At 43.6% G+C, this 60948-nt stretch overlaps 3 protein-coding genes across 7 annotated transcripts in view; 1 reads left to right on the forward strand and 2 right to left on the reverse strand.

Annotated features, from left to right (window-relative positions):
- Positions 1 to 3548, forward strand: part of LOC101167340 (glutamate receptor 1) — a 92942-nt gene extending 89394 nt beyond the window's left edge. For all 3 annotated transcript variants that reach the window (XR_013647511.1, XM_023962453.2, XM_023962454.2), the window contains one exon: positions 1323 to 3548. Coding sequence is in view for 2 of the 3 variants with exons in the window: in XM_023962453.2 (XP_023818221.1) it covers positions 1323 to 1529 (207 nt within the window). In the remaining variant the exon portion in view is untranslated. The remainder of the gene's footprint in view (positions 1 to 1322) is intronic.
- Positions 3549 to 30110: 26562 nt separating this feature from the next.
- Positions 30111 to 54966, reverse strand: nipal4 (NIPA like domain containing 4). 2 transcript variants are annotated; one of them, XM_023962674.2, is made up of 10 exons: positions 54791 to 54966; positions 45567 to 45665; positions 37749 to 37886; positions 37389 to 37445; positions 36521 to 36611; positions 36286 to 36446; positions 36025 to 36192; positions 32394 to 32473; positions 31838 to 32050; positions 30111 to 31770 (listed from the first exon to the last, which is right to left on the reverse strand). In XM_023962674.2, the coding sequence occupies exons 1-10, from the start codon at positions 54831 to 54833 to the stop codon at positions 31579 to 31581; spliced, it is 1242 nt and encodes a 413-aa protein (XP_023818442.1). In that variant the 5' UTR covers positions 54834 to 54966; the 3' UTR covers positions 30111 to 31578. The 2 variants fall into 2 exon arrangements, with proteins under 2 accessions (XP_023818442.1, XP_078787053.1); XM_078930927.1 differs by lacking the exons at positions 37749 to 37886; positions 45567 to 45665.
- A 1385-nt stretch (positions 54967 to 56351) lies between these two features.
- Positions 56352 to 59854, reverse strand: ins (preproinsulin). Of its 2 annotated transcripts, XM_078930932.1 has the most exons (4): positions 58220 to 59854; positions 57001 to 57216; positions 56730 to 56921; positions 56352 to 56607 (listed from the first exon to the last, which is right to left on the reverse strand). In XM_078930932.1, the coding sequence occupies exons 2-4, from the start codon at positions 57203 to 57205 to the stop codon at positions 56441 to 56443; spliced, it is 564 nt and encodes a 187-aa protein (XP_078787058.1). In that variant the 5' UTR covers positions 57206 to 57216; positions 58220 to 59854; the 3' UTR covers positions 56352 to 56440. The 2 variants fall into 2 exon arrangements, with proteins under 2 accessions (XP_078787058.1, XP_004084370.3); XM_004084322.4 differs by lacking the exon at positions 58220 to 59854 and having other exon boundaries at positions 57001 to 57431.
- Between the last annotated feature and the right edge of the window lie 1094 nt (positions 59855 to 60948).

The raw sequence follows: 60948 nt of genomic DNA on the forward strand, positions 1-60948 counted from the left end.
TTATCATAAATCTTTTGATATTTTTCTTATATTCATTGAGACAGTAAAGAAAGTGATCATTTTGTTTTTCATGTTCCTTTTTTGAACGAATATGGGTCACAGAGACACAGAAGTTACCGCTGAAAGCGGCTTTTTGCCGGCGTACAGAGAGCATATCCACGTGTATGACTTATGACGCGAATAATTATTGCATTCGAACGTAATAATTATTGCGTTCGCACGAGTTAATCATTTCGAGGGAACGGGATAGTATTTTGATGGAACGCAATAGTATCTTGTGGGAACGGAATAGTATTTCGTACGAACAAGATATTAATCTGTGGGAACAAGATATATTTTAATATCTTAATGTCAGGACAAGGGCTCCGTAAAAATCAGATGGGCTGTTCAAAAAGAATACAAACAAGCCATTAGAGTCTGGTGCTCTCTTCCACTTTTGTTATTCCCTTCACATCTGAGCACAAAGGCTGGATTCTTGGGGCTTGCAGAAGATTATGCAAGCTGAAGCAGAGAATGTCATCACATCTCTATCTGAGCATGTTAAGCAGGGCAGCTCTGCAGTCAAACCACAGCAAAGAAAGGTTCCGACTTCTGTAACCCTTGGTCTATCCTAGGCACTTTAACGTTGGGAGTTGGGTCATCTAGACCCACTAGACAGTGCTCTGAACCTTTTTTCTTCAATGATTTGTGATCTTCACTGGTGTCCATGGATTACATGAAATCTTTCCACCTTTATCCACCTTTGTCATGGTAGGGAGAACACCTCAGTGGAAGGGGGGGGTCATCTAACATAGAACAAAGGTTAAATCTGTTCAAACTTCTCCTTAGTTTGATAAAAATGCCAAAAAAGCAAAGCAAATTGGTGAGACAGTAATACCTACACCCCGTCAGTGTCATGAACTTTGCTTGAACCTGTTACTTTCCTAAAGTTCACCACTGTTGTTTTTCCACATCCAAAGAATCCAAAGGGAACATTCTTGGAACATTCTAGACACTGGATGGTCACATGACTTTATTCAAAGTCTGTCCACACATTGGACTGGAATGATGGATTGATCCATTTAATGACATCACATGTGTTGTCTGCTGTGATTGGTCGGTTCACCTTCTAGTCTAATAAATATACTGTACCTCAATCCAAATGGTATTTTCCAATATTGGTCATTGATTTATCTCATTTTGAAACAATTTTATGATGGTTTAGGTCAACTTGTGTAACAACTTTCCTCAGACAGATCGATCTCATTGGATCGTATGAATTGTTACACTCCTATTACAGCTGCAGTGTCTACCAGACTGACTGTGGTTTTTCCTTCATGCAGGAGCTAATTGATGCCGCCATGATGAGCAGCAGCCTGGGTGGAGTTTCTGGAGGAGGTGAAGCAGGAATCCTTGCTTGCGGTTTAGGTGGAGGCCTCACAGGCGAGAATGGCCGTGTGGTGACTCATGACTTTCCAAGCATTGGAGTTAAGAGGTTACCCTGCATGAGCAAAGCTGCAGGTTTAGGTCTGTCCTCAACGGGAATGTGATCCCAATCCAGGGAACTGGACTAAACAATCTAGCGGCCTAGAAGGAACAGAGACGTGGGATGAAAACCTTTACCGCTACATGAAAGTAGAGCAAAAAAGACACAAACAATATGATTTGAGGTGGGAAATTTTTGTTCAACCAGAAGCAACAAAACATTTATTGACAGAAAGCACAATCTGACCAGACTTTACCTGACTGGACCAGACCTGGCCTCACCTGACTTGAAATTACTGGACTTCTTCTGACCTGATCTCCAGGCATCTGGAGCTACTTTTTCTTTTACTGCTCGTTTGTGGAAAAACTAAAGCTGAGTGGAACATTTTAAACTTCCCGTCATACAATATTTGCTCTGACCCTCCACTGCTCCTCCTGGGTTACAAGCTGAGATTTCGGTCAAAATGGTTTCAGCTGAACATTCAAAATGGCTGCCAAGCAGCTTAACAACCATTTGTCCAAATATGCCCTGGTGAGGAAGCAGGTGAGCAGAAAAACAGGTAAAATCAGGTGGACACAAGTTGACACACACAAGTAACAAATGCCACTTTATTACAAACCAGAATAGTTGTAAATACGAGAAAAACTTGGCCCCAAACAGAACCTTCGGCCAACTGGAAAATAGGCAGAGCAGCATTGTGAAAATCCTCTTTGTTGCCCCAAAATGTTCTATTACTACTCTGAATAAACCCAACCCCTATTGTGACAGGTTCTGATTCCTCAGTTTGGTTCTGACCTGCTTCCCAGTGTCCTCATAGCAGTTCACATTTCGTTTAGCTCAGTTTATTTCACAGATTCATTTTAGTCTCAACAAACTAGATGAAAAACATGTAATTTTTGTCAGTAACTGTCTTCGCCAGCAGTTCCAAAGTAAAAGAAATGTTCCCCTCTCCTCTACAATTGACATTTTCAGTTTCATAATTTATAATCTGATCATTTATATCTAGAACGATGCAGTTTATACACATGCCAGCACTAAAGAACACATGTACAGTCATGAGGAACAAACATTCTTATTTCTTATTACATTATTATTCTACTTCACTGTCACTCCCTTCCAGATTGAGGTAAAAATGAATTTAGGGTTTCAAATATTTCCTTTCCTTCTGTTCACATGGACAGACTTCACAAAAAACCCCAAATACCAAACCCAGATTGTTCAAAAGGCCAGATTATCTTTCCCATACTTTAAGGAAAGTTTATATAAGAGTAATCATTCAAAATCCCCATAATGAGCAGAAAGGAAAACTCCAAAAAGCTGTCTCTGTGGCTCGTCTGGACAGTTGGTCTCAAAAATTTTCTGCTGAAGATGATGAAACTCACCTTACCAACCCTGTTCTCTGGCTGGACATTCACACCTATAAACTTCTGGAATTAAAATCAAATCGGCAGATCTGGACCCTCTGATCTGGCAAAGTCCACAGACTTCCTCAGAGATCTCACTGCTGATCTGCCGGTATTTTCTAGGATAAATTGATGACTTACAGCAAAGTTATGTTGAAAAAACGGGTCTTAAAGGCAAAAACGAATAATCAATTCTTATTTGTCTTTGACAAAAACGTGTGAGAATTTCTGATCTTCTTAATCACCAAAGTCTACAAATGCAGGGGTCACATCCTTTTGTCTATGATCCTTTAAAAACATCCCCCTTTTTGGAAAAGTAGGAACATTGTCAGACAGCTGTGTTTTTAGAATGTTCTGGAATGTGTGGCAGCATGAAGCCACGAATCTGCGACTCTGCATGGAAACAGGAAGCTGAGGCTCGTCTCTTCCTTACATTGTTTGTGTTTTAGCTTCCTTTGTGTCTTCTGTGAAACTGATGTTTTCTACCTAAAAACAGAAGTTTCTGCTGCCGGGCTTTGGTCCGTCACCGTTTCCTTCTCGGCTCCGGTCCAATGCTACATCAGAACTTTTTTACCCAAACACAAAGTACAAAAAACTGTGGAAACTGTTTGCTAAACCGGTTTTCTATCAATTTGCTCAGACTTTGTCAGTTTTCCTGTTTAATAAAACTTTGAAGACGATTCTGTGGCTTTTCTCCTTTTTCATCCACATTGTTGTGAAAGGTTTGGAAGAATGAAGGGATGGTGCTGTTCTCTCCCATTGGACCGGCGGACACCATGACACGATCTTTGTAATGATCCCTAGTTCTGCTGAAATCCACGTCAGAGTTGCCAGTTAGAGAAAGCGGTCCAAGACGCTGGACAAACAGAACCAAGAGCGGAAAGGGGGTAACAGGTGCTAACCTCAGGGGGTGTGGGGGGGGTGTATGTGAAATGATTGGCTGCAGAAAACAGAAGGGTGTTAGGATGAGGACCTGCTACTCTCCCCTCTGAAGGCATGTAGACATGGAAAGTCTTCAGGCTGCAGGTTTCTGATTTCAAAAGTTCAGTCAGTCAAACATGTTTGGCTCAGTTCCCATCCTGTTTATGATTTACATGCTGCCCTTAGGAAACATAATCAGGAAACACAGCATTAATTTTCACTTTTATGCCGATGATACGCAGTTGCATTTATCTACTAAACCTGACCAGAATGACAATATAGAGAAACTGGATGCCTGCATCAGAGACATGAAGACCTGGATGACAATTAATTACCTCCTCTTGAACCCAGATAAAACTGAGGTCATTATACTTGGTCCTAAAAACCTCAGAGATGCTCTGTCTGCTCAGATAGTCTCCCTGGATGGTATAAGTATAGCCCCCAATTCCACAGTTAGAAACCTTGGGGTTTTACTTGACCAGGATTTATCATTTAAGGCTCACATATCTCAGGCATGTAGAACTGCCTTTTTTCACCTGCGGAATATTGCTAAGATCAGAAATCTACTTTCTAAGAGTGATGCTGAAAAACTCATCCATGCATTTGTTACGTCTAGACTAGATTACTGTAACTCCTTGTTAGCAGCTTGTCCTAAGAGTTCCTTAAGAAGTCTCCAGCTTGTTCAGAACGCAGCAGCTAGATTGTTAGCTGGAACCAGCAGAAGAGATCACATCACTCCTGTGTTAGTTTCACTTCACTGGATCCCAGTTGATTCCAGAATCAAGTTCAAGATCCTCCTGTTAACCTATAAGGCCTTACATGGACTGGCCCCGTCCTACATTAACCCTTGTGCTATCCTAGGTACTTTAGCATTGGTAGTTGGGTCATCTAGACCCACTAGACAGTGCTCTGAACCTTTTTTCTTCAAAGATTTGTGATCTTCACTGGTGTCCATGGATTACATGGAATCTTTCCACCTTTATCCACCTATCTGGACTATCTGACAAACAGGCCACAATTTGTCAGAATGGGGAGTTGCAGTTCCTCCATACTGACTGGCAGCACGGGGCTCCACAAGGCACAGTGCTCTCACCTCTCCTCTTTACCCTCTACACCACTGACTTCCACTACAACTCTGATGCGTGCCACATTCAAAAATTCTCGGATGACGCAGCAATTGTGGCATGTATCAGGGAGGGTGAGGAGGGGGAGTACAGACAGCTGGTGGAGGACTTGGAGCCAACGAAACTGCCTCCACCTGAACACATCCAAGACAAAGGAGATGGTGCTGGACTTCCGACGAACACCTGCTGCAGTTCAGCAGTTCAGTTCATCCTCATTGATGGAGCAGAGGTGGAGGTAGTGGATAGCTACAAATACCTTGGAGTCCTCCTGGACAATAAGCTGAACTGGTCTGCAAACATGAACTCAATTTACAGGAAGGGGCAGAGCAGGTTGTACTTCGTGAAAAGACTCGCCTCTTTTAATGTCTGCTCAGATCTCCCTTTCATGTTTTATCAGTCTATTGTTTTAAGTCCCCTGTCTTATGCGGTGGTGTGTTGGGGGGGGGGGGGGGGTGCGCGAACAAAAAGGACATAAAAAAACGTTTGAAGTTTGACCAGGAGGGTAGGCTGTGTGGTGGGGCAGAGCCTGGAGACAGTGGAGGTGGCGGCAGAGCGGAGGATGCTGTCCAAACTGGACAGCATCACGAAGAACACTGGTCACCCCCTACATGGACTCTTCACTGACCAGAGGAGCACATTCAGCGACTGCCTTCGCTCTCTGCCATGCTCCACAGAAAGACTCAGGAAGTCTTTTGCACAGAGTGCAATTAGACTGTTCAATACCGCTGGGAGGGGAAGGGGCATGAGAAGGAGTCACTAAAAGAGCAACTACTTTTTACCACTTTTATGCTTTTTTATGTTGTTTTTATTGCTCTTATATTTTTATTCTTTTTATTCTGTTTTTAGTGAGTGTGATTATTTTTATGACTATTTGTTACTCAACTACTTTTTAACCCTTGTTCTATCCTAGGCACTTTACCATTGGGAGTGGGGTCATCTAGACCCACTAGACAGTGCTCTGAACCTTTTTTCTTCAATGATTTGTGATCTTCACTGGTGTCCATGGATTACATGAAATCTTTCCACCTTTATCCACCTTTGTCATGGTAGGGAGAACACCTCAATGGAAGGGGGGGGGGGGGGGTCATCTAAGAAAGCACAAGGGTTAAACGTCTATTGAATTTTTGTGTATTTGAGTAGCAATTGATGGATATGCAAGTTCCCTCTGGATTAATAAAGTACTCTATCTATCTGTCTGACTGTCTGTCTGTCTACCTTTGTCATGGTAGAGAGAACACGTCAATGCAAGGGGGGGGGTCATCTAAGATAGCACAAGGGTTACATTAGTGTGTGTGTATACATTAGTGTGTGTGTGTACATTAGTGTGTGTGTGTGTGTGTATACATTAGTGTGTGTGTTTACATTTGTGTGTGTGTGTGTATACTTTAGTGTGCACTTTGGGTACATTAGTGTGTGTGTATACATTAGTACGTGTGTGTATACATATGTGTGTCTGTACATGTGTGTGTGTGTTTGTGTACATTAGTGTGTCTGTATAAATGAGTGTGTTCATGTCTGTGTGTCTTTTTGTATGCATTAGTGTGTGTGTATACATTAGTGTGTGTATACATTAGTGTGTGTATACATTAGTGTGTGTATACATTAGTGTGTGTGTATACATTAGTGTGTGTACTTTAGTGTGTGTATACATTAGTGTGTGTGTGTACATTAGTGTGTCTGTATACATTAGTGTGTGTGTACATTAGTGGGTGCGTTTGTGTACATTAGTGTGTGTGTATACATTAGTGTGTGTACTTTAGTGTGTGTATACATTAGTGTGTGTGTGTACATTAGTGTGTCTGTATACATTAGTGTGTGTGTACATTAGTGGGTGCGTTTGTGTACATTAGTGTGTGTGTATACATTTTTGATTTTGATTTTTGATTTATTTCAAGCAATGTAGTCAAAGCAATAAAGAATTTACAGATATTTCTCAAACTCATTACAGAAATGATGAAATGCATAGATTAAAAAGACAGAAAATAAAACAAAACAAAAACCTCACTTGAATCACATCTGCTTAATTAAATACAGTGATCATTAACTAAAGTATAATTAGAGTTTGATTTATTGCTTGAAAAGGAGTGGGAAGAAGCAAGCTTATATAATCCCACCCCTACTGAGTTCATTCATTGGATAGTTTAACAGTGTTTTAAATCCGGTTCTGATCAAATAGATTCTCTTCAAGTAATAAAATCCAGTGTCTAGTAATGATTGATGATCTTCAGAAAACATTCATTCATGATTTCAGTAAACAGTAACGATACCGATATGTAATAATAATTGATTATTATTAGAACACATGATAAGATTAAACCAGAAATTATTGCTACACATTGCAGATCAAGTAAATAAAATCAATAGCTTATTGATGGTAATTCAAACATTTCAGTAATCATTATTGCACATTACAATGTAAAAGTCATTAGTTTTAATTAAAAGAGCTTTGATTATTTCACCACAGTCAAGTTCACACATGGATTTGGAATTATTCAAACACCTGTTGATCCTTAAATCCTCTTATCTTCATATCCTGAAATAATAGTTTCTTTATAACTTTTCTTGAATATTTGAACATTTTTTGAGTTCATTACTTAAACCGTTCCAGAGTTTAGTGCCACACACCGACACACAGAAACCTTTCTTTGTGGTTCTGATCAGTTTGATCTTGAAGTTCCTACATCCCCTCAGTCTGTAGCCTCCTTCATTTTCTAAGAACTGTTTTTGGATGTTGGATGGTAACAATTTCCAACTGGCTCTGTATAAAAGTTGCGCAGTGTAAAAATCAACAAGGTCACACAGTTTTAAAAGTCTAGATTGATAAAATAGATTGTTTGTATGATCAAGATAGTCAGCCTTATGTACAATTCTGACGGCTCGTTTTTGAAGTAGGAAGAGAGGATGAAGTGAGCTCTTGTAATTATTCCCCCAAATTTCTATACAGTAGGTGAAATATGGTAATATTAAGGAGCAGTACAATAAATATCTACTGTTGTATCCTAATATATGTTTAGAGTTATTTACGATTGAAATACTTTTTGACATTTTAGTTTGTAGCCACAAAAGTATTTAAAATAAGGAATTGACATTATGATTAAATTCTGTGTCAAAAACATTTGTTCCCATAACACTGTAAAGTCCTATTTCCGATTTCCTCAGGAAATGTCATTCAGAATTTTTTTGGTTTTTTTGTATGAAGGACATGTCAGCTGTAAGTCATGTGACTGACGGTACCGGGGACTAATTTGAAAAAGAGGACCAAAGTAAGGGGGGGGGGGGGGGGTAGCGCATCCTGTCGTGACGGGGGAAAACTTCAGGGAGTCTACGAGAGACCTGAGGAGAAAAAGAAAAAAGAAGCGCATCTCACGCCCGAGGCATCGGATTCCGTTCTGGGGATTTATTTCTGTTTGGGCAAACTTGGACAGTGAGAGGATTCCTTTTTTTTCCCGTTTGGATACCGTTTCATCGTGGAGAATGCCTACATGTCTGGAGTGGGAGTGACCGTGAACTCTGAAAGGAAGATGCTACAGCACGGACATTAACGGGACATTTAAAGAAAACAAATCGGTTTTGAGAGACTAAGGATTATTATATTATTTGGGTTTTTCTGTTGTTTGGTTTACTTGTGTTATATAAAAGAATCTGAATAACAAAGAGGAAAAACTGTTGAGTGTAAATATATCAATTTTCAGCGTTTCAATATTCTGCAGCTAAAATCTAAAATGTCTTAAGTGGAAGCGGGACATGTCAGAAGAGGAGGTTGTGCGACGCATACAAAACAACATCAATCCAAAAGTGGCAGGATGTCTGAGGGGAACGGTCTCTACAGTTGCACAACTTGTGAAAATTGGAGCCATGGTTGAAAAGGACTGTACGGGAGCAAAAGATTATTGGCAGAGAGTTAAGATTCACTAAAAAAAGATTCACTAAATTCACTAAAAAACCTCCTGACAGAAAAGCTAACCAAAAGGGGACAGTAGGTGTCACTGTAGTTCCACAACATACCATTAGAGAGCCAAACCTCTTAATGGTCCCTGTTTCGATCCGAGGGATGCAAGTGGAAGCAGTGGCTGAGACTGGTAGTACCTTTACTCTAATGAGAGAGAGCTTGTGGAACCAGTTGACACGTCCTGAAGAAATATTTCAACTTACAGAAAGACAAAGGTTTGTTATGGCTGATGGAACCGTTCACCAGGAGTTGGGCCAGAAGACTCTATGTCTAGAGTGGCATCAGGATCAATGGACAATAAATGTGCATGTGATGGGAAACCACCACTTGGCTTTTTCTCTAGTGCTTGGACTGGATTTTCTATCACAGTCGGGAGCAATTCTTGATGTGTCCCGAAACGGTTATGGAGTGAAAACAGATCATGGTTATAAATTCCATGCATTTCTTCATCAGACAGGAGATTTCAGGGAGTGGAAAAAATCCACCATCTCCTCTTGCCTTTCTCCTGTTAGTCTCTACTATGCACTCCAACCGGGGGAGTTTCCTCCTTGTTGGTCGGTTGTGACTGCCACAGACATGGTTCAAACCTGTGACACTGATAACCCTGACAGTTCCAGACTTCTACATAAATTGGTGGAAGACTGGCCAACAGTTACTTCTGGCATTCTGGGGAAAACCACTGTAGAAAAACACACAATCTTCTTACTAGATGAAATCCCAGTGAGATCAAGAGCATATCGGGTTTCTCCTTTAAAAAAAAATATAATCGACGAACATGTGGCTAAAATGTTGAGAGATGGCATAATTGAACCATCACAATCAGCCTGGTCCTCTCCTGTGGTCCTTGTAGACAAGCCTGATGGATCCTATAGGTTTTGTGTTGACAACAGAAGAGTATATGCCAAGACCTTGCCTGATGCCTATCCCATGCCCCTCATTCATGACATCTTGGAATCCATGGATGGTGCATCCTGGTTCAGCACTTTGGATTTGCAACCAGGATATTGGCAGGTGGCCATGGATGAACAGAGTAAGCCACAAACAGCTTTTATAACTTCTATTGGACTTTTCCAGTTCAAATGCATGCCATTTGGATTACACAATGCTGCAGCCACTTTCCTTTTTTATTTTTATTTTTTTCCAACTTGTCCTGTCCAACAGCTGGGCAGACAGATGAGAGCTGAGGGCCTCTTGTGTTGGACATATTTTACTTTAACAAGAGGGGTTATTAATCTTCAGACAAACCAAAGGTATGACTGAATAAACCCCTTTTGTAATTGAGGCCAAAGTTTATTAATTTCAATCATGTTTGAAAATCTTTGGTGTTGGACCGGACGGAAAAGGAAAGAGGGGAAGAAGAGAGAGGGACGTTAGAGAGAGGGGGGAGGAGGGTGATCGTGGGGGGGGGGGGGGATAAGACCATGAAGCAGCATAGAGCAGACAGGTTAACTGGTTGTTTATCATTACGGTAAGGTTCAAATGTAGTACAAAAAGGGCGGGGCCTGTCCACACACACACTGACATGTTATCAACACACCTGCTAGCTGCACAAATGTCCACATGTCATCAAGTACACAAAACAGATAGTGTTCACACATGCATACCTATGCCTTTAAACCAACTAGTGTGAGATATATCATTCATTCTATCACGCAAACTTTTAGTGCAAAGGTGAGCTAACACCAGTGCTCAGGTGAGTGTTTATGTTCTTCTAAAATGGATGGTGGAATGTGAAAAGAAGGAGGAGGAGCGCCCAGCCACCCCCACACCCCCGCCGCAGCAGAAGCGGCAGCCTGAACCCCCCAACGCCACACGGCAGCAGGCAGGGGACAACCGCCCCCCGGGCGACCAAATACGCCACCCAGGCCAGGGCCAGCAGGACCACCGCGAGGCCCCCAGAGCCAGAGAGCAGGGAAGCACGGGGGAAAGAGAGCGCCGCCCCAGCCCAACCAGGAGAGCAGCCCGCCCACCGCGCCGGAAGAGCCCAACGCAGGGCCCCACCCGAGAAGGGCGCCCACAGCCCCAGACGAGCACCCTATCACCACCCAGGAGTTCCGGGCACCCCCCCGCCCCAACCCCAGGTACGAGCCAGGACCCCCCAAGGGAGACCCGCTCCGCACTCCAGGCAGCCACCCACCTGGCCCACGATTGGTCCAGGGAGGAGCAAGGCAGGGGCCAGTCACCCCCACCCCGGAGGGGAGCACCCCGGGGAAAATGGGGGGCCCACAAGGGGTGTTGTAAACATGGCCCGACCAGGCTCGGCCACTGTCGGAAGTTTGGCGGGGCATAGCGCCCAGGGGCAAGGAACAGAACCCACCCCCCGGGACACGGACCCCCCCGGCTCAGGTGTAATGTGATCACACACCCCCCCCCCCCCCCCCCGAGCGGGGAGAGTACCGCCGGGCCCAGGAGACCGGCACCCAGGGGACACGGCAGCCGTTGCCAAGGGACCCGTTCCTCCCACCAGGGAAGGGGTAGGGGACGGATGGTCCTAGGTCCCACCTTCCTTCAAAAATGTGTGTGTGTGCATGTATGTTTGTGAGTTTGTGTGTGTGCATGTGTGTGTGTTTTATGTTGGAGTGTGTATTTTGAGGGGGGAGGGGTGTGTGTACTAAGGGGGGTGCAGTTAAAATTGGTGGGTAGGGCACTGAGGGGACATCTCCTGATTACTCACAGTGATGTCCCCTCACCCTCCCCACCAAGGGGCCCTAAATGTCTAAGGTGTGGTTAAAATTGGCAGGTAGGGTGCTAGGAGGACATCCACTGCTTGCTGGCAGTGATGTCCCCTCACCCTCCCCACCAAGGGGCCCTAAATGTCTAAGGTGTGGTTAAAATTGGCAGGTAGGGTGCCAGGAGGACATCCACTGCTTGCTGGCAGTGATGTCCAAGCACCCCCCCCCCCCACCAAGGGCCCTACATGTCTAAGGTGCAAATAAAACCGAAAGAGGGGGGTCCACTCCATACGGCAACTATGAGAGGGGTACCACTGCCAAGTAGCCCCCCCCCCCCCCCCCCCCCCCCAAGGCGCATCGCAGGCTAAACCCCCCACCCCTTCACCCTACTATGAGGTTACATGAGGAAGGGGGTAGGTTGGGGACAGCTGGTAGACTGTCCCCCCGGTGGTCAAACAGCCGTCCCCCAGCCCCCCCCCCCAGCATAGGGGCCAGGCCACCGCAGCCCAGGGACCCCATCCCCCGAGGCGCCGACACCACAGGCCCAGCACCACCCACCCCACACAGAGAGAGAGGAGCCTGGTCAGGCCTTGACGGGACCGAGGCAGCCAACCGGCCGGGGCAACCGCCGATTGCCTCAGTGGAGACCCCGACCCGTCAACCCCCCAAGTTCCCGTACCAATAGTGGGCTCCCCCTAACAAAGAGTTATGAAAATGATAGATGCTAATCCTTCTTCTATATCGATGACACTTCTGTCACCAAGCACACAAAGTGACGGTGAGGCCGTGATTGAAACCTTAAGCCAGACTGATAAATCGGCACATACCTGCTGCCAGAGAGCCTGGACAGGCGTGCAGAACCACAGTTCGTGCATGTAGTTGTCGGGTAGATTACTGTCACAGTCCTCGCAAATATCTGAGTTACTGAGACCCATTTTGATCATCCTCTGTCCAGTATAGTAAATTCTGTGAAGAGTTTTGAGATGGATTAGCTGCAAATTTGGACTTTTTGTCAGTTTAAAGGTGTTTAGATAAAGTTCTGACCAAAAGCTTTCATCTGTGCTGATGCTCAAATCTGCATCCCATTTTGTTGTTGGAAGGGAAATATTGTTATCTAAATTGCATAAAAGTTTGTATATTTTGGAGAGAGAGTTCTATTCATTGAAAAATTAATCAGATTGGTAACTACATCTGGTAGCTTTAAATCGTTGTCTTTATATTTAAACTTTTTAGTAATACTTGATTTAAGTTGCTGATATTCCAAGAAGTTATTTATTCCGTGTTTGTCTTGAAGTTCCTGGGGAGTTATGAATCTTCTTTCAATAATTATGTGCTCTAGTTGTTTTATGCCCCCTGCTTGCCAAGCTGGGAAGTGAATCATTTTTTTGTTAATAAGGATGTCCGGGTTGTTCCAGATGGGTGTCATTTTGCACGGTTGAATTGATGATTTTGATATTTTGAGAAATTCCCACCAGGCTGTTAAAGTGGCATTTATATTAATACTTTTGAAACAATCCTGTTTTTTAACTGTTTGGCTGATAAATGGTAGCTCTGACAGGTTGATCTTTCCACATAACACCTGTTCCAAGTCTTACCATGAGTTGGTTTCTGGATTATTTTTTAACCATTTTAAGATGTATTGTAATCTATTTGCAAGAAAGTATTTGTGGAAGTTAGGTAGTTCTAATCCTCCACAGCTTTTTGCAGATTTTAAAGTTTTTAGACTAATTTTTGCAGGTTTATTGTTCCATAAAAAGCTTGATATGGATGAGTCTAATGTTTTGAACCATTTTAATGGCGGTTGTGTGGGAATCATTGAGAAGAGATAATTAACTTTGGGTAAGATTTTCATTTTAACCGTGGCGACCTTGCCCATAAGGGACAGAGGCAGGTTGGTCCAGCGTGTTAGATCGTCCTGTATGCTTTTCAGTAATGGGGTGTGGTTTAGCTGCACCAGTTCTGATAGTTTGGGGGAAAAGTAGATACCCAGATATTTGATATTTCCTGTTTTAACTGGAATTGTGAGTCTTTGTTCCATATTCCTGTTGAGTGGTAATAAAACAGACTTATTCCAATTAATGGAATAGTCTGATATAGAGGAGAATTCATTAATGATTGTTGCCGTTTCATTTACAGAATGTAAATTCCTTAAAAACAGTAATATGTCATCTGCATAGAGACTAATTTTATGATGGCTGTGTTTGGTTTTTATTCCTATAATGCTCTCATTCTGTCTTATTGCTGCAGCTAAAGGCTCAATGAATATAGCAAAAAGAGAAGGAGAGAGTGGGCAGCCCTGTCTGGTTCCTCTTCCAAGAAAAAACCTGTTTGAAGTCTGTTTATTAGTTCTAACTGATGCATTGGGGTTGTGATATAATATTTTGATCCAATTGATGAATGCTTCTCCAAAACCAAACTTATGGAGGGCAGCAATAAGGATTTTCCAGTTTACTCTGTCAAATGCATTTTCAGCATCCAGTGATAGTATGGTCATTTCCTGGTTTTCAATGGTGGCAAAGTCTATTATATTAACTAGTCGCCGGACATTGTCATCCGAGTGTCTGCCTTTGATGAATCCAGTTTGGTCGAAGTCAATTATGTGAGGAGTGATTTTTTCTATTCTCTGTGCTAGTGCTTTGCAGATAATTTTTACATCTGCATTGATTAAAGAAATAGGGCGATAGCTTGAAGGACTAGTGGGATCTTTGTCTGGTTTTAGAAGAAGAATTATGTCGGCTGAGATCATGTTAGGTGGCATTGATTGGCTCTCATTGATAGATGTGACCGTTTTATAAAATTTTGGTGCCAGTTGTTCCCAGAATTCTTTATAAAACTCAGCAGGAAAGCCGTCAGGCCCTGGTGCTTTACCATTAGGTATAAGTAACAGAGCTTCATGAAGTTCAGACAGCGAGAGCGGAGAGTCTAAGTATGTGATTTGATCCTCATTTAACCTGGGTAGGTTTACATTATTAAGAAATGAGTCAATACTTCGCTCTGACGGATTGATCTGTGATGTGTACAAATTTTTTATAAAAGTTTTCTTTTTTTTTTCTTTTTTTTTTTTTTTCTTTTTTTTTATAAAAGTTTTCAAAAGCGTTATTAATTTTGACCGGGTCGTGAGTGACATTTCCTGTTTGGTCCGTAATAGAGGTGATTGATGATTTTTCTCTATTAATTTTAAGCTGATTAGCCAGAAATTTGCCAGATTTATTAGAGTTTTCAAATCTTTCAAGTCGTAGCCTTTGTATTTGAAATTGTGTTTGTTTATTAATGATGTCATTTAACTGCAGCTTTAAATTTTTCAGATCTCCCAGAATGTGTTCCTGTGCTGAAGCAGCATAAGCAGTCTCCAGGGTTTTGATTTTATTTTCTAATTCTAATAAATCTGCTTTCTCTTTGCGTTTTTTGTGCGTTGAATAAGAAATGGTTTTCCCTCTCATGACTGCTTTTGCTGTTTCCCAAAGGAGGCATGGTGAGATGTCTGGAGTATTGTTGAAGTCTAAGAAGGTTGCCCACTCTTTTTTAAAGAATTCAATAAATTCCTGGTCCTTTAACAGAGACGTATTAAACCTCCAGGTTGTACCTGAGGGTGTCGATATTTCCCTAGAAATGTTTACAGAGACTGGTGCATGATCACTGATAATAATTGGATGAATGTTGCAACTTTGAATATTTTTTAAAAGAGAGTTACTGATTAATAAATAGTCTAAACGGGAGTGTGAATGGTGAACTGGAGGAAAAAAAGGTGAACCCTTTAGTGCTTGGATGACATGAGCACCACGCGTCGCAGAGACCCAGATCACTCATGTACTGCTTTAGAATACTTGCAGACCGCCATGTACGCTGGTTTGCTGCTGTGCTGAGTCTGTCAAGTTCAGGGTCCAAAATAAGGTTGACGTCTCCTCCGATAATGATTGTGGAGTCAGAGTGGACTGAGAGTGAGGTGAAGAATCTGTGAAAGAAGGAAGAGTCGTCAACATTAGGACCGTAAACACTCGCTATACAAAAGTCCTTATTCTGAATGGATATATTAATGATTACAAATCTGCCTTCTGGGTCAGTAACTGTATCCTTATGAGTAAAATTAAGATTTTTATTAATTAAAACAGCAATTCCTCGTTGTTTGGAGTTGTAACTGGCAGAATATATGACTGGAAATTGTAAGCAGCACAGGAGGTGATTCAATGAATTCGATAAATGGGTCTCCTGCAGTAAAGCTATATCTGCTTTTAGACCACACCGCTGCAGCCACTTTCCAACGGCTTATGGAAAAAGTGTTAGGAGAACTAAAAGGGAAGTTGTGTTTTGTATATATTGATGGCATCATTGTTTATTCTAAAACACAAGAAGACCACCTGAAAGACTTGGCAGAAGTGTTTCACAGACTCCATAGGGCCAACCTCAGTCTCAACATGGAGAAATGTAGGTCCGGCAGCGTTAATGGCGGAGTAGGACGTGTTTCTACGGCTCCCGCAGCTTAATATCCTGTTTGGTATATTTTACGAAGAAAACTACGACAAAAAACGACCCAAAGTATCTCTGAAGATGCCTAGACCACATAAGACCACTGACCTGGCTGCAAAGACGGACAAAACTGGAAATAAGCCTGGCAATGAAACCGCAATGAGTGGAGAAGAGCTAACGGCGGCTAACGAGCAAGCTACAGCTGTCCCCCCAGCAGGGATTCTGGATGTGGAGAAATTGGTGGAGAGAATATCCACTGAAGTGCACAAAGCTATGCTAAAAGCTGTGGAGGAGGCTTTTGATAAAAGGATTGAACCGGTGCTGCGGGCACTACAGACTTGCACGTCGGAGATTGCTGGTTTGGGAACTCGGGTGAGCTCAGTGGAGCAGCGGGTGTCCGATCATGAGGACATCTGCAGCGGCCATGATGCGCAGCTTGCAGGTTTCAAATCTAAACTCGAAACGGCGCTCGCCAAAATTGATGACTTGGAGAACCGAAGTCGACGTTGCAACATCAGAGTCGTGGGGCTTCCCGAAGGGAGCGAGGGATCTAACCCGGTTCTTTTTGTGGGAAACTTTCTCCCGAAGTTGGTGGACGTGAGCTTCAAAGGAGGAGCGGTGAAAGTGGATCGGTGTCACCGAGTGCCGGCTGGGCGGAGGACCCCCGGAAAAAGACCTCGGGTATTTCTGGTGAAACTTCACAACTTTCAAGACAAAGTTCGGATCATGCAAGCAGCTAGGAAGAAGCAGGCGTTAAAATTTGGCGACGCCCCTATCATGATATTTGATGATTTTTCTGCTGCGGTCTCCAAGAAACGTGAGGAGTTTTCCGCTGTGAAGCGCAGGCTTCGGGAGAGAGGCCTGCAATACGCAATGCTATATCCTTCTACACTCAAAGTCTGGCATGGGGGCCGAAGCAGGGCATTCGAGCGGCCAGAAGAGGCTGCACAGTTCCTGAATGGGCTGGCTGATGACGGGCCGGCCCCCTCCTCTGGAGCTGCACAGGCACCGTGATGGTGGCTGTCTGGATGGGACTTCTGATGTTTATCTAACATGACTGTTATTGGGGGTAAGACTTTTCCTTTCGTTTAAACTGTGCAAGTATATCATGCTCCCCAAAACAAGTCAATGAGGAAAAAGTGAAAAGAAACTGCAGTGATTCTAATATGGAACTTGAATTGAAGGCGAAGAAAAGCTGTGACATTTTCATTTGGTAGTCATTTTACTGATCACAACAATGTTAATTGGGCTCACCCGCCCAAAACCCCTTCTCTTCCTTTTTTCTCTTTTTATTTATTTATTTATTTTTTTTTTTCTTTCCTCCTGGTTCTACATAAAAATATGAATATCCCTAGGGGTAGGACTTTTGATTTTTCCTTTGAGATTGTGGCAGGTAAATATTTAAGGGGATTGCCATTTCGGTTTATTCATAACATTGATATTTTCGGGGTATTATCCCCTCTTTTGCTTGGTCTTGGTTTTTTTCTTTTGTTGTTATTATTGTTGCTTAAACTCATATTTTGTTTTAAATAATTGTTATTATAAAGAACTGCGGACCGTTAGAGAAGATTGGGGTTATAGATGTGGGGCTGGTCCGGAATCTTCGTTTCCTTAATTTTCCCTGGCGTTCAGTTGGGGGGTGGTAAAGCGGGGGTAGGGGTTGTTTTTGTTTCGTGTTCTGATTCTCATGTTCACAAAAATTTTGCTCTGACCGTTTGTGGCAGTCTGTTTTTCCTTTTTTATTTTATTTATTTATTTTTCTCTTCTTTTTGCTTCTTATGTGCATTTGAACCTTTTGCATCTGACTTTTTTCTAAATACTCATAATGTCTGATAATGAAACTTTGATAAGAATCATGTCCTGGAATTGTAAAGGTCTAAATGGTACAGTAAAGCGTAATAAGATACTGTCTCACGTTAACACAATGGGAGCAGATGTGATGTTTTTGCAAGAAACACACCTTAAGATTTGTAGTCAAACTGTCCTTCGCAAATCCTGGGTTGGCCACTTATTTCACTCAAAATTTAATTTAAAATCAAGGGGCGTGGCTATTTTAATCAGGAAAAATATTCCATTCATCTGTAATGACTCAATCTCTGACCCACAGGGAAGATTTATTATTGTTACTGGAAAACTTTGTGGCACACCAGTTATTTTAGCAAACATATATGCACCCAACCACGATGATGAACAATTTTTTCAGAAAATAATTTCATCTATTCCCAATATACATAGTCACAGCCTGCTTCTTGGTGGAGATTTCAATTGTGTTTTAGATCCTTTGCTTGATAGGTCTTCCAATAGCCAACAGACACTTACCAAATCTGCCAAATTGATTAGACATTTCTTAAATTCGGCCAATCTGGTGGACCCATGGAGAGATCACAACCCCTCTAAACGTGAATACTCATTTTTCTCTCAGCGTCATAATTCATATTCAAGAATTGATATGTTTCTGGTAGATTCCAAATTAAAACCGATAATTAAAAGAGTACAATATGAAGCTATCGTACTGTCAGACCACGGTCCAGTAACATTACTTCTCGGGTTCCCAAAATTTCCAAGCCCAAGAACATGGAAAATGAACAACAGTTTTTTAACAAATGAATCCTTCAAAGAATTCATTGACTATCATTTAGCATTTTATTTCGAAACAAACGACTCCCCTGACATCTCTAAACAGTGTCTGTAGGAAGCAATGAAAGCCTATATGCGCGGCCAAATTATCTCGCACAGTGTTTATAAGAGTAAAAAAGAAAAATTAGAAAAGCAGTCACTTGCCCAGCAGATTTTGAAACTAGATCAACAAAACTCCTGTAATCCAAATCCTCAAACCCTAGCGGAACGTACAGCATTGCAGACTAAGTTTAGTCTACTCTCTACAAATGAGGCTGTGAAATTAATAAAACAGACAAAACAACATTTTTATGAACATGGGGAAAAACCAAGTAGACTTTTAGCTCATCAAATTAAAGTAATGGCGGAAAGAAATCAAATTGAGGAAATAATAACAAAATCGGGCACTAAAGCCTCTGACCAACAAGCAATTAATACAGAATTTAAAATGTTTTACAAAGATCTGTACTCATCTGAAGTTGAAGATGCTAACCTGGTGAACAATTTTTTTGAAGATCTTTCTATTCCTTTAATTAGTCAAAAGTATAAAACAGAGTTAGAGAGCTCAGTTACATTGGAGGAAGTAAAACAGGCCATTAAAGACCTTCAGAGCTCAAAAGCTCCAGGACCTGATGGCTATACTGTTGAATTTTATAAATCTTTTATTGATAGGCTGGCCCCGGTGTTGTTGCAAGTATATAATGAATCTCTCTGCCTTGGTAGGCTCCCCCAAACTTTTTATCAGGCAACAATATCTGTGATCCATAAAAAAGACAAGGATCCTACATCTGTGTCCTCATACAGACCTATAAGCCTTTTAAATGTTGATACTAAAATTCTGGCAAAAATTTTAAGTAACAGATTGGAATCAGTTCTACCTACAATTATCCATGCCGATCAAAATGGTTTCATTAAAAATAGACAGCTATCTCATAATCTTCGTCGTCTCTTTAATATCATCTTTACAAGAGGTGAAAAGCCCACACCTGAATTACTCATCTCATTGGATGCGGAGAAGGCCTTTGATAGGGTGGAGTGGTCTTACCTCTTCTTCACCCTTGCGAAATTTGGTTTTGGAGATAGTTTCATCTCCTGGGTCAAATTATTATATGCCTTTCCAGTCGCCTCTATTCAAACAAATGGCTATAGATCAGAGTACTTTCCACTTGCCAGGTCCACAAGACAGGGCTGCCCATTATCCCCTTTACTTTTTGCTATTGCAATTGAGCCACTTGCAATCTCTTTACGCACTTTGGAGGACTATACAGGCATTCTAAGAGCTAAATGCGAACATAAAGTTTCACTTTATGCGGACGATCTGCTGTTATACGTCTCAAATCCTAGCATTTCTATTCCAAGCATAATGAAAAAACTAGAATTCTTTGGATCCGTATCTGGCTATAAGATAAATATAAATAAAAGTATAATTTTTCCAATTAAGGACACCCGTGTCAACATATCTGGACTTCCCCTCAAGATTTCATACCAATTTAAATACTTGGGAGTTACAGTTACATCATCGGTAAAAGAACTTTACAACCAAAATTTCGCCAAACTAGTTGAACAAACCATCATTGACCTTGAGAGATAGTCTTTTCTTCCACTCTCTCTAGCCGGTCGTGTGGGCGTGATTAAAATGACAGTGCTGCCCAAATTTTTGTTTTTGTTTCAATCTATCCCTCTCCACCTAAGCAAATCTTTCTTCAAAAAATTAGACAAGACAATACTGGAATTCATTTGGAATAAGAAAGTCGCTAGGATTAGACGGGAGTTTCTACAAAGACCAAAATCTTCAGGAGGGATGGGCTTACCAAATTTTCAGCTTTATTATTGGGCTTGTAACCTTAAAAATATTTCATTTTGGATCACAGAGAAATCTCCAAACTGGATGGAGATAGAACAGAACCATTGCACCCCTTCTTCCCCTAAGGCATTTGTTTTTGCAGACATAACTACAATATCACTAAAATACATTAAGGATTTGGTTGTATCCCACACAGTAAGAATATGGAAACAGATTGTGCGTCATTTTGGCCTGCAGGCAAATCCATTATCAGGTCCTATTGTTAAAAACCATTTGCTTTCTCCATCATTGAAAAATGATAATTTTGCTGACTGGTATGATCGTGGACTACAAGTCTTCAAAGATCTCTATATTGATGGTTTGTTTCCATCATTTGAAATGTTGAAAGACAAATATAACTTGCCTAACACTCACTTTTTAAAATTTTTGCAAGTAAGAGACTTTGTTAGACACAACTCTCCAAATTACCCACAACTCCCAGAGGAATCTGTTACCGATTCATTATTTTTGAAAGACCCTGAGATTAGAGGCGGAATATCACATTTGTACAACAAACTGAGCCACCTCAATGGCCACAGCACTTTGCAGCACCTGAGGGAGGCCTGGCAGGAAGAGCTCGGGATAAATATTTCAGAAGAGCAATGGGATCTAGGTTTAGGCTCCACACACACAACCTCAATCTGTGCCAGGCATGGTTTGATTCAGTTTAAGATAATACACAGGCTCCACTGGACTAGGCTCAGGCTGAGTAAGATATTCCCTGACGTTGACCCTCTGTGTATACGCTGTAGACAGGCTCCAGCATCTTTGTCACACATGTTTTGGGGTTGCTCTAAGCTGTCAAACTTTTGGTCTGATGTTTCTCTGACACTGTCAAAACTTTTAAACCAGACAGTCAAGTTGGACCCCCTCATCGGTATTCTGGGAATCACCGACCCCCTAACTTTTAAAAAGAAATCTGAGCGTAGGTTAATTCAGTTCACATGCTTACTTGCACGCCGAATAATACTTTTAAATTGGAAGCAAACGCAGCCTCCCACACACATCCAGTGGATTAGAGACATTTTATGTTTTCTAAATTTAGAAAAAATTAGGTACACCCTGCAAGGACGGGAAGAGAAATTTTTCAATGTTTGGTCCACCTTTATTAAGGACTTTGTAAAAAACAGTTAAATTTGTTTTATTTTTATTTTATTTATTTATTTATTTTTTCATTCCACAAACTGTTCTTGTAAGTTGTTGGTGTTGTTTATTTGTAAAATATGTAAAAAACTCAATAAAGAGATATTAAAAAAAAAAAAAAAAACATGGAGAAATGTCATTTCTTTAAAAAACAGTTTGTCATGGCTACAGAACAATTTCGAACCCAGATGCTGGAACCCAGAAGAAACACAGCGGGAGGCGAGCGTGGCAGGTAAGAGGTTTTAATCAGAGGATCAGAAGGCGGAGCGAAAGCAGAACTGGATGAAGATTCCAGACGGGAGGCAGAAGTTGACGGCCTCACTGGTGGATTACTCCGTAGGCAGATGCTGGGGTAAGACGGGATATTCGTAACGGCAGAGGCTCGAGGTGGGACCGCAGGGAGGACAGAATGGGGAGTCTGGCTGGAAGCTGATTCGGACGACCACTCGTGGTACTGGATTCCTGGAGGTGAGTAGAGAGAGAGAGAGAGTTTTAGTCATAGGCTTGACGTAGCGAAACAATAATAGCTTGACTTGAAGACCAACTATGCACCATCAGGGGCAACGGACTGGCGAAGACTGATGATCCTGGGGCTCCTTAAGAAGGCGGATGAGGTGACGAGGTAAGTGGTCGCAGCTGGGGAGAATCAGCAGCCAAGCGGAGAGGAGAGGGGGAGGAGTCTGACAGAGGCACCATATCACAGTTAAAATTTCTTGGTCATGTTGTCTCAGAAAAAGGAGTAGCAGCCGATCCAGCGAAAACACAAGCAATTGCAGAGTTTCCGGTACCAACTGATATAAAATCTCTTCAACGTTTTCTGGGGCTTGCAGGCTGGTATCATAAATTTATTGCAAATTTTTCTGATATTGCGGCTCCTCTTAATCACTTGAAGAAGAAGGGGGTAAAGTGGCACTGGTCTACCGAATGTCAAGCTAGTATGGATGCTTTAAAAAAAGCTCTAACCTCACCACCCATACTAGCACAGCCAGATATGTCACTTCCCTTTCAGGTTCATACAGACGCCAGTGAGGTGGGCCTTGGGGCTATTCACTCACAGGAGACAAAACATGGAGAACGTGTTATTGGGTATGCTTCCAGAGGGCTTCGAGGACCTAAGAGAAATTATTCTACCTCAGAAAAGGAATGTTTGACTGTCGTCTGGGCGGTTGAGAAATGGCGACACTATCTTGAAGGGAAGGAGTTTTCTGTCTACACAGACCATGCTGCATTGTCGTGGGCGTTCAATTGTCCTAAAACAACATCTCGCTTGACGTGCTGGATTTTGCGGTTGCAACAGTTCCACTTCAAGGTCCTCTATAGAAAAGGTTGCCTAAATGTTGCACCAGACGCATTGTCTCGAGGATATACACCCTTGATAATAAAGCCATCTCCATGCTTTGCTGTCACCCTGAAGAGTCCTTCAGATCTTCCAACCAGTTTAGCAGAAATCGCTCCAGCACAAGATCACGATCCAAAACTTTATGAAATGAAACGGACTCAAAGTGACATCAACCCTTCTCCCCAAAGGATCAGTTTTGCAGAACATCAGGGTGTTCTGTATCGCAGAATTCCCTTGCAGAACCAAGGAGAACGGTTCCAATTGGTAGTGCCTCAGGCCTTAGTCCCAGTGTTTCTCCGTTACTTTCATGATAATCCTTTGGGAGGTCATCTTGGACGCCTGAAAACCCTCCTGAAGATCCTGGATGTAGCTTGGTGGCCAAGCGTACGCAAAGATGTCTGGGAACACACCAAGAAATGTGAAACTTGCCAAAAGTACAAACCTGGCAATTGCAAACCTTCGGGTTTATTACAAAACATCACAGTCAACAAACCTGGAGAGATGCTCGGAATAGATCTCATGGGGCCTTTCCCCAGGAGCAAGAAGTCAAACGTGTTTCTTCTTGTTGTGGTTGACTACTATTCAAAGTGGGTTGAATTGGTCCCCTTAAGTGACAGTAAAACACCACGAATTATCAAGATTCTGATAGAGGAAATATTCACTAGGTGGGGCAATCCTCAATATCTGGTGTCTGACCAAGGTCCTCAGTTTACTTGTAGTTTTTTAATTGACCTTTGTAAGACATGAAGGGTTGTGCAGAAGTTAACAACTCGTTATCATCCACAAACCAACCTCACCGAACGTGTAAACAGAACATTGAAGACCATGATTGCATCCTTTGTTGGCTAACATCACCATGCTTGGGATCAATGGTTACCTGAGTTTCATTTTGCTATTAACACCGCCCAACAATAAACCACAGGAAAGACCCCAGCTGAGCTGGCTCTGGGACGTAACCTCTATGGCCCTCTGCAGAGACTGATTTACAAACCACCTTCTCCCCAACAACAAGCAACCTACAATCTAGTTCTTTTTTTTTTTTTTTTTTAACTTGTCCTGTCCAACAGCTGGGCAGGCAGATGAGAGCTGAGGGCCTCTTGTGTTGGACATATTTTACTTTAACAAGAGGGGATATTAATCTTCAGACAAACCAAAGGTATGTCTGAATAAATCCCTTTTGTAATTGAGGCCAAACTTTATTAATTTCAACCATGTTTGAAAATCTTTGGTGTTGGACTGGACAGAAAAGGAAAGGAGGGAAGAAGAGAGAGTGATGTTAGAGGGGGGGGGGGGTGTTTGGGAGGGTGATAATAGGAGGGGAGGGGGGATAAGACAATGAAGCAGCATAAAGCAAAAAGTTTACTGGTTGTTTATCATTACGGTAAGGTTCAAATGTAGTACAAAAAGGGCGGGGCCTGTCCACACTCAAATGTTATCAACACACCTGCTAGCTGCAAAAATGTCTACATGTCAACATGTACACAAAACAAATAGTATTGACACACGCATACTCATGCCTTAAAACCAACTAGTGTGAAATATTTCATTCATTCTATCACGCAAACTATTAGTGCAAAGGTGAGCTAACACCTGTGCTCAGGTGAGTGTTTATGTTCTTCTAAAATGGATGGAGGAATGTGTAAAGAAGGAGGGAGAGTGCCCAGCCATCCCCACACCAAGACCCCCGCCGCAGGAGCAACGGCAGCCGGAACCCCCTCAACGCCACACGGGAGCAGGCAGGGAACAACCGCCCCCCGGGCGACCAAATCCGCCACCCAGGCCAGGGCCAGCAGGACTGCCGCGAGGCCCCCAGAGCCAGAGAGCAGGGAAGCACGGGGGAAAGAGAGCGCCGCCCCAGCCCAACCAGGAGAGCAGCCCCCCCGCCGCACCGGGAGAGCCCAACGCAGGGCCCACCGGAGAAGGGGCGCCCACAGCCCCAGACGAGCACCCCATCAGCCAGGACCCCCCAAGGGAAACCCGCTCCGCACTCCAGGCAGCCACCCACCCGGCCCACGGTTGGTCCAGGGAGGAGCAAGGCAGGGGCCCGCCGCCCCCGCCCAGGAGGGGGGCACCCCGGGGAAAAAGGGGGGCTCACAAGGGGTGTTGTAAACATGGCCCGACCAGGCTCGGCCACAGTTGGAAATTTGGCGGGGCACAGCGCTCAGGGGCAAGGACCCGAACCCACCCCCCAGGGACACGAACACCCCCGGCTCAGGTGTAATGTGAACCCCCTCCCCGCATGGAGAGAGCACCCAAGGGACACGGCAGCAGTTGCCAAGGGCCCCGTACCCCCCACCAGGGAAGGGGTAGGGGACAGATGGTCCTAGGTCCCACCTTCCTTGTAAAATGTGTGTGCGTGTGTTTGAGAGGATGTGTGTGTGCATGTGTGTGTGTTTATGTTGGGATGTATATATTGAGGGGGTAGGGGTGTGTGTACTAAGGGGGGGTGCGGTTAAAATTGGCGGGTAGGGCACTAAGGAGACATCTCCTGATTACTCACAGTGATGTCCCCTCACCCTCCCCACCAAGGGGCACCAAATGTCTAAGATGCGGTTAAAATTGGCAGTTAGGGTGCCAGGAGGACATCTGCTGCTTGCTGGCAGTGATGTCCAAGCACCCCCCTACCAAGGGCCCTACATGTCTAAGGTGCAAATAAAACTGAAAGGGGGGGGGCCCACTCCATACGGCAACCATAGGAGGGGGCCACTGCCAAGTAGCCCCCCCCAAGGCGCATCGCAGACTAAACCCCCCACCCCCTCACCCTAATATGAGGTTATATGAGGAAGGGGGTAAGTTGGGGAAAGCTGGTAAACTGACCCCCGGTGGTCAAACAGCTGTCCCCCAGCCCCCCCACCAGCATAGGGGCCAGGTCCACCCAGCCCAGGGGCCCCATCCCCGGAGGCGCCGACACCCCAGGCCCAGCACCACCCACCCCATACAGAGAGAGAGGAGCCAGAAAGCGTCGCCCCCCCCCGGAGCAAGTCCAGGCCCCCACCCCAAAACGGAGAAAACTAGAAGAGCTCTGGTCAGGCCTCGACAGGACCGAGGCAGCCAACCGGCCGGGGCAACCGCCGATTGCCTCAGCAGAGACCCCGACCCGTCAACCCCCCAAGGTCCCGTACCAATAGCGGGCTCCCCCTCCCCCCCAGAACGCCCCCCCACAGGACAGGGCCGACAAGCCCCCCACCTACAATCTAGTTGAAAGACACCAACAACTGGTTGAGGAGGTTAAACGGAGAGTGGGTGTGAACCAGGCTAGAAATGCTAAGTATTATAATACCCGTAGAAAAGATGCGCACTTTCTGCCGGGAGACTTAGTCTGGGTCAGGTCACATCCTCTTTCTAAAGCTACTGAAATGTTTTCAGCAAAGTTAGCGCCGAAGTGGGAAGGACCAGCAAAAATAATAAAGAAATTAGGGCCAATCAATTACAGAGTTATTTGGGGAGACCCACAAAAGAAAGAAGATGCTGTAAATGTGGTAAACCTAAAGACCTATCATAGTGTTTTCCCTTAAAAGCCTTTGGATGAAGGGGGGGGGGGAGGTCTATGTAGCCACAAAAGTATTTAAAATATGGAATTGACATTATGATTAAATTCTGTGTCAAAAACATTTGTTCCCATAACACTGTAAAGTCCTATTTCCGATTTCCTCAGGAAATGTCATTCAGAATTTTTTGGGTTTTTTTGTATGAAGGACATGTCAGCTGTAAGTCATGTGACTGACGGTACCAGGGACTAATTTGAAAAATAGGACCAAAGTAAGGGGGGGGGGGTAGCGCATCCTGTCGTGACGGGGGAAAACTTCAGGGAGTCTACGAGAGACCTGAGGAGAAAAAGAAAAAAGAAGCGCATCTCACGCCCGAGGCATCGGATTCCGTTCTGGGGATTTATTTCTGTTTGGACAAACTTGGACAGTCAACCCTTGGGTGAGAGGATTCCTTTTTTTTCCCGTTTGGATACCGTTTCATTGTGGAGAATGCCTACATGTCTGGAGTGGGAGTGACCGTGAACTCTGAAAGGAAGATGCTACAGCACGGACATTAACGGGACATTTAAAGAAAACAAATCGGTTTTGAGAGACTAAGGATTATTATATTATTTGGGTTTTTCTGTTGTTTGGTTTACTTGTGTTATATAAAAGAATCTGAATAACAAAGAGGAAAAACTGTTGAGTGTAAATATATCAATTTAAAGAATCTAATTACCCTAAAAAACGTAATGAGCACTATAAATAAATAGATGATCGTTACAAGTTTGTATGTGTCTGATGTGTGGCTTCCAACTTAATTTGTCATCGATAAAAACCACTAAGAATTTTATTTCTGTAACACTTTCGATTAAGACATTATTTACTTCAATTGAGAGCTCTTTATTTGCATTGTAGTTTCCAAAAAACATCACTTTGGTTTTATCTAGGTTCAAAGATAATTTGTTGTAATCCATCCATAATTTTATTTTATTTAACTCTGTGTTCACCACCTTGATAAGTTCCCTTTGATTGTCTGTAGAATAGAATATATTTGTGTCATCAGCAAATAATATGAGTTTCATAAGCTTTGAAACATTGAATATATCATTTATGTAAATATTGAATAGCAGCGGGCCCAGAATTGATCCTTGTGGGACACCACAACTTATCTCTTTGGTTTCTGATGTATATTCATGAATCTTGACAAATTGTTTTCTTCCCGTTAAATAGCTTTTGACCCAAGTTAGCGCTAGTCCTCTTATCCCATACACTTCCAGTTTGTCCAGTAGGATGTCATGATTGAGTGTCAAATACTTTTTTTAGGTCAATGTAAATTCCAGCTGCATTTTTCTTTTTGTCCAGAGCATTTGTGATTTCCTCCACAGCATCAATGATAGCCAATGAGGTAGATCTATTTTCTCTAAAACCATATTGGTTTTCATTTATAATGTTATGTTTTTCAATAAATAAAGCTAATTTATCATTGAATATTTTTTTCGAAAATGTTTGAGAATTGTGGAAGAAGAGAAACAGGTCTATAGTTTGTAAATTGGTGTTTGTCTCCACTCTTATAGATAGGAATCACTTTGGCTATTTTCATTTGGTTTGGGAATCTCCCAGTTTGTAATGATAAGTTACATATGTATGGTAGAGGCTTAGATACACTATAAATGACCTTTATGTGTGCGTGTGTGTATACACATGTGTGTCTGTGTGTACATTAGTGTGTGTGTGTATATTGTGTGTTTGTGTCTATGTGTGTCTGTGTGTATACATTAGTGTGGGTGTACATTAGTGTGTGTGTATATTGTGTGTTTGTGTCTATGTGTGTCTCTGTGTGTATACATTAGTGTGTGTGTGTATACTGTGTGTTTGTGTCTATTTGTGTGTGTACATTAGTGTGTGTGTATACATTAGTATGTGTGTGTATATTGTGTGTTTGTGTTTATGTGTCTCTGTGTGTATACATTCGTGTGTGTTTGTGTATGTAATTTGGTGTGTGTATGTACACTGTGTGTTTGTGTCTATGTGTGTGTATACATTAGTGTGTGTTTGTGTATGTAATTTGGTGTGTGTGTGTACACTGTGTGTTTGTGTCTATGTGTGTGTGTACACTGTGTGTTTGTGTCTATGTGTGTGTGTACATTAGTGTGTGTGTGTGTCTATACATGTGTGTGTCTGTCTCTCTGTGAGAATCCATGGCAATGTTGTTGCTCAGGTGAACTCATCCCAGGTAAGCAGCAGACTCTCACACTGCTGAGCTTCTAACCCCCCACACCCATAAGCAGAGCAGTAACTGATTCTCGTTTTGTGTGAATTGCTGTGCGACAGTGTCTCTGTACATCTTAGAGTCTGTTTCTGCGAGAGTTCCTGTCTGACAAACACTTCAGCTGTTGCCGTGGTGATGAGCTGCTGGGGCTGCTGCTCTGTCAACAGCCCCATCCTGGGGGAGTTTCCCTCAGAGGGGCATCAAGCTCTCACAACAGTCAGAGTTCACATCGTTTCCTCCGCTTTCTTCTTTAGGTTTTTACCTGCTCCTTTAGGGGGCGCCACAGCAAGCTCCACCCCCATCTAACCTTCTCTTCTGCAGCCTCCTTCTCTATATCCATGAACATCTTTGCTCCTCCTCTTTCCTGTAGCTCCCCCCTCAGCATCCTTTCACCATCACTGTTCCTCCTCTCAAACGTCTCCTTCTGCTTCCCTGCATGGATCTCCAGATCTGATCTGATCCTCTGATGGACTCATTCCTGATCCATCCTGGTTTTAGAGACAACCTCAGCATCTCCATCTCTGCCTCCTGTCCGTCTCTGGCTGCTCTCTCCACAGTCTGCTACACCTTTCCTTTGGTCTCACCTGAACCCTTCCTCCACCCGTTCCAACCTGCTTCCACTCCACCTCTGGACTGTTGAGCCTAAGTCCTCCACCTTCTCCCTGTCTGCTCCCTGGAACCTCACCGTTCCTCTGGAGTTCCTGTCTTTCACACGCAGATTCTCAGTCTTTCTGTGGTTGACCTTCATCTCTTGTTTTCCAGATCAAACCTCCACAGTCTCTCCATCACCACTACAAACAAAAACCAGCTCAAAGCCGATCCTTTAATGTTTCCCTTCATCAATTTAAACTAAAACAGTGTAACCCTTGTGCTATCTTAGATGACTCCCCCCCCCCCCCCCCTTCCATTGAGGTGTTCTCCCTACCATGACAAAGGTGGATAAAGGTGGAAAGATTTCATGTAATCCATGGACACCAGTGAAGATCACAAATCGTTTCTGACTGATTTTCCAACTATTTTGGGGGGGAAATTGAGTTAAAACCGTTTAAAGAATCCGTCCTGTAATTTACCCTGAAGACCGGAATCTGGCAGAACTCTCCAGACTGTGCTGGGTCAAGTTTAGGTAAAGACCATATTGTTGATGTTCTTCCGGTGTTTTTCCTCCAGTCTCAGTTCTGGATCAGGGATAGAACCCTCCATGTTTGGTGAGGAACATCCTTGGTTTGTGTCTCTTCCCATTCCTGCTGATATGGGCCGTGTTTTGCTGACAGTCTTTGTCACTTTCAGTGTTTCTCTGTCTGTAGTTCGGGTGTCAGTGGATCAGATGATTGTTTCACTATTGAAACAATCTAACTAACACTAATTTTAGGAAACAGCAACAATGAAGCCATTTACAGTTCCTGTCCCTCTTTCTGTAAAACAGACGTCAAACTGGTTTTTCTAAAGTTTTATTCAACAGTTTTACAGAATTTAAAACCAAAAGTTTTCTTGAAATATTTCCTCACACTCACACTATTCAAGACCCCCCCCCCCAGCTTCTCCATAGTATTGTAACCTGAGAACAAAAGCATCAGCAAAGAAATCAGTCCATTGTTTTTTCTCCATTTCCTTCTATTTCCCCGTTTTGTTCTCTGGTGGTTTTACTCAGTGTTATCTTTTATTGTGTAAAATATGAGTTTTGTTCACTTATTGATAAATCCATCACCTCACTAGCTTGTGTCATGATGACATTCTTTATGAGGATCTTCTTCACCAAAGAGAGGGGGGGCTTTCAATCTGGACCACCAGAGTATTTGGACTTGTTCAGAGCCAGTTTAAGGAGTTAGAATTTAGAAACCTGCTTGTTTGAAAATCCTCTACCGGGACGTCCGTGGCATTTCATTCAGCAGATGAATGTTAATGGTCAACCTGGTTACAGTGGGTAAGAAACACAGTAACACTGTCAGCAGTTAATCAGAGAACCTAAGAAACCTGAATGTAATCTGATTACTACCAGACCTATTAAGAGAAATGTCTCGACTTTGATTTCAAGGAAAAAAACTTTGATGGAGAATTAACCTTTAATCTAGATCTAGAATTGACAGAATCCAATAAAAACTCCATATTGTTTTCGCCTTGGGAAGACCAAGTGCCTGCTGAAGAAACGTCTCTCGAATGGAACGGCATGGGATTTCCCCGGAGCGCTTGGAGGACGTGGAAGGGGAAAGTCTGGGGATCTTTGCTTAACCCTTGTTCTATCTTAGATGACCCCCCCCCCCTTCCATTGAGGTGTTCTCCCTACCATGACAAAGGTGGATAAAGGTGGAAAGATTTCATGTAATCCATGGACACCAGTGAAGATCACAAATCATTGAAGAAAAAAGGTTCAGAGCACTGTCTAGTGGGTCTAGATGACCCAACTCCCAATGGTAAAGTACCTAGGATAGAACAAGGGTTAAACTATGCCAACTCTAGATAAGCGGAAGAAAATAGATGGATGGAAGATGTGAGGAAGAGCGTTTTGGAAGAGGATGAGCTAAAGCTTCAGGTTAAAGTGGGGGGGGGGAAAGTAAAATAAAAATCCAAAACTATAAATAAAATTTTTGATATTGCAGCATCCCAACCTTTTTCATTATAACACATAACAAAAGTGCAATAATGAAAAGTTTGGGACACTGCAATATTTAAATTTTATTTTATACTTTTGAATTTTTATTTTACATTTTTTATTTTCACTCTGCTCCTCTCTTTCTTAAATTTTTGTTTTCATCCTATTCATGAACCGTGTTAGTTTTGTTATTTTGTTGTCCTTCTGTAATTACCCTGAGCTGCAGAAGAAACATTCCAATGTACTTGTCTTACATGTGCATTATTTAACCCTTAAACCAAAGTCCAGGAGGAAGTGCATCTTGATGTTCTTTTCAGCTGATGATGAAGACTCTGGGCCCCTCCTCTCTCATGGGAGGAAGACTCTCTATCACTACATTGTCAATCAGTCCATATTTATCTTCCTTCTTCTTCACTCCATCTCTTCTACCTGCTGAGTCTTCATCTGTGAGCCCCTCCCTTTCCACAGTTTGAGAGAGCTGATTGGTCAGTTCTCTCACTGTGACCTGCAGAAAATGACATTTTTAGAAAGTTATAACAAACATCACTGAAATATTTACAGTGGCCACCCACCTGCATTTCTCTGAAAAGGTGCAGCATGGCCACACCCACCACAATGACCAGAAAGGAGCCCAGGGTTGTGACAATGTCCACAATCGACATCCTGCTCCACTCCTGGAAGAGGATGATGGAGGTGGACAGGACCACAGAGGTGAAGAGGACGTAGTAAATGGGATACACCAGCAGGGTGTTGAAGGTGTCCAGAGACTTGTTCAGGTAGTTCACCTGCCGGGATAAAGCCACGCCCACAGAAGCTGAGCCCAATGGTCTGAATGGCACTTCATTTAAAGGCCTTTTCCTCTTCCATTTTCCTCATTTTAGGGTTTGTTTCGTTGTTGTTTTTTTCCTTTTCTTTGTTCTACATTTAAGTTTTTCCTTTAACATTTTTATTCTATTCATTTTCATTTAACAGAAACTTTATAAATCGGGGCTGTACAACAGGCTGGTTCCCCGCCTTTACCCAACAGTAGTTAGGATAGGCTCCAGCAAATCTCTGTGACCCAGACAGGGTCTCTATGGGTCTGAAAGATGGATGGATGGATGGATGGATGGGTGTTTGGAGGCTCACCTGAGTTACTATGGAGGTGATGAGGGTGAAGAGCAGGATCCAGGTGAGAGGGTTGGAAAGCACGGAGAGGTCCTTCAAGACTGAAAATGAAGAACGCTCAGAGAAATCATTCAGTTTCTTTTATAAAATAATGATCTCCAGATATTCTTCAGTTCTTCGTAAAAACATCTACATATGATCATCATCCTTAGAAACAACGATAACAGGTTTTAACCCTGCTTCCTCCTATGCTGACGTTTGTTGAAGCGTCGCTTTCTACCTCATGAGGCAGCATCAACCAGCGGCTAATGCTCCTCATCTGGTTTAACATGAGTTAGTTTTGGTTTGATCATCACCCTCATTTTGATTTCTCAGTTTCCTCTTTAACGTCTGAACCTTTTTTTCTGAGTTTATCTCCTGATATCTGCTGACAGGGCCAACTCGTGTCTTGCCCAAAGACACTGTAACACATAGGCAGGCATGGTGGGAACTGAACCTGCACTTCTTAGATCAGAGGTCAACCGCTCTACCACGTAGTTCCTTAAGTCTGGTAAGATTGTGAACTCCTGCAGCCGCAGACAGATAAAACAGTTAAATAATTGATTTACCTATCCACCCATTCCATCCATTCATCCACCCATTCATCCATCCATCCATCCATCCATCCATTCATCCACCCATTCATCCATCCATCCATTCATTCATCCATCCACCCATTCATCCACCCACCCATCCATCCACCCATTCATCCACCCATTCATCCACCCATTCATTCATCCATTCATCCACCCATTCACCCATCAATTCATCCACCATCCACCCATCCATTCATCCACCCATTCATCCATCCATCCATCCATTCATCCACCCATTCATCCATCCATCCATTCATTCATCCATCCACCCATTCATCCACCCACCCATCCATCCACCCATTCATCCACCCATTCATTCATCCATTCATCCACCCATTCACCCATCAATTCATCCACCATCCATCCATCCATTCATCCACCCATTCATCCATCCATTCATCCACCCACCCATACATCCACCCATTCATCCATCCATCCACCCATCCATCCACCCATCAATTCATCCACCATCCACCCATTCATCCACCCATTCATCCACCCATTCATCCATTCATTCATCCACCCATTCATCCATCAATTCATCCACCCATTCATCCACCCATTCATCCATCCATCCACCCATCCATCCATTCATCCATCCATCCATTCATCCATCCATCCATTCATCCACCCATCCATTCATCCACCCATTCATCCATCCATCCATCCACCCATCAATTCATCCACCATCCACCCATTCATCCATCCATCCACCCATTCATCCACCCATTCATCCATTCATTCATCCACCCATTCATCCATTAATTCATTCATCCACGCATTCATCCATCAATTCATCCATCCATTCATCCAAAACTGAGGTCATTATACTTGGTCCTAAAAACCTCAGAGATGCTCTGTCTGCTCAGATAGTCTCCCTGGATGGTATAAGTATAGCCTCCAATTCCACAGTTAGAAACCTTGGGGTTTTATTTGACCAGGATTTATCATTTAAGGCTCACATATCTCAGGCGTGTAGAACTGCCTTTTTTCACCTGCGGAATATTGCTAAGATCAGAAATCTACTTTCTAAGAGTGATGCTGAAAAACTCATCCATGCATTTGTTACGTCGAGGCTGGATTACTGTAACTCCTTGTTAGCAGCGTGTCCTAAGAGTTCCTTAAGAAGTCTCCAGCTTGTTCAGAACGCAGCTGCTAGATTGTTAGCAGGAACTAGCAGAAGAGATCACATCACTCCTGTGTTAGTTTTACTTCACTGGATCCCAGTTGATTCCAGAATCAAGTTCAAGATCCTCCTGTTAACCTATAAGGCCTTACATGGAATGGCCCCGTCCTATATTAAGGACCTCATAGTCCCTTACCATCCAATCAGAACACTTCACTCACTAAATGCAGGACTGCTTGTGGTTCCTAGAATTAGTCAAAGTACGGTTGGAGGTAGAGCGTTTAGCCACCAAGCCCCTGTCTTATGGAATAAACTCCCAGCTCATGGAAGAGAGGCCGACTCAGTTTTCTAGATTCAAAGTTAGACTGAAAACATTCCTCTTTGGACAGGATTATTGTCAGACTAGATAGTATTCAGAGATTATTTAACTTAATGTTAATTTGTTTAAATTAAACTTAATAATAACTATTTGTTTTAAAGGCTGCTAGAAGTTGAAGCTGGGGTAACTATGGTGCTCTGGGGTTCTGTCCTCTTTCCTTTTTTACTTCTACCCTTCCTCTTCTCTATTCTTGATCATTATTTATCATTTAGTTCTCCATGTCTCTGTTTGCTGCAGTGATTCATGTATTGTCCCTCTTTTCCTCTTTCCCCTCCTGGGGAGTGGGAGTGCTTCCAGACTCCAGTTGGCTCATCCGTGCTCCAGTTCCTGACCGTTTACCTCGTCTCTGCTCCTGCTCCTACACCTGGCTGTGGTTCCTGTCTCCGGCTCGACTCGCGCCTTTGACTGTCCCCCCAAGCACGGCTGGATGAAGCTCGTCTGCTGGACTTTTATATATGTAGTTGTAGATTTAGATAAGTTAATTCTTCTCTAAGAGTTCTGGTAAATCGCCTGTCCGTCCTGGGGGAGGATCCCTCCTTCATGTGGGAACCCCTGAGGTTTCTTCGTTTTTTCCGGAATCCGGTTTTTTTGGGAGTTTTTCCTTACCGTGAAGGGGGGTCTAAGGGCAGGGATGCCAGTATAGCTTAGTCAGTTTGTTAGTTCATTTTAGTATTTTCCTATTGAACTCTTTGTATTCGTGATCCTTTTGATTTCATGTTTTTACTTTGAAGCCCATCGAGACGACTGTTGTGATTTTGGGCTATACAAATAAAATTGAATTGAATTGAAATCGAATCCACCCATTCATCCATCCATCCACACATCCATTCATCCACGCATTCATCCATCAATTCATTCATCCATCCATCAATTATTATTCAATTACTGGTATGAAGCCTATTGAGACTATGGTTGTAATATTGGGCTTTAGAAATAAAACTGAATTGAATTGAATTCATGTCTGAACTTCACCTCCAATTTATCCATCAGTCTTTTCCTAACTTCCAGACAAAAGACTAAATGTCATCCTGGACCAACTGAAGGTCATTGCAGAGACAGAACCTCCCTCTCTACAGCTGTACTAAGAAATTCCGTCCTTAGAATTTATGAAGTGAAAGTTTAGCTCTTTTGTCCCTTCTAGATTCCCGTTATTTTTCACTATTGTTCCTATGTTTTATTTGTAAAGTCACATAATTCTGCGTTGATATCTATTTGTAACCCTTGTGCTATCCTAGGTACTTTAGCATTTGGAGGTGGGTCATCTAGACCCACTAGACAGTGCTATGAACCTTTTTTCTTCAATGATTTGTGATCTTCACTGGTGTCCATGGATTACATGAAATCTTTCCACCTTTATCCACCTTTGTCATGGTAGGGAGAACACGTCAATGGAAGGGGGGGTCATAGGATAGAACAAGGGCTAAATGCTGTTTAAAGAGTACTTCAGTCTTCTGTTGTTCCATCATGAGCATTAGAAGGTAGAAGGTAGATAAGCTCCCGTCTCTGCCTCACCAGTGTTGATGGCGATGGCGAGCCCTTTGACAGATGACACGGTGAAGGCCCCGAGCAGAGAGCAGATGCTGATGTAGACAAGGATGTTGGAGCGACCCGACCGCGGACAAAAATACAAGATGAGCACGGCGCAGAGCACCAAAACCAACCCGGCGTACACCAGAAAACCTGCAGGACAGACAAAACCCCAAAACACAAGCATTCCTCCAGTAGAGTTCATGGAATGATAAAATATTGAAAAATCGATTCAATCTGCTTCACCAGGTTTCAGCAGCTTATTGGTCATGTCCTGCAGTGATGTCACTTCCTGTTCCTGGGGGGCATGAAGAACCAACAGAACACTCCCCAGCACACACAGAAAACAGCCCAGCTTCCCGACGATGTTGAGCATCTCTCCCAACACGTAGGACGACAGAACTGCGCTGGAACAAACACAAAACATCCCTTCACCCGTTTGCCGTTTACATTCAAGTCTTTCCTTAGAGTCTCAGTCTACCTGATGAGGACACTCAGCGCCCCGAGCGGCGTGACCAGCGTGGCCGGAGCAAACATGTATGCAGCAAAGTTACACAACTCTCCTGCTCCCACTGCACACACAGACACCTCTGTTACTGCTGGGAAAAAGTTCATTCTGCTTTTCCTGAAACAAACATGGACGTTTTCATGACAGTTAAGCCCATTAAACAGGAGCTAAAAGCATCAGAAGTTCAAAAACAGGGAGCTCCAGTTTTAGGTCAAAATTCATCCAGTCTTAAAAATTTTCTCCCAAACCTTTTTATGCACTAGATTTATGTAAATGTGGGTTTGGCATCAAAAACAACATTAATCCTTCTTATAACCTAAAACACTTTTCCTTTTGTAAAAACGTTCTATGCTCAGTTTGATCCTTAAAAGAAATGTGCACAGGAGACCCTAGAATAGAATAGAATAAAATAGAAGAGAATAGAAGAGAAGAGGCTTTGTTGTCATTGTGACATGTTAAATATACAATGAAATTTGTGAGACTTTATAGACAAGGAGCAAAGATTCAGCAGGAGGAGAGACCCCAAAGAAGGAGACATTGTGAAGGAGGACACATCAGGAAGGAGGAGTTAGATCAAAACGTTCAGCAGGGGAGGAGAGGGTCTGACAGGAAAGGAAATAGGGGACGGCTTCGGTCTGATTAAAGAAATAAAACAATAAATCAATCTTTAAATTAATTAGAGTCTCAAAATCATTAGCTGTATGGTTGAGCTGCTAAGAATACAAAGAGTTGATTACATGTTCATATAAACAGGTTGAGATTTAAAGTCTATTTTAATATTTACTTTCCTCATCAATAAATAAATGTGTCTATTCAGCAGATCAATAACAAATCTTCTTACTGGTTAGAAGGCCTCCCCACCACAGCCAGTCTTTCAGGTATCCATGACCTCCTTCTCCTGCAAACACACACTCTTTTCAACCATTTCTCTTTTTTCTGGTTGAAAATTAAAATTTAAACAATTTATGTTGAAAAATCAAAGCAGTTTCCATCTTTAAATGGCGCTGCATAACCAATAAAACACAGGAAGAGGAACAAAAGAACACAAGTTTAGGGAAAGAAGGGAAGGAAGACAGGAAGAACACAGACCAGACACCGTGGAGGAATGGAATAGAGCAGATGAATGGACTGTTAAAGTCTAGATCTTGAAGAAAGGAAGTCTTTAAACACTCCGCCATGAGCGTCTATGAGGAAGACCAACCTGCTCTGGTCTGTCCATTTCTGGCCAATCGAAGGAGAGCTTTCTTCTTCAGAATGACGCTCCCACCAATCAGGAAGGCGGACAGCAGAGCCAGGACCAACCCCAGCCACATGTTGTACACTGTATAGGTCTGCTGGCCTGCAGGCAACATTCACAACGTGGTCATCAGTCGTGGACGTGAGGCTCCACGTACGCCGACGTTCGCTTCTCTGGCGCTTTTAGGAACCGCCATCAGCGTCCATCACAGAGAGAAACTTCAGTGTTCCAGAAATTCAATCTAATAACGGATCTGTTACCGTTCCTCAGCAGCTGCTGGGAGGGTAACAGGTCGGATTTGGGAGCCGTACAGCCCCAGATCTCCTGAACTAGTCTATCAAAGAGCCGTTGTTTGGTCTATGACCTTCTGAACAAGCAGACGCTGGCATTCGGCAAAAACCCCAGAAACTAAACCCTGCCAACTCAAAATGAGATTCTGACCGCCGTTTCTTCAGGGATGCAGAGCTGGAGTCAAGTTTCACGAGTACGTAAGAAGAACGATGACAACGGTCTCTCAGCTACACAACAAATACACAATATCCCATGATGCCTTCTGACCAACTAAACCAGCTTCTACAGTCAGGACCATGAACATTTGAACAGAGACACATTCTTTCTACTTTAGTTTCTGTACATTACCACAGTGAATTTGAAATAAAACAACTCAGATGCCATTGAAGTGCAGACTTTCAGCTTTTATTCCATGGGTTGAACAAAAAGATTGCAGAAAAATGTGAAAAACTAAAGCATTTTTTAAACACAATCCCTTCATTTCATGGGCTCATAAGTAATTGGACAAATGAAATAACTGAAAACAAAATGGTCATTCCTAATATTTGGTAGAAAAGCCTTTGTTGGCAATGACAGCCTGAAGTCTTGAACTCATGGACATCACCAGATGCTGGTTTTCTCCTTCTGAATGCTCTGCCAGGCCTTTACTGCAGCGGCAAACAGTTGCTGTTTGTTTGTGGGCCTTTCTGTCTGAAGTTTAGTCTCCAACAAGTGAAATGCTGCTCAATGGGGTTCAGATCAGGTGACTGACTTGGCCATTCCAGAATATTCCACTTCTTTGCTTTAATAAACTCCTGAGCTGCTTTGGCTGGATGTTTTGGGTCGTTGTCCATCTGGATTATGAAACGCCGCCCGATCAGTTTGGCTGCATTCATCTGGATCTGCGCAGACAGGGCTGCATTCATCTGGATCTGCGCAGACAGGTCTGCATTCACCTGGATCTGCGCAGACAGGTCTGCATTCACCTGGATCTGCGCAGACAGGGCTGCATTCACCTGGATCTGCGCAGACGGTCTGTCTCTGAACACCTCAGAATTCATTGGGCTGCTTCTGTCCTGTGTCACGTCATCAATAAACACTAGTGTCCCAGTGCCACTAGCAGCCATGCACGCCCAGACCATCACACTGCCTCCACCGTGTTTTACTGATGATGTAGTGTGCTTTGGATCAGGAACTTCTCCACGCCTTCTCCATACTTTTCTCTTGATCATCATTCTGGTAGAGGTTGATTTTGGTTTCATCTGTCCAAAGAATGTTTTTCCAGAACTTTTTTAGATGCTTTTTAGCAAAGTCCAATCTAGCCTTCCTATTGTTGAGGCTTCTGAGTGGCTTGCATCTTGCAGTGTTCCCTCTGGATCTACTTTCATGCAGTCTTCTTTTGATGGTAGACTTGGATATTGATCCGCCTACCTCCTGGAGAGTGTTGTTCACTTGGTTGGCTGTTGTGAACGGGTTCCTCTTCACCATGAAATGATTCTGCCATCATCCACCACTGTTGTTTTCCGTGGACGTCCAGGTCTTTTTGCTGAGTTCACCAGTGCTTTCTTTCTTTCTCAGGATGAACCACACTGTTGATGTTTCCACTCCTAATACTGTAGCAGTTTCTGGTTTCATGTTTTTTTCTGTTTTCTTAGCTTAATGATGGCTCCTTTCACCTGCATGGAGAGCTCCTTTGACCGCATGTTGTCTGTTCACAGCATAATCTTCCAAATGCAGCACGAGTCCTCTAATCAACTCCAGGCCTTTTATCTGCTTCACTCATAATGACATAACAAGGGAATTGCCCACACATGCCCATGCAATGACGATTTATCGTATTTCGGGCAGATACTCGCTGCAGTGTTTTACAGGTAAATACTCTAGGGCGGTTCAGTTAATTAACTCACCTGCTCAGCGTCCTATTTAAGCCAGGTGCGCAGTTGTTCATTCTTTCTTACCTTCAGCGCTCATTCTTCGCCAATTAAGCTTCGGACATATGGCGTTGAGGTTGTTCTTGATACTTAGATGGAAATCTTCGAATAAATGGATGTTCTGAGCTCGTATTATGGTATGCCAAATGGGGAAACATTATGGCAGTTAAGCTCGTTCGTAGTCCTGTCGTTGGATTAAGCTCGTTAAATAGTATACCAAATGAAATAACATTTATAGCTGTTAAGCTCGTTCTTAGTATTTGATGGAAGCTACGAATAATGGATGTACTTAAGCATGTTTAGCATGCTTTTGGAAGCTTGGATTGGATGTTAGGTAGTGTCTTCATACGGGTTGTTCTTGGCGGTTCAAATTATAGTTCTGCACAGCGTTTTGCGGATGTGGATTTATGTTCTTAAAAAATTAGGTATGAGTGATTCTTATGTTGGCTCCCTGCTTTGTTTTGTTTCGTTTCCTTTGTTTGGCTCTCTCTCTCTCTCTCTCTTGCAGATAGTATGTTCCCCTAGTGGTTCACGAACGGGAGCGGCCCAACGGTCAAAGGTGCCGGGTCACACATAGCAGATCCACCAGATAGTGTGTCCCCTTCGAAGCGCTGTACTCGAATGGGGGCGGCCCTACGGTCAAAGGTGCCGGGTCACACATAGCAGATCCATTAGATAGTGTGTCCCATTCGTGGCACTGAACTCGAATGAAAGAAATAAAAAGAAGGGGGCGGCCCAACGGTCAAAGGTGCCGGGTCACACATAGCAGATCCATTAGATAGTATGTCCCCTTCGTAGCGCTGAACTCGGATAAAAGAAATGGAAAGAAGGGGGCGGCCCAAACGGTCAATGGTGCCGGGTCACACATAGCAGTCATACTGGGAAATGAAATGAAAATGGAATGCTGCCGAAAACACACCCCATTTTATTACACACTGATTTTACATTCACATTTTCTCTTCTTCTGGATGATTTTAGTGTTGGGGGTGTATCATACGGGTTGTTTGGCGGTTTAAATTATAGTTCTGCACAGCGTTTTGCGGAAGTGAGCTTACGTTCTAAGATCAGGTATAAGTAATTTTATGTTGGCTCTCCTTTTATTTCTTTCCCTCTCTCTTTCAGATAGTATGTTCCTCTAGTGGTCTCCACAAACGGGAGCGACCCTACCGTCAATGGTGCCGGGTCACACATAGCAGATCCACAAGATAGCATGTCCCCTTCGTGGCGCTGTACTCGAACGGGGCGGCCCAACGGTCAATGGTGCCTGGTCACACATAGCAGATCCACTAGATAGCATGTCCCCTTCGTGGCGCTGTACTCGAACGGGGGCGGCCCAACGGTCAATGGTGCCGGGTCACACATAGCAAATCCACTAGATAGCATGTTCCCTTCGTGGCGCTGTACTCGAACGGGGGCGGCCCAACGGTCAATGGTGCCGGGTCACACATAGTAGATCCACTAGTTAGCATGTTCCCTTCGTGGCGCTGTACTCGAACGGGGGCGGCCCAAACGGTCAATGGTGCCGGGTCACACATAGCAGATCCACTAGATAGCATGTCCCCTTCGTGGCGCTGTACTCGAACGGGGGCGGCCCAAACGGTCAATGGTGCCGGGTCACACATAGTAGATCCACTAGTTAGCATGTTCCCTTCGTGGCGCTGTACTCGAACGGGGGCGGCCCAAACGGTCAATGGGGCCGTGTCACACATAGCAGTCATACTGGGAAATGAAATGAAAATGGAATGCTTCCGAAAACACACCCCATTTTATTACACACTGATTATACATTCACATTTTCTCTTCTTCTGGATGATTTTAGTGTTGGGGGTTTTGTTACCCGAAAAGTTTTATGGAAATTTTATGGAATTTTATGGAAGTTTTATGGAATTGAACGGAGCCTTATGCCAAACGAAAATATGTGAATGCCAACTTAAAGAATGTGGAAAAATGTCAAATAAATATTTCTTACTGCAAGAGTTGTCTGACTGAAATGACGATTTATCGTATTTCGGGCAGATACTCGCTGCAGTGTTTTACAGGTAAATACTCTAGGGCGGTTCAGTTAATTAACTCACCTGCTCAGCGTCCTATTTAAGCCAGGTGCGCAGTTGTTCATTCTTTCTTACCTTCAGCGCTCATTCTTCGCCCCACCCTCCTCCCCGGCTTCCACCTGTGGGCTCCGTAAAGGGGGGTTTTGTTACCCGAAAAGTTTCATGGAAATTTTATGGAATTTTATGGAAGTTTTATGGAATTGAACGGAGCCTTATGCCAAACGAAAATATGTGAATGCCAACTTAAAGAATGTGGAAAAATGTCAAATAAATATTTCTTACTGCAAGAGTTGTCTGACTGAAATAGCATGGAAGTTTAAGTTGTCTTTAACTTGTCTTTTACTCTGTCGCTGCAGCCTGCGCGCAGAGAAATTAGTTCTCGCTTCCTAAACTCCTCCTCAGCCGATGTGTTTTCTGAAGCTTTTTACTCGGTTTTATCTCTGGGCACCGATGTTAATCTTTTAGTAGATCATTTTAACAGATACTGTGTGTCCATTCTAGACGACATCTGTCCTATTAAAACTAAACTAGCCCCTGTTATAAAGGCATCCCCTTAGCTAAATGACAGTATTCGTCACCTTAAGCGGTCGTGCAGGAAAGCCGAACGTCTTTGAAAAAAAACCCACCTAGCTGTACATTTGCTTCATCTGAAGGACCTTCTAGTCTCTTTTAACAGTGCTGTCAGGGATGCGAGGTCAGTTTACTTCGCTAATCTTATCTCTAAAAGTAGAGGTAATACCAAGGTGTTATTTGACACCATTAGTAGCATTGTCACGCCCATTCTACCTGCTGCCCCCATTTGTTCGAACAATGATTGTGATAGGTTTTTATCTTTTTTTATCGGAAAAGTCAGATCAGTCAAAGGTTCTCTGCGTCCTGCAGCTGGGGCTGCTTCGGTCCCTAGCCCAGCACGGTCTGTAATTTTAGATAAGTTTCTACCTATCTCTTTATCTGAGCTAGTCAGCTTGGTTAGTAAAATGAAGATATCCTCCTGCTCTCTTGATGTGTTGCCCACATCTCTCTTTAAGGAGGTTTTTCAGTCCATTGGCCCCTGCGTCCTGACAATAATAAACTCATCTCTGCTGTCTGGACAAGTCCCTGACTACTTCAAGAAAGCCGTCATTCGTCCTCTTCTTAAAAAAACCTGAGCTTGATCCGTCCTCTCTCAGCAGCTACAGACCCATCTCCAACCTTTCATTTTTTATTTATTTGTTCCTTTCATGAAAATTGATGTTCAAATGTTTACATGTTTCTCTTACATATTGAACATTTTCATGACCGGAAGGCAGCAGAATTGAAGAACACAATTCTTATACCTTCCATTTATTTCTAAAATTTTAGAAAAAGTTGTTGCCACACAGCTCACGGCTGCTTTGGAGAGTCACGAGATCCCCGATCAGTTTCAGTCAGGTTTTCGTAAAGCTCACTCTACGGAGACAGCCCTTCTTAGAGTCACCAACGACATCCTGATGGAAAGTGATACAGGACACTGCTCTGTGCCATTGCTGCTGGACCTAACAGCAGCCTTCGACACTATTGACCATCACGTCCTGCTAGATAGACTGAAGCACTGGGTCGGGATATCAGGATCCGCCTTAAATTGGTTCGCCTCATACCTGTCTGGAAGGTCATTTTATGTAAGTTTTTCCAAATTCAAATCCTCCTCAGCATTACTTAGCTGTGGTGTACCACAAGGGTCTGTCTTGGGACCATTATTGTTTAACTAATATCTGCTGCCTTTACAGCATATTTTAAGTTCTTGTAACCCTTGTGCTATCCTAGGCACTTTAACATTGGGAGTTGGGTCATCTAGACCCACTAGACAGAGCTCTGAACCTTTTTTCTTCAATGATTTGTGATCTTCACTGGTGTCCATGGATTACATGAAATCTTTCCACCTTTATCCACCTTTGTCATGGTAGGGAGAACACGTCAATGCAAGGGTGGGGTCATCTAAGACAGTACAAGGGTTAAGGATCTTTCTTATCATTTTTACGCCGATGATATTCAATTATATGTGTCTTTTAAACCACAGGAGGTTTTTAAAATACAGACTCTACTCAAGTGTCTGGACTCTGTCAGGAGCTGGATGAGTGACAACTTTCTTCAACTAAATGAATCTAAAACCGAAGTCCTCGTCTGCGCTCCGGACAAATGCCTGCCTCAGATAGTCGAGAGTCTCGGTCCACTCGCATCTTTTATTAAACCCTCTGTGAGGAACCTCTGTGTTATTTTAGATCCTGTTATATCTCTCGACTGTCACATTAACTCACTTGTTCGTTCCTGTTTTTATCATTTGAAGAATATTGCTAAACTGAGTCATATTCTGTCACGCTCAGAAATGGAGATGCTCATCCATGCTTTCATCTCAACACGCCTTGACTATTGCAACTCCATTTTCACATGTTTAAATGAAAAATCTCTGGAACGGCTTCAAGTTGTCCAGAACGCTGCTGCTAGGCTCTTAACAAAATCCTCTAAGTATTCACATGTCACCCCCTTGCTGAACCAGCTTCATTGGCTCCCCATCCGTTACCGAGTGGATTTTAAAGTCCTGGTGCTAACATACAGAGCTTTGAAGAGCCAAGCACCGGTTTACATAACAAACCTCCTACAGCCTCACACTCCCAACCGTTCCCTGAGATCTTGTGACCAGGGTCTGCTGGTTGTTCCAAGAACTCGGCTGAAAACAAAAGGTGACAGAGCCTTCGCAGCAGTCGCTCCATCTCTCTGGAATTCCCTCCCCCTTAGCCTCAGATCTGTGGACTCAGTACTTTCTTTTAAAAAGCAGCTTAAAACATTTTTTTTTTAAATGGCGTTCTCTTAACCTTGTCTTATTTCTATATGTGTTTTACATTGTGTGTTTCGTGCTTTTATGTTTACTGTAAAGCACTTTGTGATTCTATATCTTGAAAGGTGCTATACAAATAAAGCTTATTATTATTATTATAAGTCAATTGTCCAATTACTTAGGAGCCCATGAAATGAAGGGATTGTGTTTAAAAATGCTTTAGTTTTTCACATTTTTATACAATCTTTTTGTTCAACCCATGGAATAAAAGCTGAAAGTCTGCACTTCAATGGCATCTGATTTGTTTTATTTAAAATTCACTGTGAAAAATTCCTTTGTCATCCTAAGAAGAACACATCAATGGAAGGGGGGGGGGGGTCATCTAAGATAGCACAAGGGTTAACGATGCATGTTCATATTAGTTTTGCTGTGGGAACCTCAACACTCAAAGAGACACTAAGTTAGACAGAACCACTAACTACTGCTCCAGAAGCAAGAGTGAACCTCGCTGAAGTCCTTTCAGGAACTTCTTAGAGAAACAGGTCATCTCTGAATAAATTATACAAGTATCACCAGCTGAAGTGATCAGGTAAACATCTTTCTCTGAAATGTCGGCTTCCTCTCCTCAGAGCTCAGGTGACACCCGCCAACCAGCAGCCATTGTTCAGCCGCCATGAATAAATAAATAAATAATACCGTCTAAGTTTTCAGCAAACTGTGTTTGTGTGTGCGTGTTTACCCGTAGTCTGTAGGCTCCCATTCAGGTGTGTGTTCATCAGACTGGTAGTGACCACACACACTGCGCTCTCGGAGCCACATGTCCACGTTAGCAAAGATCCTGCAGAGACATTTAGAGGAAAATTCTTTACCAGCTGAGATTGTAGAGTTCCTCTTCCCAGGGTTCAATTCCCTGACCTCCTCGTCCCCCTAGGTTTCATCCTTCACACTGTTAGCAGGTCAGCTTGGTCACATACATTTAGAATGCGTACCCAAAGCTAGAGGTCTGTGTTTGTCAGGAGTCTGAACTTAACCAGCCACGTAGAATTAGGAAGCAGTTCCACAATCCTGGCTTAGTCGGGAGTTCTTAGTCTGCAGTAGCTGCTGCCTATATAAATCAGGACAATAAGAAGCTGGGGGTGGGGGGGTGGGGGGGGGGTATTGGAGAGGAAAAAACACTCTCAAAGCTCACAGGCCTTTTTCAAAGAGGAGGATCTCCTCCCGGGCGGGGCCAGCCGCCCCCGCACCCCGGGAAAAGGGGAGCCCACCAGGGGTGTTGTAAACTTGGCTCGGCCACAGTTGGAAATTTGGCGGGGCCCAGTGCTCAAGGGCAAGGACCAGAACCCACCCCCCAGGGACACGGACACCCCCGGCTCAGGTGTAATGTAAACCGCCCCCCCCCCGGGGCGGAGAGAGCTCCGCCGGGCCCAGGAAACCGGCACCCAGGGGACACAGCCGCCGTTGCCAAGGGCCCCGTACCCCCCACCAGGGAAGGGGTAGGGGACAGATGGTCCTAGGTCCCACTTTCCTTGCAAATGTGTGTGGGTGTATGTGTGTTCGAGAGGGTCTGTGTGTGCGTGTGTGTGTGTGTTTATGTTGGAATGTATATTTTGAGGGGGGAGGGGTGTGTGTACTAAGGGGGGTGCAGTTAAAATTGGCGGGTAGGGCACTGAGGGGACATCTCCTGATTACTCACAGTGATGTCCCCTCACCCTCCCCACCAAGGGGCCCTAAATGTCTAAGGTGCGGTTAAAATTGGCGGGTAGGGTGCTGGGAGGACATCTGCTGCTTGCTGGCAGTGATGTCCAAGCACCCCCCCTACCAAGGGCCCTACATGTCTAAGGTGCAAATAAAACCGAAAGGGGGGGGCCCACTCCATACAGCAACCATGGGAGGGGGGGACCACTACCAAGTAGCCCCCCCCAAGGCGTATTGCAGGCTAAGCCCGCCACCCCCTCACCCTAATATGAGGTTATATGAGGAAGAGGGTAAGTTGGGGACAGCTGGTAGACTGTCCCCCGGTGGTCAAAAAGCCGTCCCCCAGCCCCCCCCCCAGCATAGGGGCCCGGCCCCCCCAGACCAGGGGCCCCATCCCCGGAGGCGCCGACACCCCCGGCCCAGCACCACCCACCCCACACAGAGAGAGAGAAGCCAGAAAGCGCCGGATGACCCCCAGAGCGACCGGGGGCCCCAAGAGGGTTGTCCCGTCCCGTCCCTGAGCCAGGGAAGGGCTGATCCCAGCCCCAGGTGTAGATGGAGTCGGAGATTAATGACGACGTATGAAGATTATACGTCCATCAAAAAAGTAATACGGCTGCATCGTCAGCAAAAGAAAGAGTTTTTTGCTTGTAGTAGAAGAACAGACAAATAAACGCACGAGTACGAGTTTCTGATCTTATTTCCATTTTCATGTGACCCATATATATATATATAACTTATCCAATTTTGCCAACTTAAATGAATTACTTCTATTGGTAACAAGTAATTGAGTTAAATTTATTCAACCTAATTTCTTACGTCTATAAAACTCAATAGTTGTTAATATAACTCAAATTTACATATTTATTTAACTAAATCTCATATTACTCCAATTCAAATAATTTTTTTTTCCATCGTAATGAATTAAAATTCTTGAACTCTCATATGTCTAAGTTTGAGCCAGCAGATCTTCATTTTTATAACAATAAAAAGAACAGAACAGTAAATTGTTAGTGTGTTCATTTAATTAGGAATTTTCCGACATTGTTAATATACCATTAAACCATAGGGGTGCTATATAACCTCATCCACCGTTTCACTCATGGTGCAGAGACGTAAGCATAGTAGGACAAAATAACTGGGCAAAACACAGTAAAACAGCTAAACAACTAAACACATTTGGTCAAAAACCCACACTTAAACCCAAATCCGTCCAGACAGGCAAATGAAATGGTATCCCACAATCCCTTGCGGTGCCGATCTAACAGCAGCACCAAAGTTACACCTACTTAATTGAATTAATTTGAATGAAAGTAAAATAACAGTCTGATAACTACGTGTTATTTTTAAGCTGACTTAACTAAAAAAAAAAAGATTTATCTTAACTGAAGCAAATAATGAAGTTAGATCAAAGTAAAAAGTTTCTCTTTCCAACATCCATATGTGGTCTTATCACGCTCTCACGGTGGAAAAAGTATTATCTGAGCTTCTTCATCCACTAAATCATCTTCAAATGGACACGGCATGCTGCTTCACCTCTCTGAAAACAAACTAACCTTCAACTAAACCTGCTCCGGACCAGGTTATGTTCAGAGCATGAGTTGCTATGGCAACTTGACCTACCCTGAAACATACCTCCATTTCTGGAATAGAAAGCTGAGGTTATCAACTTCCTTAGCCTCAAACTTACCATGTGAGCTAGCATAACCTGCTTTCTGGAATACCCCCCAGAAGGATGTTCTGTCCAGATGTTTGTGTATTTTTTGGTGTGAGGGTCATTGAAAGAGGAATGTTGAGAGACAAAGAATTACCAGTTAAATACTGTTGGATGAATGGTGAAATATTCAGTTTTTATCATCGTAAATCTCACTTCAGAGGAGTCGGTGCCTCACCAGCATCAACCTCACTGCACGTCACTGAGTTGTGTGTCAGAGAGAGGCAGAGAAAATAGTGAGATAGAGAGAGAAAGGGTGTGTGTGTGGGGGGGGGTATCTGACCTCCAGGGTAGTTGGTGTGTTAACTTTGGCTAAGCTGATGTGTATTGAGGGTGGACACTTTCCTTGAAATAAACACAAGTACAATACTTGCTGTTGTGTTGTAGGGAGAGGAGTGTGTTATGGAAAATAATACAGCTTTAATAGCGTGTTTGTGTGTGTGTCTTGGCAGGTTAGTGTGTGGTGTGGCTCTTTGACTCTCACAGTGAAAAAATTCGGCTATTGGTGAAAAAATTTATTCGCCACTCCTGATGTAGACAATAGGGATGTATCGATTAATCAATGGATCAATTTCTATTCCTAGGATCCAACCATAGCGATCTTTCTGATGCAAGTTGTAAATCAAATCAACGTATACCGGGGGGGAAAAATCACTTCAAAAGGAAATAAATAGATCATCAATTTTGGAAAATACCGTCTGGATCGAAGTACAGTCGGTATATTTCACTATAAGGTAAAAACGACCAATCACAGATGACAACACATGTGATGCAGCAAAAACGGATCAGTCCATCATTCCAGTCTTTAGGAAACTAACATGTGAATGGATTTGACATTCATTCTAGTTTACTTGTTGGTTTGGACACAGATTTCATTTCTGGAAGAAATCCAAGAATCTGGAAAACTGTTCAGTAGCAGGAATTTCTGTCTGAGTCTCACTGCTGGAAGTTTGGATGAAGAGGATCTGGATCCACTTTAGGTCAGAGGATCTGGATCCACTTTCGGTCAGAGGATCAGATCCAGTCGGATCATTTAAAAGGAACCGAAATAAACTAGGAATCGTATCGCCAACTACAAAGTACGATTTGAATCAACTTGTTGTTAATCATTACAGCCGTGGTAGACATCCATGACATTCATATTATGTAGAGCAAATACTAAAACTGATAAAAACTGATTTGAAATCATTATAGAAATGTGAAAAAAGACAATTTCAAAGGTAAAACAGAGAACAAAGTTGACTGATTAGATAAAATGTAAAAGGATTTTTTAATAAATAGATGCAGAGTTATTATGCATGGATGAGTTTCTGACTGCCTTGAACAACATCTGCTCTCTTTGACCATCTCACACATTTGTTTACCCAGTTTGTGCAATTCTGGTCTGACCAGTGTAGCAAGAGGAGCGGAGGCCAAGAGAACAAATGTTTGCAGTGTAAACAGACCCAATGGAGGAAAACAAACTTCAGAGCAGAGATCCGGTTTTCTTTTTAATTGGGGGGGGGCAGGTGTAAACGTGGAGACGGTCATGTTAGAGAAAGCGGAAGCAGAAAACAGAATTCATTTCTACTGTGAGTGGAGTTGGAGGTGGGGTCGTAACCCTTGTGCTATCCTACAATTTAACATTGGGAGTTGGGTCATCTAGAGCAGACAGACTACTTGGAGATCTGGTTCTTCAGCTCCACAAACATTCTCCTGGTCTCTATGCTTCAGGGTTTCAGGTGTAAAAATATTTAATTATTCCTGTGTGCTCCTCTGGTTCTTCTCTCTGTCATAGTTTGTTTATGAAAAATAAATATTAATTTGGAAATCCTTTAAATATGTAAAGAAAAGACCTTTCAAACTAGATGTATGTGATTTACGTTTTAGATCAATTATGTTGGGAACAATTGTATCTTTAGCAATGTTCTCATCATCACCATGATAGAAGTTTCTGATTGTCAATGTCAAAAATGATATAAATATCTTTCAGTTAACAATTCTACAAACATTTCAGCTGTTATTATCATAGCACAGTCTTCTTCCCTTCTTCTTTTCCTTTGGCCATTCCCTTCAGGGTCTCCACAGCCAATCAGCTTCCTCCGTCTGTCTCCTGCATGTCTCCAGCAGCTACCTTCATGTCTTCCTTCTCTGCATCCAGAATCCTCCTCTCAGTTCTTCCTCTAGACTCAGCATCCTTCAGTCTCAACCATCTCAGTCGGGCTTTATCTCCAGAACCTCTACCATGTTCTGTCCCTCTGATGTCCTCATTCCTGATCCATGCTGGTCCCTCCCAAAGAGAACCTCAGCATCTTCATCTCTGCTTCCTGTCTTCCTCAGTGTCTCTAGGAAACAACATGGCTGCTCTCTCCACACTTTTCTCCACCCATTCCAACCTGCCTGCACTCTTCTTCACTTCTTTTCCACTCTCTCCGTTCCTCTGCACTGCTGACCCTAGATCCTTCAGATCCTCCTCCTTATATTACTATGTTAAAGGGTAAATGGCGTATACTTGTAAAACGCTTTTCTACCTTCCTCGAAGGCACAAAGTGCTCTACAGTCACAGTCCCATTCACACATGCATGCTCTGATGCCGGCCGGCCCTGCTGCCAAACACTGGTCCCAACCTGTAACCACCAGAGGCAAACTGGGGTTCAATCTCTGCCCAAGGACACTTCAAAACAAGGGCCGGCAAGGCGGGAGTCATACCTGCAGTCTTCCAATCAGAAGTAGGCACTACCCTACAGCTGCACCATGCCTTACAGTAGGACAGGCTCCAGCAACCCTACAATATTGAAAGGGACAGTTTTTGTGTTTCCTATTTTAACTTCTTTGTCTCTGACTGTTTTGGTTATCTTAAACTTTTCTGTTGCCTTCAGGTTTTCATACTGTTAAGCTCTTTTAGGCACATTTTCTCAAGGTTAGGAAGGCTCTGAAAAGAATGAAGAGCGGAAAGGCCGTTGGTCCTGATGACGTACCTGTGGAGGTATGGAAGTGCTTAGGAGAGACAGCAGTGGAATTTTTTAACAAGTTTTTTCAATAGGATTTTAGAGAGTGAGAAGATGCCTGAGGAATGGAGGAGAAGCGTTCTGGTCCCGATCTTTAAGAACAAGGGTGACACGCAGAACTGCAGCAACTATAGAGGAATAAAGTTGATGAGCCACACAATGAAGCTGTGGGAAAGAGTAGTGGAAGCCAGGCTTAGGAAGAAGGTGGAGATTTGTGAGCAGCAGTATGGTTTCATGCCCCGTAAGAGCACCACTGATGCCATTTTTGCTTTGAGAATGTTGATGGAAAAGTACAGAGATGGTCAGAAGGAGCTGCATTGTGTGTTGGTAGATTTAGAGAAGGCGTATGACAGGGTGCCGAGGGAGGAGCTGTGGTACTGTATGAGGTCGTCTGGAGTGGCAGAGAAGTATGTCAGAGTAGTTCAGGACATGTATGAGAGAAGTATGACGGTGGTGAGATGTGCTGTAGGTCAGACAGAGGAGTTCAAGGTGGAGGTGGGACTACACCAAGGATCAGCTTTGAGTCCTTTTTTGTTTGCTATGCTGATGGACAGGCTGACAGACGATGTAAGACAGGAATCTCCCTGGACAATGATGTTTGCGGATGACATTGTAATTTGCAGTGAGAGTAGAGAGCAGGTGGAGGAACAGCTAGAGAGGTGGAGGTTTGCTCTGGAAAGAAGAGGCATGAAGGTCAGTCGTAGTAAGACAGAATACATGTGTCTGAACGAGAGGGATCAAGGTAGAAGCGTTAGGTTACAGGGGGCTGAGGTGAAGAAGGTGCAGGAGTTTAAGTACTTGGGGTCAACAGTTCAGTGTGATGGGGATTGTGGAAAAGAGGTGAAGAGGCGAGTGCAGGCAGGTTGGAGCGGTTGGAGGAAAGTGTCAGGAGTGTTGTGTGACAGAAGAGTGCCAGCAAGACTCAAAGGAAAGGCGTACAAGACAGTGGTGAGACCAGCTCTGCTCTATGGGTTAGAGACGGTAGCAGTGAGACAGAGACAAGAGGCTGAGATGGAGGTAGCGGAGATGAAGATGTTGAGGTTCTCCTTAGGAGTGACCAGGTTAGACAGGATAAGGAACGAGTACATCAGAGGGACGGCTCATGTTGCCTGTGTTAGCGACAAAGTCAGAGAAGCCAGACTGAGATGGTTTGGACATGTTCAGAGGAGGGACAGTGGATATATTGGTAGAAGGATGTTGGAGATGGAGCTGCCTGGCAGGAGGGCAAGAGGACGGCCAAAGAGGAGATACATGGATGTCTTAACAGAGGACATGAAGTTGGCTAATGTTAGGGTAGAAGATGTCCATGATAGAGTGAGGTGGAAAAGGATGATTCGCTGTGGCCACTAGGGTTGGGCGATGTCCCCTAAATTGGCCGTTGACGATGTTTGCTGTCAACCATCGGGATGGACGATGATATCGTCGTGGGGGGCTATTTTTAATTTTTCTGTCTTATATAATTGCTATTCGTTATTTTACTTTATTACTTTATTTATTTTATTTCCCAACTAATGACTAATCCGCGATGATCCAGTATAAACTGAGGGAAGTGACTTTAACAAAAAAAGTAACAAACAAAATAGAAAAGAAGTCGTCCGCTCCCGCACTTAATTAGTCAAGTGGACCGGCGGAGCGCGGACTTACAGCTTTGTGTTTGAGGGGAAGGGGGGGGGGGTGCTTTGTTACATGAGCGCTATGTGTGGGAGATTTCAGACTGCGATCCGTCCCGCAGCTCTAGGGGTACAAGCAACCGAACTCAGAACCGGGTCTAAAAGTGTGTGTCTTGGAGCAGAGCTCGGATCGTCAGCACACACAGCGGCGGTGTGAGGCAGAAATGTCGCTCAGTCCTTAGAAACCGTTCAAAAAATCACATGGATTTGTGTTTCCAGTCGTGTCCCGACTAAATAAAGGCTGATGTTATTCCCAAATGTTTGCGTGCAGCCAGGATGCAGCGCCACCCAAAGCTAATGTTGTTAGCCCGTGTTAGCATACTGCTAATCCTGGCTTCGTTCAGAAAAAGCACTGACCACACGGATTAAAATTCAAATGATGAGCGAACAGGTGTTTCATAATAACCGTAACATTATTAAAAGCACGTTTAGAAGAGCGTCTCGTATATTACCGAGCTGACATGTCAATCTATAAAGCCGCTCGGCGCTGTTTAACATTTTTTTCTATTGAATTGTTACATTCAATAAAGTTTGGGGAAAAAAAGCCACTCGGCGGAAGTTATATCCTCTTCCGGTTTGTCAAACCCTACTGCGCATGTGCGAATGATTTATTCCGACTGAAAGTGTGACCTTAGTGCACGTTTGTTAATTCTGAAAACGTTTTTCTGGGCCCATGTACACGGTTGGATTCTAATCCGACCATTGATCCCATCAAGATATTTTGCACATGTAACCGCGGATTATGGTGTCGACGCGCAACGTGGCGGGGGCGTGGCATCACGATGGTGTCTCTCCATCGGGATGTCAGTCACCCATCACGATGGACGATGATATCGTCCATCGGCACAACCCTATTGGCCACCCCTGATGGGAAATGCCAAAAGAGAAAGAAGACAGTGGTTCTCGTTCCATCAGACGTCATGATAATAAATTGACCTGCATATGAGTTTCTTCCTCTTTTCCATTGGTAATCCAACTTCCTCTTTCAAAGAAAATGCAAACTTCATTTCATGTCAACTCTTTAGTGTTTCTCCAGAAGAAGAGTCAGAAACCCCTAATCTGAAAGTATAATGGATTGGATTTATCTGTGCTTTTCAAGACACCCAAAGCGCTTACATTGTGTCCATTATTCATTCACTCCTCATTCATTCTTGGTGATGGTAGTTACGGTTGTAGCCACAGCTGCCCTGGGGCAGACTGACAGAGGCGTGGCTGCCATTTCGCGCCTACAGCCCCTCTGACCATCACCGGGATCATACATACACATTCACACACCAGTGGAGCCACACTGGAGGCAAGGAGGGTGAAGTGTCTTGCCCAAGGACACGACATTTTGGCTGGTGGGAGCGGGGATCGAACCGCCAACCTTTCGATCATTGGACGACCCGCTCAACCACCTGTGCCACCTTCGCCCCAAATATGTATAGAAGCAGGGATGAGGTCACTTCCTTTAATTTAAAATAATGTTCAACTTCTATGCTGCTAATCTGCAGTTTAGAATATTGAACAACTTCTCCATCATGGAAACAGGAGGAACTTCTCACATTTCTGAAGAAGTGAAGATGACCTTCACAATGAAATACGACACTGTCATAGCCATTCCCACTGAGTCTGTGTAAGACAGACAGGTGTGGAATGGATAAGTGTGGAAAGTACAGGTGTGTAAGACAGACAGGTGTGGAAGGGACAGGTGTGGAAAGTACAGGTGTGTAAGACAGACAGGTGTGGAAGGGACCAGCGTGGAAAGGACAGATGTGGAAAGGACATGTGTGGAAAGTACAGGTGTGTAAGACAGACAAGTGTGGAAAGGACAAGTGTGGAAGGGACAGGTGTGGAAAGTACAGGTGGAACATATCCAGGTGTCAGGCAGACAGGTGTTTCATATGGAGCAGCTCACCGTTGCTGCAGGTCAGGTTGTTGTTCAGGTGAAAATCCTCCATGTTGCTTCAGATCCACAGAAACATGAAGTGAAAAACCTTCAGGTTGCAGAAAATCTGCTTCAGTTATTTAATCCTCGCGATGTTTCTGCATCAGTTGAAGCCACTCCGGCAGGTGAACACCTGAGCCCGCTATAGCCACACCCCTCCAAAGAGAGCTGATCGCACTGATGAAAGGTCCCGGGCAGAGCGGGAGAAGGCTACCCTCCCCCATAAAACTGGATCAGTCCACTTCCTGTACTCTTTCAAAACAAAACTCAAACCTGTCTTCTGTTCTTTTTCTTGATTTAATTCTATCTATTTTTTAAACTAATTTAATCTTATCTTTGAATTCAGGCGTATTACATAGTATTGCATAATTCTACAGTAATTAAAGTTTGTGTCATTGTTTGCAGAACAACGTATTTTTGTAAATTATTCAATATTCTATTTGAAAGGTTTCTTGTTTTTACTGTGTGGTTTATGGTGTTTTATTGGAGTAAAAGTAACTGTATTTTGTTTGTTTTTCTAAGTTGAAAATAATTTTGTAAATTAACAAAAAACTTTCTGCGGATTTGAAACAAGAATGAAAGTCCTGGTAAATAAAATAGTCTTCTCTGTGTGAGAGCGCCACCTGGTGGCGCCCAAAGCTGCAAAGACTAGAAAAATCTGCTGTTTTTCTTTTCCCAGAGCAGAGATTGAGATGACTGTCCTCCTTTATGTGATTTACATCTATCTTATTTTCTATTTTTATATTATTGCAGAAATTTCTATTCTGCGATGGAGACACAGAGAACGTCAGTCACATGACACCTTCATCTGAAACTGAAACACTGATGTTCATGAAGTGCTGTCCAACCACTCTACTCCAGAACCGCCCTTCCTGCAGCTGGAGGGTCGTAGACGATGTCATTGTTGATTTCTTTACTATGAATATCCTTATGAATACTTTTTACGTGCAGTGAAACATTTTGGTCTGTTTATCCATTGCAGCTCATTTCAGAGGCAGAATCTATTTTAACTGTCTCATTTTAGAAAAAAAAACCTTTTTGTTTTCTCTCTAGCAAGTCAATATGAACAGACTTTGTGTCTGTAAATGCAAATAAATATATGCTTTTTCACATTTTCTGTTATAGTTTTTCCAGAATAAAAGCCATTCTTGAATCGTTTGTGCTTCTTTGAAGAAGCTGTCTGTGTGAGAGGGTTGTTGGGTTTGTGGGTCACTGACGGAGGGTCAACCTGTGCTTACATGAGGCCTTCTCCACCCTGTTCTCCACCTCATTTTGCTACTGGTTCCATGTCTTCTGTTAGGTTCTGGACTCTGGAAGATCTTCATCTACTGATGCTGAGCTCACCAGCAGCTGTTGAAATGTTTCAGCATCTTGATCAATATTTATCTTTGGTCTGTCCTCACTGAAGTGAGAAGAAGGCGTGTTTCAGACACGATGGAGTTAGCTCCTTTCTTTACGGATGTTAAAAACATTTTAGATGCAGCTTTCTCTGGACAGCCAACATTCCAAAAGATACACAAGATCAAATAGATTTCAGTTCTCAAAACTTTATTTTAACATCTGAACGCAGTCGTCCAGCTCTGGGATGTCGCCGGCTCTTGGGCAGAGTCCGGTTCCTGCTCAGTTGCAGTAGTTCTCCAAGTCAAAGATGTTGCATGGCTTGTGGCAGCACTGCTCAACGATGCCTCGTTTAACCAACATTTCCATCTGGTCCTTGAAGGCGAACTCAGCCACTTCATTCCCGGCCCCCGTACCTGTGGCGCCCCCCATCTTTGGGGAGAGGAGCCCTGATGGGACAGTCAGGTTTCATGCTTACAGAGTGTGGCTGTGCTTAGACAGCCCAGATAAGGCTGTGATCAAAAAACATGAAGAAACACCCCAACCCGAGCACAGAGCTCCCTCTGCTCACCGAGAAGAGGGTCCACGTCTCTCTTGGGGGTGTAGAAGAATCCTCTGTCTCCACAGACCAGGTACAGAGCTTCCACCAGGTGAGAGCCACACAGGTGCTGCGGGGCGATGGCTTGGGAGCCCGGACACGACACGATGAGCAGAAACAGCAAGGAGAATGTCTGAAGCCACAGAGCTGCCATCATGAGGGGACCTGGACGCACAAACCCCAAAATATGCAGTCGGGTTTCTGTTCCAGCCATGAAAACCACAGAGAAGACCGGATGTCGTACCTGGAGACCAGAGGAGGTTCTGCTGAAGAAGAGGATGACCAGGGCAGCTGGTGGGTGTAGGGCAGAGCGGAGGGATTGGGACTCTTTTATAACTCCATCTGAACACGCCCCCAACCCCCCAACCCCCATCCAAACTAAAGACTATTTTTTCAATGCAATTTTGGGGACACTTGTCAGAGTCGCTTCTTCCAAAGTCCAAACCCATCAGGAGTCTTTCTGAGAAGAGACAGGTGAAGAAAAAAATCTCTATGAAGCTAAAATGTTGGTATTTGTCTGCAAACGTGTCCGTGTGGACGAGCTGCTGCTGCAGATGCTCATTCATTCACTAATGGAACAGGACAGCAAACACAAGCTAATGAGCCAAAATAATCTGATCACCTTAAATGGACAAATATTGATCGGTTAATGACCAGTTTCTGTCGACCCCAGCAGTTTTTCAATGTTTCCACCTTTTCCTGCAGCGTGACCCAGATGTTTCTGCTGAAGAGCATCTTCATTAAAGAACCAGCGATGAGATGCAAATGTCTGTGAGAAGGTTCCAGGCTGGTACCGCTACCTCAAGGGGCGTCATGAAAATGGAGCGTACCATTGTGATGCTTGAGGTTCTAAGGTTAATGGAAGTGACATGCATGTACGGGTGATGCTGTCCTTAGGCCACACGGGGTGCACGGGGTGTGCACGTGATCAGTACGTGTCCTTAGGACGTCCACACAAACTACACTCTGATTGGCTCATTTCCTCATTTCTAACAGTCAGGCTGCAGCAAGGAGCGCGCACATGTCCCGTGAACAGTTCTAACGACTCCTTGCTCAGTCCCCGGGATTCTGGGAGTGGTTGAAAAATCCATACAACACGCCTGTCTTACCTACTTCACCCTCACGTGTTTGAGAAGTGTTCAGTTCGACCTGCTGCCCGCAGCACGCCCGTAGAAACTGAACAGGGTTCACCCAGCAGAGAACCTGCTCGTCCCGCACAGGTTTAACCATTTCTCACCTGCAGGCCGCCCGTAACCAACCCAAAAGACCATTGGGACCAAGACTTAGATATGCCATCCATAGATTTTCTGTTTGGGGTCACAGAATGGCTGGAGCCTATCCCAGCTACACCTAGTGATGGTTCCTCAGACTATCCAGGGTTTGACTTGCATAAAACACAATAATCTGACAGTTTTTCCAAATGTCATCAGTTCCAGAGAGCCTGCAGTGCTGTTTGTGCTTACCTTTATATTTTATTGAACCTTTGTTTTAGCTGCTGGAAATGGATGAGATAAACACGATTACGATGTGGACGGGCTGGCCTGCTGTTGTTGGACAGATACCCCGCCTCCTGTTGACAGAGCTCTTCTTTGTCCCCTGAGGGGAAACATAATATGACATGGTAAATGCTGCTGACAAAGGAACTCCATCTCTGCAAACAATCTGAATGGACGGATCTTCAATCCAAATGAAAAACGTCAGAAAGTGTTCCTGATTTCAAATTTGTTTTTCAATATTTGGTCAAAGCTTTGGACAAAAACACTTTTTCCAAATATGTATTGAATTCTTTTGAACCCTCTAAATCTCTTTTACTTCTGTGTAAACAGATATTAAAACCTTTGTGTCCGTGAATCAAGGATTAGAGCTTTTTAACTTCTCCTTTTTCAACACAAAGTTGATTTCTAATCTGCTTCAGGAAAACAATTCTATGAACTGGAGTTGACCTAACAAGATGACAGGAAACTGGAAATGTTTAATAAATTGCATAAAATATGGCTTTAGTTGAGAATGACGCAGATTTCAAATTTGACAAAAGATCAACAAATGAAGGCTGGAAAGTGGAAAAGGAGCTGACACAATGAGAGGTGGATGAAGAAAAAGACCAGCCAAGGATGGGGTTGATATGGTCAATACAGCAATGACTATAGGTTCTATAGCAACTTCCATTTCTTAAACCGCTGCATTTCCTGATTGTATGATTGTATTTCAGGAACCACTCTTGGACCCATCTTTGGAGGTGGTCTCGGTTTGTTTCCAAAATCCTGATCTTTGGTTCAATCTGAGATTCCTGTCTGAATACAATCCGTCCTCTGAGCTGAACAACTGGACCAAAATGGCCACCGTAATAGTAGGAATGGAGCAGCAGATGAGTTAATTTGCATTTCCAAATGTAAAGCAACGATTGTCGTGTTATAAACTGGAAAAAGGGTCCAACAGTTTATTTGTCAGAACGGTTATTTTCCTGCCACTGAAAACGCTTCTTACACACTTTTCTGTGTCTCGTTACGCGCCCGGCGCTGCTGTGATGTCATCCTAAAAACTACCTTGTAGTTCCTTAAAAGAATTTTCTTAAATTAATGCCACAACACCACAACGATGAGACACAACTCACTGAAACGTGGTTGGATGAATGCATCAAAACAACTTTTAGGGTGATTGCTTCTCACCGTTTCCCCACCATAGCCCCCTTCATAGCCGTCTTCCTGTCAGTAACCGCCCTACAGCGCGCTGCCATCGGACCAAAGCAGCAGTAAAAAGCCTCCAGCCTGACACTGATACAGGCGTTTCAAACTAGTTTTGTTGACATGACTGGTTCCGAACAGGAAAGTCCCTTCGACCGCATTCTGATGACAGACCAAACGCAGGGATCAGGACTCTATCCGGACCAAAGGATTTTTCCAGTCTGAATAATGACCAATATCCTCAACGTCATCGTTTTTAGAAGTCTTAGAACAGTTGTTCATTTTTAGAGGAAAAGCTGAGTTGTGTGGATCGTTCTCCACCCTTCTGAGCCCTGCTGGTAAATCCTCACATGAGGAAGGCTTTCATTTCCTGCAGGAGGTAGTGAGGAACAGACCGTCAGCTTGGCGGCTGCCGGTTCATGTTTGGTCACACACCCTTTTGTTCCTGATCTCAGGTGAGTCCCATGCACAGGTGCAGGAGTTAAGCATCAGTCTGTTTGATTTCATTACTGTGGGCGGCCGAAGTGCAGAGACAGAGCGGTCAACCCCTGATCAGAGGATCGCAGGTCCAACTCCTACCTTGACCGTGTGTTGAAGTATCCTTGGGCAAGACCCTAACCCACATTGCTCCTGGTGGTTATAGATTGGTACCATCGGTGTGTGAATGGGTTAGACTTGCTCCAGCATCATTTTCAATGTCTGCTCAGTGTTATAAAATTTAGGCAAACTGGGAGTCAAAGTTTCTCAGAGCTTGGAGACTCTTTTGAAGCAGAAAACCTCCACCGCCCTGATCTGAGCAAAGAATGTGGTTAGCTAGGACATTGTAATGTCTTCATCCAGATGATCAGGTAGTTAGTGCTGCATTTACAAATGAATGGTGGCTAATTGAAGGCTGTTGTATTAGTCATTTTGAGCCCCCCAGCCATTTGGCTGTGCTCTGGACGCCGCAGGCGGAGTTGAAAAATCATGGGCGTTCTAGTGTTAAGGCCCAAGTCTCAGTCCCATTCACACAATGACCACAGAATGTTTGTTTCCAATTTTTTTTTACACCCTTTTCCGATAAATGTGATCAATATCCTCACCTGAAAAAGAAAGGTTCTTCCCATCTCCATTGCTCGTTCTATGAAGATCTCTGCAGTCTCTTGCAGTATTCTACCCCCCCTAAACAACCCTCACAGGCAGAAACGGCTGCAGAGGGCCCAGACACACATGATGAGTCCGTTTCAAACAGTGTTCACTGCTAAGTGCCATACAACCCTGGATGGTCCAGATGGATGGAGTAGTGGATGGTTGGTGGATGGCCACCACGACCCAACAAGGCTGTGACGTCAGCAAGGAGGTGGCAGTCATGATTTTGGCCAGATTCATGGGGAGAGAGCTGGTCGGCCCCTTTAACCCTTGTGCTATCTTAGATGACCCCCCCCCCCCCCCTTCCATTGAGGTGTTCTCCCTACCATGACAAAGGTGGATAAAGGTGGAAAGATTTCATGTAATCCATGGACACCAGTGAA

This window comes from Oryzias latipes, chromosome 14 (assembly GCF_053564925.1).
Source record: "Oryzias latipes strain Hd-rR chromosome 14, Olatipes_Hd-rR_3.1".
In the NCBI taxonomy this organism is placed as follows: Eukaryota; Metazoa; Chordata; class Actinopteri; order Beloniformes; family Adrianichthyidae; genus Oryzias; species Oryzias latipes.

Bases quoted from the DNA above. Each gene is read 5' to 3' on its own strand.
- nipal4 (XM_023962674.2), bottom strand. From the start codon at position 54,833: ATGGAGGATTTTCACCTGAACAACAACCTGACCTGCAGCAACG. The intron at 36,447-36,520 runs GTAGACTGAGAC...TGTTTGTTCCAG, and splicing joins GCGCTGAGTGTCCTCATCAG to CGCAGTTCTGTCGTCCTACG. The intron at 31,771-31,837 runs GTGGGTGGCCAC...CATTTTCTGCAG, and splicing joins ACCTTTTCAGAGAAATGCAG to GTCACAGTGAGAGAACTGAC.
- ins (XM_004084322.4), bottom strand. From the start codon at position 57,322: ATGAATGAGCATCTGCAGCAGCAGCTCGTCCACACGGACACGTTTGCA. The intron at 56,922-57,000 runs GTACGACATCCG...TTGTGCGTCCAG, and splicing joins GAACCTCCTCTGGTCTCCAG to GTCCCCTCATGATGGCAGCT. The intron at 56,608-56,729 runs GTGAGCAGAGGG...CTGTCCCATCAG, and splicing joins AGACGTGGACCCTCTTCTCG to GGCTCCTCTCCCCAAAGATG.